Below are 71,801 nucleotides of genomic sequence, written 5' to 3'. Positions count from 1 at the left end.
TGAGGGATGCTGATAGCCGAGGAGGCTGTGTGTGTGCAGAGGCAGGCAGTAGAGGGGAAATCTCTGTACCATCCCCTCAATTTTGCTATAAACCTAAAGCTGCTCTGAACAAATACTTGAAAAGTGAAAGCTTCCTTCCATGAAAATCATTTTGTATGGAATGTTCATGACCATGAAAAGTGAACCAGAAAATGCCAAGACTTTAAGAACATCACTTTCTTTGTTGGCCAAACAATGTCTCACGTAACTTCTATATAGATATTTTTGAGAAACTTAGCATTCCATTAAAACTGTATTGGCATTATGTGTTATATCAAACTAACAAATTAGTAATGTAGAATACATTAATAGTACTTCATAATTTGATATTAATAAAGTGCAATTGTTTTAGTAATTACTGAATAATCTAGTAGTATAGTATAAGCATAGATTATATATAGTGTTATTGAAACTGATACTTCTATGTTTACCATTAGAGCATTTTGTTATAATTGAATGTTTTCACTAACTACTATATAAATAATATTGCAGTTATTATATTATTATTCAGATTCACCCTTCCATTTTAATATTAGATGTTTTATCATAGTTTAGTTCTACCAAAATCTTCTCATTGGTTTTTCTTTTGAATTTCAGACATGACTGTGGTCAGCCTGCCATGGAATCCTGCTGTTCTGAAATCTGAGGTTCCCACTGCCTGGGTGCTGCAGGAGGAATTGTAACTTTGTTTCACCCCAGTCATATTTGATTCTTAATATTTTAATTAAAACAATTTTTAAATTTGAAAATCCCTAAGAATATTCTCTTCACTAAATGGTATGGATTGGTGTGGATTAACTACAGTTCTCATTTACTCCAGAGATGCTTTTCAGAACTCTTCCATATACGTGTAGTCGTGAATCACTAGTTGGTGACCTTTCTCTGGGCTATAGTTTTCCCCTAAAGAACAGCTGTGGAATTTATCTTCAGGAACTTATAAGCTGAGTAAGGGATGCCTTTGCATTTTAAATATAATGTCAGTATTAATCAGCCAAGGACTGCCTTCCTCCATGGAAAAGACTAGAAACTGGGTGATTGTTCTTGCCATAGTTCAGGCTGATGTACTCAAACTACGACTGGGCTGGGTACTGTGATGAGCGTCACTGAGCAGTGGGTGAGGGAAACTCGTGTACTCAAATGGCTTTTTCTCTGAGTTGGGAACACCAGAACAGTTTTGGAAACTGGTACCTGTCATTCAACATCTGACATGTTTAGATTTTAAGAATCTCCAGGTCTTAACAGGTCTTGCAGAGGAAATCTTCAGAGGATTTGAGGACCCATTTTCTTATTGGGGAGGTTTTGTCCGTATGCAACTGTACTGTGAGGTGATGAGACAGTAAACAGCGTTGGTTTCTGTGTGTCATCAGAGGACCCAGAGCTAGGTGACAGAGGATCACGATGCACAGTAACAAAGTGCAACAAGAGTACAGAACGTCTGTGAGCTAAATATTCTTAACCTGTCGTCGTTGAATTTACAAGTCAGCTACGTCTTTAAGGGTGTCCCACTGCCTATCCTCCCACGGCCTTAGCTGTGGCACTAAGGGAGTTGATGTGGGCTGCTGGGAAGAGGAGTCAGGCAGCTCTCAGGGCTCCTGAGGTGGCCACAACCCTGAAACTAGTCAGTCTGCTACGGCCTTTCTGTGATGAACCAACCACATTTTCCAGAGATTCTAAGGCAGCAACAACTCTCAGGGAGGTTTTCATTCCCTGCAGACAGCTCTCCAGTAACATGTGGTGAAACCTAGAAACCAGGTGCCTCACACAGATTCATCGTGCTAGGCTCTGGGAGAGAGTCTTTGTTTTTTTGCTGTCACATCAGCAACTGCCTCTAAGAGATGCTTTAATACATATGGCAAGATTGGAAAAAAGTTTTCCCTTGGAATTCTTCTGGGTTTTTATTTGGGAGGTAAAATGACTAGGTTTAACTTTTTGTATGACTCTGCCCATCTCTTGAGTATGACCAAAAAAAAAAAAAAAAAAAAAACTCTAGAAAGAAAACACTGAGGGGTGACATATGCAAGATGGAGAGCTAGGAGGTCCCAGTGCCCATTTCTCCCACAAAAACAACAAATAACTACAAACTGACAAAGGTCTGAAAAAGCTTTGCACTATGACAAAGAAGCAGCAAAAACCTTGCAGGGCTCAAAACCCAAGGATAGTGGCATGAAAAGTTCAGGAAGTGTTTTAGCAGGGTAGCCCCATTCATGAGTCCAGAGCAGCTCAGCAGCAGGAGGGGGCCCCAGAGGAGTTCCACCCTACATGGGAAAGAAAGAACAAGCCTACCACTGGGGACATTTGTGGCCTTTGCTTCTAGGTCTCCCACAGTCTTCATCACAGTTGACCCCAGCTGACAATTGTCACAGCTGTGAGACATGCCCTCAGGGGCTCCTGTAGCTGCTGTGCCCTGTTCCCAGGACTGTGATGTGACGTGCATGTACGGAGCCTGAGCTGCCACAGCTCTGAGCGTCCCCAACACCAGAGCATCCTCCCCTGCCCTGTTCCCCACCCCTGATTCCCAAGCCACACCTTGACCATCATTACCCTTGGTCCTCTGCCACTGCCCTGCGCCCCACCCCCAGGCCTGGCCACAGAAGAATAATTGCCAGCGCAGGCACTGTCATTCGTTATTGGTAGCCAAAATAGAAAAGCCTTTCTGGTGGTCGTAAGTTAATATAAATCAAAAGTTCATTTCTGTTAGGCAAATACTGAGGTCCTTTTTTGTGCTAGGTATTTCTGTATGCTGATGACAGAGGTCCACACTTACTCTCAATGGGCGAGCATGTCCTTTGTGGGAGACCGACACAGAGAGCTCTGTCATGAGGAGGTGGATGGCAGAGACATCCACCACATGCAGCAAAGGCAGGAGTATGACCAGAGGTCGGCTTAAAGAAGTTGGAAGAATAATTTGAAGAAATGGTCCTCAGCAGATTCTCAAAGCATGATTAGAAGCTAATTGGATCAAGATGGGCAACGAGAAGAGAAGGGAAGGTGATCTCTGCAAAAGGTGGAGGAGCTTGGACACCAGCATGGAGTCTGCGAGAAGGCCTGCAGCATGGAGTGTGGGGCAGAGCGGTCAATGAGGAGGCTGCAGAGGGAGCCCCCCTAGCCCCTGCTTGCATAGCCCAGACTTCACCCCAGAAGCAGCATAAGGTCCAGACCCAGGAAAAGGACATCATTAGAGATGTATTTTTTTAAAATCCTGCATAAAAGTCACTGTGGTTTATGTCTCAAATTTAAAAAGTAACAGATGGAAACAAATGACCCACTTAAAAATCGGGCAGAGGCCTTGAACAGACATTTCTCCAAAGAAGATGTACAAACAGCCAATAACTGAAGAAATGCTCAACATCACTAGTCCTGAGTGACGTGCAAATTAAAACGACTGTGAGATATCACTTGACACCCATTAGGATGGCTAATGTTAAAAAAATAATAAATGTAGTTGAGAATATGGGCACTGCCCATGGGGTTGTAAAATGGTATGACACTTCCCCAGTGGAAAGCAGTTCAGCAGTCCTCAGAAGGTTTTTTTGTTTGTTTGTTTTTTGTTTTTTGTTTTTCCTCAAAAGGTTAAATGTGGAATTACCACATGAGCCCAACAATTCCACTCCTAAGTATATACCCCAAATAATTGAAAGTGGGGAGTCAGACACTTACACAGCAATGTTCATAGCAACATTGTCTGCAGCTAAAAGGTAGAAACAACCCAAATGTCCATCAACCACGGATGAATGGATAAACGAAATGTATGTGCAGTGGAAAACTATGCAGCCCCCAAAAGAGATGAAATTCTGACATAAGTTAGTTAGAACCTGGGTAAACCTTGAAAACATTTCGCTAAGTGAAGTCAGCCAACCATGGAAGGAGGAATACTGTATGATTCCACTTACCCGAGGTAAGTAGTCAAATTCACAGGTGCGGAAAATAGAATAGAGGTTCCTGGAGGCAGGGGGCCTTCGGGAGTCTGGGATGATGATAAAGTTCTGGAATTGGAGAGTGGTGATGGTTGCCCAATAGTGTGAATGTACTTCAGCGGCATTGCCACTGAATTATACGCTTAAAAATGATCAAGATGGTAAGTTTTGGTATACATATTTTACCACAGTTATTAAAAAACAGGAGAGAGAAAAGACTTCTCTACAAATTGAAGGACACATGGATGGAGGATGCCTATTGTTTGTGAAGGACAAAGGGGTGGGGCATCCTGAGAAAGCGTGAGATCCCCTTTCCACAGTCAAGGTCAGAGAAGCCCTGACCCACAGCCCAGCAAAGAAGTCATGGTTTGTGTCCGCCTCCAGACAACTGAGAGGTGCTGTGTCCTGTTAACTCCAGTAACAAAATCTGTCGATCAATCAATCAATCCAACAAACCACTTAAATTTGATAGCATAGTGTTTGGTGCAAGTGTTGGGGCGCTCATCTGAGACAGAGTGTGTGCTGTGGGACCGTGTGGCAAGTGGTTTGGAAGTTTAAAGATCTACATAAGCGTGTCCTTATGATTTAGCATATTTATTCCTGGTTCAGTTCCAACAAAACTTCTTCCATATGGTCTCCAAAAGACATGCACAAGATTATTCTCTACGATATTCACATCATGCCCGCTAAGAAAAAATGGGTATGCAAATGTGAACAGTCAGCAGAGCATGAAGCAGCAATGTGAATTCATCTACAAATCAACCAGTGATTAGAACAAATTTAACGGACATAACATGAAGCCACACACAAAAGGGCACATGCTCTGCGAATTCCAAACTTAACAGAATTAATCTGTGCTCTCAGAAGTGGTGGGAAGGGCTACCTTTGGGGTGATATAGACCAATGGGGTGCCCAGAGGTCGAGTGGCAGGTACTGGTCACGTCTGCTGCTTAAACTGGTCGCGAGTTGCGGTGGATTCAGGTGGCGAACCTACATCAAGTGTCTCGATTTCAACAAAAATTTTTTGAAGAAGTGGAAACAAGTTTTCAGAATGCTTGAAAGAATTCCCAAGCGGTATGAGGCAGGGCTGTAGGGGCTCTGGATATAAAGCAGATCTAGCCAGCCGCACACTCTGACGGCCCTGAAGATTGTCAGGGGACCAGGAGGACCCACAGAACTGGCCCCAATGTCTCCAGATGCACATCCATATGAACAGGAGCCAGGCACTGAAGCAGCCTCCCCCCTGGTTTTTCTCCCCTATCTGGGCCTCCAGAGGTGAGCCAGGGTCTTTTCCTGGCTGCCTCCTCTTCTACCAAGGAGCAGTGTGATTGTTCGTGTTGGATAAAAGCCCACCCTGGTAAAATGCAGTTTTAAGGGATTTGATAAAATTTATTGTCAAATTAGTACTTTCAAAAAGGTTTGATGGTTAAAAAGGTTAGTATTTTCTGTTTTATTGTTCTTCTCGAAATAAGGAATTATTTCTGTTTTGTTGTTCTTCCCGAAATAAGGAATGATGTTCTTCCCAAAATAAGGAATTTCTCTGTTTTTTTTTTTCAGTAATTTCTCTGCTAGACTGTAACCGCTCAGTAACTGGAGATCCTGCCTCATTCCTGGGGAAGAGAGCCTTTGGTCTCCCCATTCTGTTTCTGGCTTCCACACTTCACTTAGGTCTCTGCACCGCTCTCCCTTTTCTCTCACCCACATCATCATTTCTTTAATGCAGAAATCCTTTTCCTGTGTCGGGTCTGTGCGTTGTTGACTTAGGCATTGTCCTAATGAGGAGACTCTGAGACCAGATGATTATATACGTTGACTAAACATGTGGTCATTGGTGGAGGCCAAATAAATACCAAGAAAGAGTGAAGATGATTAAAAACTTACTTCTTTGCATACTCCTGGGTTCTAATAAGTGATAACCCAGGGTCCCTATGAATACCCAAATATTTTTATTACATTTATGTTCACAGTGCATTTTTAAAATCCTATGGGAAGAAATTGTTGAAAACAGGAAAATCTGTAATCCAATTTGTCTGTTCCTTTCATTTTTAACCCTTTTTAGATTCATTCTTCTTTTCTCCTCCAAACTATGAAGATCTTCAAGACATTCTGTTACTATCTGAATAAAAGAAAATTTTTAAAGCATAGTTTAAAATGGATTTTTTATGGCAAATAACTTTCCAAGTGTAGTGTGACATTTAGAGATGCCACATGTCACTCTACACCTTGAAAATGTTACCTATCATTTCATTATCACAAAGACAAGAACTAATAATTTAGGTTTAGCATGAAGGTATCTCAGTTATTTAAACAATGACTGAGTAAAATCAGGAAAGGCAACTAGAAAAAATACATATATAATATATGCATAGAATTTTTAAAAAAACAAACTTGATTTTTTTGCCAACTTTGCCAAGCAGTTTTCTGACTGTATTTGATCAATTTAGGATGATATTAGATAACAAATGAATAAACATGTCTGTGACCCAATTTATATGTAATCACTGCGTGTACATAAACATATAGTTGAGGGCCACCTGGGTGGCGCAGTCAGTTGAGTGCCCGACTTTTGGTTTCAGCTCAAGTTGTGATCTCAGGGTCATGAGACTCAGCCCTGCATCAGGCTCTGTGCTCAGCGGGGAATCTGCTCCAGTTTGTCTTTCTCCGTCTCTCTCCCTCTCTCTGCCTGTCTCCTCTCACCCCTAAAATAAATAAATAAATCTTTTCACAATGTTAAAAAAAAAAAAAAGATACAGTTTTAAAAGTGAAAAAATATGGCTGCAGGAAGAGAACATCTTCCAGTGGATGACCAACACTGGGCCTGCGGTGACCACATCGACTTGCCCTTGTGAGCTCGACTATTGATATTCACCTCCTTTAAGAGCACAGTCTCTTTGAAAAGCAAGTTTAAGGCCAATGACCTCATCCTTTTCCTACTTTCTTGGGTAAAGAAAAAAGGCATAGAAAGATCCATTAATTATCTATCCACAGATCCAAGCACTAAATACAGTGCAACAGAGTCCAGAGCTGAGTCTTCCTGTACTGATAATACATACACATGGTGGAAACCAGTTTTCTGGGGGAAAATTGGTACCAGGAAAAAAATATCACTAAATGATGCTGAAGTAGAATTTAATACAACCAGAGACAAGCTTCCTGGATTCCAAGGGTGTCAGGAAACAGAGTCCTTTGGGCCAGTGAATCCCATACTATATACCTACATATGCGTCAACATACGTAGCTTTGTATTATTTGCTTCTGGTTTCTGCACGTTACAAATTTGGTAGTAAGAATAAATGTAGTTCGCCGTAATATCATAGAGGGATGTATTGCATCTACACTCAGGCTCTAAAAGGCCACCTCCATCCTGACTACTCAACACAATACATTGTCTACAAGCAATTCTCCAACAATTAATTTGACACAATTCAATGTCCCCAAAATAGAAAACTGCCACATCCATCATAATACCGATTTACCAAACGTATATACTTTTTGGCAATTGTAAATGAATTTTAAGTCAATTTATAATCAGATGTGATTTTTTTGTTTCAAGTTTTTATTCTTTTTAAAGATTTTATTTATTCATGAGAAATGCAGAAAGAGAGACAGACACATAGGCAGAGGGAGAAGCAGGCTCCCTGCAGGGAGCCCAATGTGGGACTCAATCCTTGGACCTGGGATTATGCCCCAAACCAAAGGCAGATGCTCAACCTCTGAGCCACCCAGGCGTTCCCTCAAGTTTTTATTCAAGTTCTAGTTAGTTTCCATTTCATTTAATGGATCCATTAAATATATTATAATTTGTTGACTACTGCAACAGGGACTGCAAACCCTTGAGATTACATAGTTCTGCCGGTAAAAGGGAAATGACAGTAATTGTCACATCTCTAACACAGAAGCCCTCCGTAACTGCTCGTAGGAGGAGATAAGAAGGCACGGAGGCCAGGGTGGCAGGCAGGATGGGAGGTGGCTCAGATTAGGGCCACATACATTTATGGAGATGAGTCTGCATGTCTGCAAATGACCATGGAGCCTCAGATGTCTGGCTGTTAAAATATGGAGACATATGGGGTAAGGGGCATGAGTCCTGGGGTTTTGTTACAGAATGGAGGGAAGATGTTGATGCAAACAGTTCCTTATGTATTTAGTCCCTTAGTTAACATGAGATGGTCCTGTCAAGCCAGGAACGGAGCCGCTTTACCAAGGGGCCTGGGGTTCTAGGGTCTTGCATCATGCAAGGACCGTTGGTGTTCCCTCTGCTTCTCTGATGGGACGTGGTTGGGCAGTCAGGGGACCACATTCAGGGCAAGATGGACCTGCCAGAGCCTCCTTTCCTCTATGGATCTTCCCCAATTCCTGCTCCAGGTGGTAAGTAGGACACAGACGCTCTCTTATCAAAAACATTACTGTGGAATGAGCGTAATGCCAACATTGAAATTTCCTCATGCCACTTGACCTCTCATTCCAACTGCTAAGACATGATCATCGGCAAACAATTCTCATGACAATTTATGGAAATGTTCTAACCAGATGATCGACACAGACACCCATGAGTCTATCTCTGTGAATATATATTAATTTCTATAGGATCTGGTGTTAAGCCATCTCCCATATCTTTTAATAAGATTTATTTTAATACTAAAGTGTCCGTGATACAAATGCCACTTTGACACAAATAATCAGATGTAATTTGCACATCTTTTTGTTGTTGTTGTTCCTAGTTTTTTTTTTCATTATATTGTTAGAGGGTCTTTGCAAATAATATGTGTAATGCTGGAGTCCCCCAAAATAGGGGACATTAAAAAATGCACATAATCTTATTTTGACATCAAATTGCCCATAGAATGTCCTATGATATTGTGGGTTGTAATTGCACATCCGTCTCTGTGTATTTGACGAACGTTGGCTGTGTTCAATAACCCACCTCACCGAGGATACTTCTAAGAACAGAGAGGTTCGCCTGGCCGACTGCGCTCCGTGTGGTCTGAACTGGGGAGACTCACTGGTACTCGGGGGACGTCTGGGCAGCTTTTAGAAGTCCAGGATGCCTTCACCCAGCTGCTTTCTTTGGTGCCTTAGGAGGGATAATTGAGACCAGAGTTCAATGGTTCTGCCGCTCTGGTGACTCCTGCACACGGTTTCTCCCTGGGGCTGGTCTCCGAGTGCTCGGGCTTCTTACATGGTATCCGAGGGATCCCCAAAAAGAATGTTTGTCCCAAGAGGAGGAAGGAGAAGACACCAGTGTCTTAAGTCATGCGGCAGAAACAAGCACATGAGTCCTTCTCCCTCTTCGGTGGGGTCTCAGCAGTTTCAGATCTGGGGACATGAGCCCCCCTGTCTCCGGGACAACTGAACACTGAGACAAGACCTCGGCTGATCCCCACTAGGCAAGGCTCCTCTCTGCTCAGCCGGGGCACCATTTGCCCTAAGCTGCACCTCAACTGAGTTTAGGCCTAACGAGCCTTTGATGAATCTGGTGATAAATTGTATCCTCAGACACTAGAAGGGTGCACTGTCCCAAACACCTCTGGCCCTGCAGCCACTCACTGTGCCCAGACCTGTGGTGGGCGCTCTGCCCCCAACCTGCAGGCCCACGTGTCCAGGTTGGGCCAGTGTCCAGGGGACAGCACTGCCCTCCGCCTCCTCGCCCGGGGTGTCTGCACGGCCCGGAGCAGAGGCCGCAGCTGGGGGGGGGGTGGGGGGAGCAGTGCCAGGGGACTGTGGAAGCCCAGAGCTCGGACCCCAGGGATTTCCTCACGATCCTGACTCCTCAGATCCCGATTTTCCTCCTCCAGGTGGCCGGGACCAGGGCTTCCTAATGTCCCTCCCCCCCACCATGTGCCATTTCAGGGGACTTCTGTACTGGGAGCGTTCAGAGAGGCTCCGCACCTCTTCGTCTCCCAGAGACACCCTCCAAATAAGACTCCTAAGGAGGTGCCAAACTTATAATACGATCAGACACTAACGTCACAATTAAACACTCCACTCTCCTGGTGAAGGAGAAACAATGATGTGAAAATCTTAATCAATTGAAGACTTCGTGGAAAGCGTTCTTAGTTTTGTTCTACTGCCCTCCTGGGGCCAAACTAGGAATTGTGCTCTAAACTAAGGGAATTTTTAAAAACGTTTATTTATTTTTTTGTTATTATTAAATAAAAACATGACTAGGGGTTATTAAAATAAAATTTCAGGGATGCCTGGGGGGCTCAGTCAGTAAAGCATCTGCCTTCGGCTCAGGTCATGATCCCGGGGTCCTGGGATGGAGTCCCACATGCTTCTTCCTCTCCCTCTGCTCCTCCCCCGGCTCCTGCTCTCTCTTTCCTCTCTCAAGTAAATAAAATCCTAAAAAAAGAAAAAAAGAACAGCCTATAACCCTGTTTCTTAGCAGGTAACGAAGCATAGTGAGTAATAAGAAGGCATGTTGTGTACCTTCAATATAATACTATTAAAATATTACTAAATCAGAAATTCATCAATAAGAGAAGGAAAAGGAAAGCCAACAAATCAGTGAAGTACTAATTAGATAAAGTTCATTGTACACGCGCCAAAAAGACAGTGACCCAGGAGCATAGCAACCACATGGGGATCAAAGCTTGGGGGTGTATTGTTTTTAACCAGGTTATACAGCGGGAAGGCCGAGGCTGCTTACTCTTCACGGTGATTAGTTATTCTATTAGAATTTTCTCAAATGGTTGGGAATTTCTTACTGGTCACCTTTTAGTTTTGTTTTTTTATTTCCAGAGGCATACAAAAAAATAGAAAGAAAGAAAGAAAGAAAGAAAGAAAGAAAGAAAGAAAAGAAAGAAAGAAGAAGAAAGAAAGAAAGAAAGAAAGAAAGAAAAAGAAAGAAAGAAAGAAGAAAGAAAGAAAGAGAAAAAGAAGAAAGAAAGAAAGAAAAAAGAAAGAAAGAAAGAAAGAAAAAGAAGAAAGAAAGAAAGAAGAAAGAAAGAAGAAAGAAAGAAAGAAAAAAGAAAGAAAGAAAGAAAGAAAAAAGAAAGAAAGAAAGAAAGAAAGAAAGAAAAATTATTTGAATTTGCCTCACAAACTAAGCTAAATGATGTTTAGGTTATTCCACTAAACTGTATTTATCTGCTCAGGGAATTTTTTTTTTTTTTTTTTTTTTTTTTTTTTTTTTTTTTGACAGAGAGAGAAAGTGAGAGAGCACAGGCGGGGTGGGGAGCAGCAGAGGCAGAGGGAGAGGGAGAGGGAGAAGCAGGGTCTCCAGCTGAGCAAGGAGCCCAACCAGGGGCTGGACCCCAGGACCCCGGGGTCATGACCTGAGCCTAAGGCAGAGGCTTTCCCGACTCAGCCACCCAGGCGCCCCCTGCTCACCTGTGCCCTTTGGTGTTGACGTTAACAGGCTTTAGTGCTTACATCATTATCATGATAAAAGAATGAAGGACTCCGGGTGAACACGGAGCCCTCCCACCCGATGCGCCCCAGGGCCAGCAGGTGGCGCTGTGACCGCGGGGTTTGGGCTCCAAGGGGCTGATGCCCGGGATGTTACCAGTACCTGGAGGTCTGGCAGGATCCAGAGCCCCGCAGTAAAAGGCGGCTGCTGGCACCGCACAAGCACTCAGGGAAGGAGCCACCACATTGTGGGGAGGGAGGGAGAGTGAGGGAGCGCGAGTCTTTGGAGTGGGATGGCATTGTGCACAGCCTTACCGGCTAGTAGGGGTGGAAATAAAAATCAGGTAAGGGGGAGGGGAGAGGGCCTATCATAAACTACAAAGATCCTATAAAAATGCATCATAACAAATGAGAAAAAGTGATTTTTTTAAAATCATGCTATGTACCTTTAGTATAATAGTATACAACACGATACGTAAATAAGTCAAAAATTCAGCAATAACAAAAGTAAAGCCAATGAATAACCGAAGAGTCCTCAGTAAAACTTGATTGTGCCCATGCTAGAGACACAAGGCGTGACCCAGGAAGACCCAAATCAAACAAGGGATGAGGTTCAGGGACCCTGTTGTTAATAAGCAGCCTATATATTGGCAAAGCAGTGACAGTTTACTCTTCACGGTGACTGGTGGTAATATTAGAATTCTCTAATGACAAAGAATGGGATCCAGGTTGCCTGGTCTCCATCCACCTTGGGAATCCGTTCAAGTGTTGCCTATGACCGACACAGGCACACACAGAATATGACACGGGGCCTGTGAATCTCAGAAAGAAGCAAATCTGAATCTGCTTCAATTACTAAAATTGGTTTTAAACCAATTACTAAAATTGGTTTTTCCCACTAAGAGAAGTTTCAAAGCTGGCCCCCATTTCTTTGAGACTTTAATTACTACTTTGACAGAATTTCATTGCTCCGTCGTTATTATCAAGCTCAAGAGGAACACAAACGCTTTCACACCTGGTGTGTGGCCCGTGTGACAGTAACAACTGCTGGTTTGGGCTCCAGGGAGCTGATCAGAATGACTGTCAGAGGCTGGAATCTGACAGGAGGACAGGGGGGCGGCTGGTCCCTCCTGGGGATTCACTGAGGAGGTCACCACATGGGAGGGCGGTGAGCACAAAAGGCACACAGGAAGTATGACCCTTGGGGAGCCTGGGTGGCTCAGTCAGTTGAGCATCTGCCTTTGGCTCAGGTCATGATCCTGGGGTCCTGGGATCAAGTCCTGGATCAGGCTTCCTGCTCATCGGGGAGCCTGCTTCTCCCCCTCCCTCTGTGTCCCCCACTCGTGCTCACTCTCACTCTGCTATCTCTCAAATACATAAATAAAATCTTAAAATAATAAGAGTCATGATTCTTTGGAATCAAATAGCATTTCCCATGGGATTGTGGACTAGCGGGAAGACTAAAATTCAGGACAAAGAGGATTCGGGAAAGGGTTTGTCATAAATTGCAAAGACTATAAAAATAAAGGCATATAGCAATGCAGCTGGGCAGGCCACAAAGGAGTGAGTAAGGAACCCACGTTAAGAAGCTGTAATAGAGCACACAGTAAAAATAATAAATATTTGTGAAAAATTAAGCAATAACAGACATACCGCCAATGAATCGCTGAGTAATAATTAGTAGAAATTTACTCTGCACACGTGAAAAGCTGTCTGAGCCTGAAGCCCTCCAGACATGGGATGTGCTCAGGGATATACAGCTTACCTACGGGGAGAAGGATGACACTTTATCCTTCACAGTGACTGGTTATAAGGACTTTCTTCCATGACGTGGAATTGGTTACTGATTCCTTATATGAACCTTGAGAAACACTTGAAGTTTTCCTTTACGATTTTCAGAAGCAGAAGAGGACATGACCCAGAGAGTCAGCTGGTATTAGAAAACATGGTAAACAAGCTTTGCGTGTTTGATGAAACTGGTGCTGTCGCTCAGGAATTTTCAACGCTGGCGTCCAATTGCTTTTGACTTTGAACAGATGTCACTCCGCCATGGTTATTATTATTAGGACAAGCGACAGCCTTCACACCCGGTGCTCACTGACTCCACGGCCAGCAGGTGGCAGAAAGACGCCTTGGTTCTGGCCCAGGTGGCTGATGAGAACCGTTACCAGCCCCTGGTTCCTGGGGGTGTGGGAGAAAAGAGGACCCTGCTGGCCCCTCCCAGGGACTCCCTGAAGGAGTCACCACGTGGGGGGTGTGGGGGTGAGTGAAGAAAATGACAGAATTAGCATGTGTCGGAGAAAAATAGCATTTCGTGAGCTCATGGGCTAATGGTTAGAGGAACAAATATAAGCACAGAGAGCAGAGAAGGAGCACATATAGATCAAAATACAGAGACTGGGGGATGCCTGGGTGGCTCAGCAGTTGAGCATCTGCCTTCGGCTCAGGGCGTGACCCCGGGGTCCTGGGATCGGGTCCCACATGGGGCTCCCCGCAGGGAGCCTGCTTCTCCCTCTGCCTGGGTCTCTGCCTCTCTCATGAATAAGTAAATAAAATCTTTAAAAAAATACAGAGATTGTAAAACTTATTGCCAATATCAATGCATCTTAACGGGAGACAAAGGAGAGGATAATAAAAAACGTTTTGTGTTATATGCATTTAGTACAATAATATATACAATAATACCTAGATATGTGAACAATGAAGTAACAATAGAACTAAGCCCCGCGAATCCCCGAGTGATAACGAGCAGGAGTTCATTGTGCACAAGCTAAAAGTTCACTCAGAAGCCCAAGAGGAGGCGGCCAAACGCAGGATGAGGCGCAGGGGCGTATCGTCGCAAAGCACCTTAGATGGAGGGAAGCCGCTGGCTGTTCCCCATCGTGATAGATGATCGTACTACATTTGTCTAAATAGTGGGACCTGGTGGCTCACTGGCGCATGCCAACCTGGAGAAAAGCTGAAGTTTTCCTTATGAATTTCATAAGGAGAAACAAGACACAACAATGTCACAGTCAAGTTAACAGTCCGCTCGATTAAGTTATTCATCCTTGAGCAAGTGGATTTGTCTGCTCGTGGACTTTCCAAGGCTGCTCTCCATCTGTTGTGGACTTTAACACGCCTTCCTCCTACTGTGCTCATCATCATCATCATCATCATCATCATCACCACCACCAGGAGGAGTGGTGAGCACCCGGCCTGCTGCACACCCTGGGGCCACCCCAGCCTGAGGCTGCTGGGGGCGGGTGTGGGGCTGGGGGCTGGATCCTGGGGGGCCCTGGGAGAAAGTGGGACCCCACGGAGCTTAACCTGAGCCACCCAGGTGCCTCCCCCCCGCCCGCCCCAGTTACTCACCTCCTATCTGACCAAGCGCCGGCATGTCCCTGGGCCTCTGACCTTTCTCTGCACCTGCTGAAGGATTCCCAGACCCAGATTGCAGTGACCCTGCTCCCCCCTCCCCCACCACGGCCCCATCTGACACCAACCCAGGTGACCGCGTGTGTTCTGGCTTCACGCTGCACTCACACATCTCTGACTCGCTTTAAAATACATCTGGCCCTCCTAGCATAGCAACGAGAAGAATCGCTTATTCCATGCTCCGTGAATATTTCAAACTTCTGGGCCTTCTGAGGGTCATGGTTCTCAGGCTCCCCTCGTTGGGTCACACAGGTGATGTGGGTAATCTGGGAAACAAAATTTTGCTCGTTGCCATAAAATGTGCAAATGTGCCTCCATTTAATTTTGTTGTTTACCCCAAACGGTCATATTTACCTTAGCTAAGTCCAACGTTTCACCACGTGGCTTTGTTCCTCTTTAACTTTCTCAGACTTTAGGTCACTGATGATGAATCAAGTCTCCATTGCTAATGTCCCCTCTGCTCCATCGCTGTTGTCACTTGGATGCACTAAAGTACCTTTCACCTTGAAAGGCAATCGCTTCTGCCCATCTTTTCTGCCGTTCCAGCCGCATCTCTTCCCTTCCCGTCATAACAAGACTGAAAGCAGCTTTCCGACATGACCCTCATCCTAATTACCATCACCAGTGGTTTCCTCCCTAATAACAGATCTCTCCATAAGATGACGGTCTCTCTGTTAATAAATCTTCATAAGATCGTGGCTACCCATAATTAAGTCGATCATTTCTAGGTCTTCATCTTCCTTGGCATCAAAGAAAACTAGACCATGACCTCTGTATGGATTAGTTCACCTTCCTAGGACGCCCCAGGCTCCCCACCATGGTCACTCCTTCCCAGCATGTTTCACGAGGTGCTCCTCAAATGATGGAGGTGAAGCATCTCAAGACTGGCCTTTGTTTTGCCTTTTCACCATGCACTGTCTTAGCAATCTCATGCATTTCTTTGATTTCTTCTGTGGTCACCTCGATGACAGAAAAGTCCAAAAGCTCATGTGTAGATCTCCTTTGTGAGGTATAATTTCTACTTGCACGTGGTACAGGCCTCTAAAATGAAATATATCTCAAAGCGAAGCCATTGGCTTCTCTCTCAAATAAAATTTCCTTTTCCTCAGGTCTCTGATCTTACATCATGGCTCTGCTGGACACCCAGGGACTAATCTTAGACCCAGTCTCTCAGAACCACACAAAGCCAACCAAGCATCGTTTCTATCTCTACACCGACCATGAGCACCAGCACTCATTTCTACCCCACCATCCATGCACATTTCGCTGGTAACAGTATTGAATTTGCCTGTTACCAACATGGGCTGTCTCTACATTTACTGAAATCCTGTTTATCCTTCCAGGGTTTCCTATTTTTCCGCATGCGGATTTTCTACATGTTTTGTTAAATTGAATCTCTAAGGAACTCACTTCCTTGGTGTTACTGTAAATGATATTTTTAAGATATTAATTTCCAATCATTCACTGCTTTCTTGTATGTAAACAGTTGATTTTGTATAGTTGCCTTATACTTTGCTTCATATAATCTCCATCCTTTTCCATCAGTATATGGGAGAGTCGGTTCTACGTCAGTTAGAGTTTCCAGTTTTTATCCATCCATTCATTTATTTTTTATAGGAAGCTCTACCCCTAGAAAAATTCCAAAATTGTGGCACTGATAAATCTGGATGCTGACATCGGGCTCCCCGCAGGGAGCCTGCTTCTCCCTCCGCCCGTGTTTCTCATGAATAAACACATACAATCTTTAAAAAAAAAAAATCTCGATTCTGAATTGGGGTGATTCAGGAGGCCCCCGGCGGGGGGGGCGCCCGTGGGAGGAGCACGAGCTCCCTGCGCTGCACCCTGCGGGCGGCAGGGGGCGCGCCGCTCCGCCGCCCGGGCCCACGTGGCGCGCATGCGCACCGCGTCCCGGCCCTCGCCGCCGCGTCTGCCCGAGAGTCGGAGCCACGTTCCCCAGGGACTGACCGGGGCGGCGACGCTGCGGACCAGGACCGGGGCCGGCGCCGCGGTGGGTGACGTCCGCGAGCGCCGCGGTGGGTGACGTCCGCGAGCGCCCCGACTGCGGGAGGGGCTGCCGGCCGCCGAGGGCGGGCCTTCGTCCGCAGGGAGGGAGAACTGGGTCTCGGCCCCGCACGTGCTCCCTCGCCCTCCCGTGGGGCGTCGGGCCGGGTCGGGGGCGGCGCCCGTCGTGCAGGGCCCCGCGAGGTCGTGCAGTCGTCCTGGGGTCTGGGGAGCCGGCTGCGGCAGGGGACGGACGCGGGCGGGCGGCGGGCGGGGGGAGCGCGGTCCCGACCCCCTGCAGGTGCTGGGCCGGGTGCAGTCCGACCCCCCTGCAGGCGCTGGGCGGGGTGCACGCAGTCCGACACCCCTGCAGGTGCTGGGCCGGGTGCACGCAGTCCCGACCCCCTGTGACAGGCGGGCAGGGGGCACGCAGTCCGACACCCCTGCAGGTGCTGGGCCGGGTGCACGCAGTCCCGACCCCCCTGCGACAGGTGGGCAGGAGGCACGCAGTCCGACGCCCCTGCAGGTGCTGGGCCGGGTGCACGCAGTCCCGACCCCCTGTGACAGGCGGGCAGGGGGCACCCGGTTCCAACCCCCCTGCAGGTGCTGGGCCGGGTGCACGCAGTCCCGACCCCCTGCAGGTGCTAGGCCGGGTGCACGCAGTCCCGACCCCCTGCGACAGGTGGGCCGGGGGCACTCAGCCCCAACCCCCCTGCAGACGGTGGGTGGGGGCACGCAGTCGGACCCACTTGCGATAGGCGGGCAGGGGGCACACAGTCCTGACCCCCCCTGCAGGTGGTTGGCCGGGGGCACGCAGTCCCAAACCCTGCAAATGCTGGGCCGGGGGCACACAGTCCGACCCCCCTGCAGGCGCTGGGCGGGGTGCACGCAGTCCGACCCCCCTGCAGGCGCTGGGCGGGGTGCACGCAGTCCGACACCCCTGCAGGTGCTGGGCCGGGTGCACGCAGTCCCGACCCCCTGTGACAGGCGGGCAGGGGGCACGCAGTCCGACACCCCTGCAGGTGCTGGGCCGGGTGCACGCAGTCCCGACCCCCCTGCGACAGGTGGGCAGGAGGCACGCAGTCCGACGCCCCTGCAGGTGCTGGGCCGGGTGCACGCAGTCCCGACCCCCTGTGACAGGCGGGCAGGGGGCACCCGGTTCCAACCCCCCTGCAGGTGCTGGGCCGGGTGCACGCAGTCCCGACCCCCTGCAGGTGCTAGGCCGGGTGCACGCAGTCCCGACCCCCTGCGACAGGTGGGCCGGGGGCACTCAGCCCCAACCCCCCTGCAGGCGGTGGGTGGGGGCACGCAGTCGGACCCACTTGCGATAGGCGGGCAGGGGGCACACAGTCCTGACCCCCCCTGCAGGTGGTTGGCTGGGGGCACGCAGTCCCAAACCCTGCAAATGCTGGGCCGGGGGCACACAGTCCGACCCCCCTGCTACAGGTGGGCAGGGGGCACGCAGTCCCGATCCCCCTACAGGTGGTGGGCAGGGCGGTGGGCAGGGCACACTCATTTCCGACCCACTTACAGACATTGGGCCTGGGGCACCGAGTCCCAACCCTTCTGCAGGCGGTGGGCCAGGGGCATGCAGTCCCAACCCCCCTACAGCCACCGGGCCTGGGGCACACAGTCCCTACCCTCCTGCAGACCCTGGGCATGGTGCACACATGTCCCTTAATGTCTTAACCTCATGTGTCCTACCACGTGAATGCAAGGGGGGGCACTGAAATGTTGCACAGTAGGTGCATTAAAACTCGTGAAATTATTTTAAGTGTAAATAATCAGACAGAATGTTGGTAGCTTGAGGCCATTTGAGATAAAGACTGTCTAAATTATTTGTTTCAGTAAAGGGAAATGCCTTTGTTAGAGGAGGGAGTCTTGAAGAGATTCATCTTGTTGGGCATCCAAGTCACACAAGATCTGTCCTCGATTATAAAATACAGAAGGTTATCAGCTGCGGAAAAAGGGAGTCTGTAAACAAGTCTGTTCGGAGGGATGGTGTGAAGTTCTGAGTGCATGAGTGTGCTGACAGCAGGCTCGGTAATGATGCAGTTTCACAGTTGCTTTGCCATCTCTGTGGGTTCTTGTGAATAGTGGAGAAAATTTTCTTTGGGCAGATGCCACTTCTTTTATTTTGCCAAGGAATTTTAAATACCCTGATAATCTTTTATTCTGACTACAGGCAAAAATGGAAACCTTAGACTTTAAATGTAACAAAATAGGTGCACATTTGCATGCAGAAGACAAACATTGTGGAAGGTTATCAGAGACAGTCATACTAAATGGAGAGCTATTCCTTATTCATGATAGGCGAGTATTGTTAAATATGCTATAGTGCTGTTAAGATGACACATCTTCCCAGATGTATCAGTAGATTCAGTGCCATCTGAATAAAAATCCCAGCAAGGGGACACGTGGGTGGCTCAGTGGTTGAGAGTCTGCCTTTGGCTCAGGTCATGATCCCAGGGTCCTGGGATCTAGTCCCGCATTAGGCACCCCATGGGGAGCCTGCTTCTCCCTCTGCCTGTTTCTCTGCCTCTCTCTCTGTCTCTCATGAACACATAAAATCTTTTAAAAATAATAAAAAGAAAAGAAAAGAAATCCCAGCATGGTATTTTGTAGATTTTCAAAACTCTTTCTAAGGTACAGTTAGGAAGAACAAGCTGAAGATCCTCCACCCTCTTCCTAACTCCAAAAATTAACCCAAAGCTATATATAGTGAATAGCGCATGGCACTGGTGATAGAATAGACACAAAGATAAATGGAGCATAATGGACAGCCTAAAATATAGACCAAATCAGCTGACCTCTGCCTTCAGAGCAAAGGTAGTGCAGTGAAGGATAGATAGTCTGTTCAGGAACAAGTGCAGCAACTGTTTGACCATGTGGGAAAATGAACACACAAATTTCACCACACATCAAAACTTACTTTCATAAACTTAAAAATGCAAAACTTAAAAAAATTCTAGAAAAATAAGAAATTGTCTTCTTGAATTTGGGTATAGAGGTAAGCATGATCCATGAAAGAGAAATTGGTATGGTGAATTCCATCAAAATTAAAATGTTACTCTGCAGGAGATTCTGTTAAGAGAATAAAAAGACTTCTGCCGACAACAGGGTGTTGGCAGGAGGGATATCAGAAAAAAAGGAATTGTATGGAAAATATGGTAAAGACTCATAAAATCTAACAAGAAAGTTAAAAAAGGTAAAAATAAGTAGAGCTCTGAAGAGAAACACCACCGTAGAAGATACATAGCAGATTAACATACAAAATGACCCTTGGCATCACTTGCTATTAGGAAAAGGCAAATTAAATGAGATACCACTTACTACTGCACATTAGGGTGGGGCTAACATTTAGAAAAAAATGACAAAACATTTTGCTGACCAGCATGAAGAACCACCAGGAACTCTAATGGGAATGAAGAGGCCTCAGACACTTTAGAAAGGAGTCTGGCAGGTTTCTTACAATGGAAACATAGTCTCATTATACCTGTAATAGTTGTACTTCTGCATATTTACCCATCTGGACCAAAAACTTATGGCTACACCAAAAGCAGCACATGGATATTTATAGTAGCTTTATCGTCATGGCCCCAAACTGGAAGGAACCAAGATGTCCTTCAGTAGGTGACCATATAACCAAAACCAAAATTTATAACCGTGGCATGGAATACTATCCATCAATGGAAAACACTAAACTATGAAGCCACATGAAGACATGGATGAATGTTACATGAATATTTCTAAGTAGAAGAAGCCAGTCTAAAATGATACGTAATATATTATCTCTTTATGATCTAGGAAAACATGAAAAACTATAGAAATCCTAAATAGATCAGTAGCTACCAGGGGTCTGTGAAAGGAGAAGATTGAATAAGTGAAACATTCTGTATGATACTTGAGTGGTGGCCAATATGCATTTGTCAAATGCCATGGAGTTTTATAGCAAAAATAGTAAATCTTAATGAATTTAAATTTGAAAATAATCACTTGGAAGGTAGGTGAATCCCAAGATAAAATAATGTTACAGAATAGTTTCATTAAAAATGTAGGTAGAGGTAGGAAGGGGCTAAGTAACTTGGAATGACTGGAATCTGTAAGAGCAAAACTATCATATAGTAAAAGTCATTCATTATAAACAAATGCATTAGATTATAAGGTATATTCATATAAACAATCAAAATATGAAATGTCAGAAAATAGAAGAATTATTTACTGATACAAAAGAAAAAACTGGACATGATCTAATTATTTTTATTTATTTTTTCAATTATTTATTTATTTGACATAGAAAGAGAGAGTGAGGACAAGTAGGCAGAGCAGTAGGAGAAGCAGGTTCCCCACTGAGCAGGGAGCTTTTTAAAAGAGTTTTAAGTCAAAATCTTCAAATGAGAGAAAAAACAGAACTGAACTAGGAAAACAAAAATCGCAAGAATAAGTTGGAGAATGAGCTATAGATAGTTTAGATAACTGGGGGTATGCTTAATGAAAAAAAGAGCTACTTAATTTCAGTAAACAGCACCGCGGTGTTTTGCCTACCAACCTACCATGCCACACTCCCCAGCTTTGTGGAAGCCGTGACCCTGGCCCAGTTCTGGTGCAGGTGCAGCGTGTTCGTGCCCGTGTAACACTTACATTGTTCGCAGAGAATTGTGGTTGTGTGTTCTGACCTCAGAGGCTCCAAGAGGTGCAGACTCAGGGTCTTTCCTTTGTTTCAACTGCCCCAGAGCTTTTAGGAGCTCCTGGGTGACACTGCCAAGAGCATGTCAGTGAACATGCTAGCCACACCTGTCTGGGCAAGGGGCCAACCAGGGAGGCCAGAGGCAGGCAGACCGAAACACCTGGGAAGGAAGATGCTGGGACATAATCAAGGGATGAAGGACACTGAAAATCTCCTGTGCACTGGGCAATCCAAGGGCCATGCTGATGTCCGTGGCTGGACATATTCTTAGAAAACCCTTGAGAGGACCACATGAGTTTGCCTTCAGCACCAGAGCAACAGCAAGGGAAGGAAGACAGTTAACTCCCTGCCTGCGCCCTGTGGAGCAGAGCGCCGGCGCAGGGGCGTCTGCAGTGACTAGCAGAGTGCTTTGTGGTGGTTTGTCTCCCGGCATTTAAGGAGCTCTCTCTGAAATCACAAGGTGACCGACCACTAGGCTAACAGAAGAGACTTCAGGGCCACACACAACAAAGAGCCATTACAAACAGCTGAGAAATGTCACTCAACAAGGACAGCCCTCATAACGTAGCAACAAACTCTGGGGAGGCAGGAGGATCTGATTTCCAGAGGCACAATATAATATTTAAAATATCCAGTATTCAACAAAAAATGATGAGCTGTATAAAGAAACAAGAAAGTACACCCCATTCTTGGGAAATGAAAATTGAAGGACATGGTCTCTGAGGAAGCACAGACATTGGACTTACTAGACAAAGGCTTTAAAACTAGTGTCTTGGGCAGCCGGGTGGCCCAGCGTTTTAAGTGCTGCCTTCAGCCCAGGGCCTGGTCCTGGCTGGAGACCCGGGATCAAGTCCCATGTCGGGCTCCCTGCATGGAGCCTGCTTCTCCCTCTGCCTGTGTCTCTGCCTCTTTCTCTCTGTGTCTCTCATGAATAAATAAATAAAATCTTTTAAAAAATTAAAAAAACTAGCATCTCAGTGATGCTAAATAATTTTAGGAAACCAGAAGAACAGTGTTTCACCAAATGGAGAGTTTTGGTAAAGAGATAGAAATTATAAAATGGAATCATATAGAAATTCTGGAACTGAAGAGTACAACTGAAATGAAAAATAAGATTGCAACATTGGATCTGAGCAGATTAAGGAAATAACCAAGGAATATGAAGAAAAGTCTATTGAAATTATCAAGTAGTTGATAAATGAACCGAAGTATTTTTACTTTGTATTTTTTACTTCTTTACAGCAGACTAGGCCTTAATCTTTACAGACCAGGCCTTAAAAGCCTGCCAGTGCCAAACTCAAATTTTTACACTGAATTGTTTTAAACAGCTCGAATTAGCAGATATTTAACTGTTTATGGCCTGCGTGCTGTGCATACCCTGACATTGCACACAGTGTTAGCCATAAATGTAAACTATAGACTGTATACAAGTCTCCAAGCTGCTGCCAGCCAACCCCCTCTCCCCCTGTACTTCTGACCCAGAGACTCCCCATCTGTGACAGAGACTTCATTTAGATGTTGCCTCTGGAAGGAGTCAACTTGTGTGGACTTCCCTGTACAGGTATGTTGTCAGTGTGCCACCCAAACAAAGCTAGTTGTGATTCTGTCCCCTTGTAGTCCTAGAATTTTCCTTTATCTGTTGTAAAATCCCTTGATCTCAGTACAACTGCCCAGCACATTCACATCCCTGGGTCGGTGGAGATGAACCCCCCTGGGACAGGGCCTCTTCTGAGAAGGGGGTTCTACATCAATCTTAGGGGCTACGGTACTAGCACAGACCCCACCCCCAGCAGGCTCCAGGACCAGCCCCCTCAGTCCTAGAGACACACTGAAGCAGAGGGTATGATTTCTGGCTGAGCTATCAGATGGGTCTCAAGTTTAGTTGAGGCCCAGGAGTCTACATGAAACCAACTGTAGCATGGGAGTAAATTACATATTGTAAGCAGAATACATATTATAATACATCCTGGTTATATTTTTAAGGATGATTGTGAAATATTTCAATGTAAAAATAAGACAGAGTGGTATATTCACATCTCAAGTTAATTTGTAAAATACTACTTGTAAACACAAAGTACCTATTACCTGTAATAACAGCTTGGTGTATGCAGTGCCACTCATTTTCAGAATTTTTTTGGGGGGGGATTTAAAAAAATGAAAAAAACTCTTCATTGTAAGAGTTATGATGAAGGCACTAAGCCTACTTCCATTTTAGAACTAAGGAAAATGAGTCACAAAAAGGTTCAGTAATGACATCTCATCGGCTTGTGACAGTGAAAATTAGAACCCATGGTGTTTTTCCCAGGGTCTGAACTTCTAATCACTCATATGTTCCCTTATACCCTTGTTCACACCTCCCTGTGTCCCTGACTGATCACAGAGCCTGCCTCTCGAGCCAGGGCGCCAAGACGCTGGATATTGATTGCTCATTGTCCTCACACATGACTTGACTTACCCTGGCTACACAGTGGAATCACTGTGGATATTTTCGTTAAATATCAGTTCCACCCAGAGATGTGCTCATTTAATTGGCCTCAGGCTAAGATCCTGGGATTGTGCCAGTTTGGGAAGAGAACGAATTAGCCAAGTTGTCTCTAGAGAACATCTTTCCTTGAGGTCTAGGTCCGGTATTGGGATTTGGTGAAGAGTAATCCATTTCCATACCCTGGGACCAAAACCAGGAAGACTACCTTTTTGAGAATTTTCATTTTGTTTGGAGAAGACTACATTAGGTTAATGATAAGGGCTTATATGGTTTCTGATAGGTGAGGGGATTTTATCATTCTAGAATTTTCTTTGCAGGACTGCTATGGGGGTGCACAGCAGAGGCTCTTTTTGGGGACCAGGTAGGTGTGTGATTCAGGAATCACTTAAGATTTAAGATGTGATTGTGGGATGAACTTCTGCCCCCACAGAACCTCCATGGAAAAACTCCAAGTAATGTTCTTGGTCTGGGAAGACCAAAGTTGCCCAGGGGTCCAGTAGGGCTGGAGACAACCTCATGATATACACCAAGATGTCTGGGATACTGGCCTCATGGTCCTGCAAGGAGGGTCATAGCACAGTGAGAAACCTGTCAGTTGCGGGGGAGGTCTCTGTTGTACCAACACCCGGGTGCAGAAGGACCCTACTAATGTTGTTGTGAAATTGGAGTGAGGGAGCTGAGCTGCGTGGAAAGGGCTATTGGAGAAAGGGGAGACTCAGAGTCTTGTTGCATCTCTAATCCACGTACCAAGGAATGCAGGCTCAAACCCATGTGTTTACAACTGTATAGAAAAAACTAGAACCTCAGCAACAGATTTATCAGCAGTAGGGTTTATTGTTTAAATATTTACAAGTAATAATGTATTGAAAACGTTTTATTTCTTATAAAATTCTGTATTCAATATGCTTGAATCACTTTTTTTTTGCATTTATATGCCACATTTTCCCCATGAATAGTTATTTTTCTCAAAATCTTGAATTGTTGGCTAAATTGAAAGTTAGAGGCTCTAATTTTAGAGATTCTTCCCTAGAATTGGTTTTCTAATGTGAATTCTCTACAGTGATTTCACAACTGCCATCTCTTCATATAAGAACTTCAGTATTGGCTGAGAAATAAGTGATCACTGACACTGAGTGATTTGTACAGCCCCAAGTGCTTCTTTATGAATAAAGGGTTTCTGAGGATTTTTCACCACAGTATGAATGGTTATTCCTCAAGAATATTCATCCTTACATCCTGTGTTAGTGTTTATTCAGACTTCACTGGGGTTTTCTGTGTACACTACACCTGGTGCTGGTGGCATACTGTTCACAGTGATTATAGATCTAGGGGTTCTCCCCCGTGCAGGCCCAATAGTGTGTTTAAAGGTGAGAGCTGGTGCTGAAGACCTCTCCATTCCTTATATTGACAGAGTGAGTTCTCTCATGTTACCTATGGTCAGACCACTGATGGATGCTTTTGCTGCATAAATGTCACACGTAAAGGGATTTCTTCTGTGTAAGTTTGCGTATGTCAAATGAGTAAGAATGACTGAAGGATCTTCTACACTGATTACAGACAATTTCTTCAATGTGCAAGTCCTCTGGTGTGTTTAAGTGTTAAAGCTATGGTTAAAGTCTCTTCCACATTCCTTAGGCTTATAATATCATGTTACCTAAGGTCGGAATATTTACTGAAGGCATTCATAATTTTCTCTCCATTGTGGGTTCCCTCATGTCGTCTCAGAGCAGAACACTGACTGAAGGATTTCCCACATAGATGACATTCGTAAGGTTTTTCTCCAGTGTGAGTTCTCTCATGGCGTCGAAGGGCAGAACATTTACTGAAGGCTTTCCCACACAGATGACATTCGTATGGTTGCTCTCCAGTGTGTGTTCTCTCGTGCTGTCTGAGGTTGGAGGACTGGCTGAAGGCTTTTCCACACAGATGACATTCATATGGTTTCTCTCCAGTGTGAGTTAGATTGTGTTTTCTAAGGTCAGAGCTTTGAATAAAGGCATTCCCACAGATATGGCATTCATACGGTTTCTCTCCAGTGTGAGTCATCTCGTGTCTTCTAAGGCTCGAGCAATTACTAAAGGCTTTTCCACACAGGTGGCACTCACACGATTTACCTCTAGTGTGAATTTGCTTATGGTGATTAAGGTATGACTGGTCACTAAGAGATTTTGGACACTGTTTACTGATAAAAGGTGTCTTTTCTGTGTGAGTTAATAAATGTTGAGTCAACATGAAGCTATGAGTAAAATCTTCTTCCAAATTACTGTATTCAAAGGGATCCTCTGGAGTATGAGATTTCTGCTTTTGGGAAAGAGATGAAAGGTTGTTAAAGCTTGGCCTATATATCCATATGTTCATTTGTCTACATAGGAATCCTAAATTATCATTCAGTGATAGTCTCCAATTGAAATCTTCCCCCATATTACTTGCATACACATGATGTGTCTGTCCCCGCTACATAAAGATTTTTATCTTTTGTAGCATTCGAACTACAGAGCTTAAAGATTAATTTTGAAGACTTCAATATGTTTCAAAGACTAGGCATATAATCAGTGTTTATGCAGTTGTCTTTTACTTTTAAGATATAGGTTAGGCAGCCTGGGTGGCTCAGCCATTTAGTGCCGCTGTTGTGCTCAATTACTAACATCCTATTTCTAGGTTTTTCATTTGGATGACCAGGGTTACTACCCATGAAACTTACTGCTGGTATGATTGTAGATGTGTCCTTTCTGCTGATATGTTGTGTGGCTACCATTTCTTGTTCTTTAAGGGCACTTTCTCTGCCTAAGATAATTGGAAAAAAACAAACAAATATTTAGAATGGCATTAGGGGAATGAAATGTTGAAAAGCACCTAGACCCACATGAGTATGTTTTAAAAATTGGCACTTTGATAGAGTAAATATATCAAATGAAGGAATATTCTAGGAATCCTAATTGACAAAGATTTTCAGGATTGAATTATGACAATATTATAACGAAGGTAAGTTAAGGAAAGAGAAGGGAAAGAGAAGGGAAACCTTCAAAGGAGAATACTAGGGCAGGAGTTACTGCCTGAAAGTTTAACTTCATTAAGTACATGACTATGCTTTTCCTAAAGCCAAAGAGACATTGGCGAGAGGAAACATGAATCATCATTGACACATGCAAGGAATAATGACAACATCTGAATAATTTTGCCCCAGTGTCCATCCTCTAAATTTTAGAAAATATCACTCATTTGACAAAATCATCAGTTGATATTTCCAAGAGCATACTACCAAGTAGATACTTCCTCATACTGAAGCACAGGCCCCTGCTGCTCACCTGGACTCTGGCCTTGGAGAAATCCAGTTCCTTCACTCCACAGCTCTTCTCCTTGCTCCAACTGGAAAACTACATCTGATTTGCAATGCTGATACCCTGTTCATTGAAAAAAGGTACAGGGATTTTTAAATTCTGCACTAAGAAAAGTCCTCTTCCTCACAAAAACTATAATCATCAAGCCCAGGACAGGGTACTGAGGAGGAATAAGGAAAATACTGAAGTTCAGTACAGGGAACAATAGCTTGAATGGAAAAAACTGATACACATAGTGTATCCCAAATAGTGAGGACCTCTGGATGCCGATGTCTAAGCCCAAATTCACAGACATAATGCAGAATCCTTAGTCTTTTCAGAAATGGAGAAATTAAATTTCTCCATAGTGGGCTGAATATTACTTTCTAAGAGACACCAAATAAGCTCTACAAGAATAATCAAAGTTCTGTTATTGTCACTAGTCTGGTTTCAACCCTTGGCATAGCAACTAGAGCAGAATAATAATTCAGAAAATGTTTAATCATTTTATTATTGAGTTCCCAGTTCTGCTCTGAGTGTAAGAGACTGAGTAGCAACAAAGACATTGAATTGTGGTTAAAATTATATTCTAATGGGGTGACAAGCTAGATGTAGTAAAATATAAAGAAACAACTTCTTTCAGGTAAGGTCTATGAAAGGTTCAGGCTAGAGTGGAGTGGGTATGCAGAAGTTGTTCCAGATACTTGTTAACTGGCTACCTGCCGGCCCACCCACCCATCCGTATATGCATACATGTTGGCAGACTCACCCAGAGAGACCAGATGACGTATATTTTCCAGCATTACATCTCTGAATAGCTTTCGCTGGGACATGTCCAACAGGGCCCACTCTTCCTTGGAGAAGTCTATAGCTACATCTTCAAATGTCACTGATTCCTAAAACATCATGGATATTCTGTTTTAGACAAAGCATTCCCTACCAATGTCCAGTGTAGGAGGGTTAAGATAACAGCACTGAGGAAGAGGGTGGAGGAGCTAGGTTTGTAGAAAGACCAAACTGAATCTGGGGTTCCTGTCAATTCATTCTCAGTGCTAAACTGGCATCTGCCTTTTAGATACATCACAGAGATACAGTCTGAATTAATAAAACTTTATTATAAGGGAATATCACATGAAGTGTGATATAATATAACCTGTAATTTTTTTTTGACAACAGATTAATTATGGGGGCACCTGGCTGGCTCAGTCAGTAGAATATGTAACTCCTAATCTCTGGGTCATGAGTTTTAGGCCCCATGTTGGCTGTGGGGCCTACTTACAAGATAAATACATAAAATAAAAAGAAAGTCTAAAACAAAAACTGGTTAATTCTGATTTCAGACATGTGATTATAAAATTGGCATTTGAAAATTCATAACTAAAACTCCCTTTCTGATTAATTTCAAGTAACTTTACAGACTCGTCATCAGGCAAATAACAACCATGACTTGCCATTTTTAAACCATGACACCATTCCTGTAGATGAACCTTTAATAACCTATTAGGAGTACTGAAAGACCTGATGAACTAATGCATGCAGTTCTTCCTATCAAAGTAAACATGTATTAAATACAAGCCATTTGTCTGTTCCTTCCCAAGAACGTTGAAACCATGTCTAACATTCTTCAGAAATGAACAAGTTTCATACAAAACTTGGTATATACAGTGTAGGGTTGCTCAACTCTGCAGACTCAGGTATTCACAAGGTATAAGGTCAGAACAGAAGGTTCAGCAGCACAGGCCAGGAAACTCTGAGATGGCTGTAATGAGAGCAGCCCTAGCATGACTATTCCGTGTTATGAGGACACCAACTCCTACTTTTCTCTGGGACTTTAAAATACCAGTTATTACCTGTCTCCTTCTTTTGCTACAGGGAACAGAAGTCTCTTGACTTGTTTTGGTTTATGTAGTTCTTAAAAGGTTTCTACAGGATCTTCAATTTTATTATATGTCCTTCTGAATATATAACCACAATTATGGAGTTAATATTCCCTATACAGTAATTGGAGTTATCAAATATGAAAAGAAGGTTAATTACAAAAAGGTAAAACGTATGACTGGGGGGTAAGAATGATAATGAAAATTTAGTTATCTTTTAAAGAATTTTTTAAAAGTGCAAATTTATTCTATCAAAACTTTAAAATGGAAAAAATATAAATGATTTCTCATGTGTTCTGTGGTCTCAACTTCTCTTGTGCTCCCTTCAATACTCCACAGCCCTTACCCAGCACCTGTAACACGGGAATGCCCCTCCCTACTGGACCAGTGTTCGCCTCGCTCATCTGTTCACCACAGCCCTCTGTGAAAGGACCATTAGAGCCAACACCATGATTAATGGGTGAATTATTTCCCAATAAGGATATGGACTGAGAGAAGGCAAACAACTTCTTTTCTGTAAATACATAAGCTTAATGGAAGCTTAAAATTAGGGATAAATTAATGTGATATTAGGAAGGTTATTAGTTATTGAGGAGTTCCTGACTCATTATAACCATTCCAGAGTCCTGGGGACAGACATCTCACTGGAGCTTAAATCCCAGAAGACTTCCTGACTGCGCTTGAACATTCAGGCCAATAGGAAAAACTCCCCCATCTGATGGCACTAGGGTGTTATTTCAACAGAAAGAGGCTACTCACCAATGGCTGCATTGTCAGTAACTCAGTTGTCAGGTGGCTTTCTCTGTTTTTTCACTCACAAACAGTCCGAGCACTAAGCAGGCAAAGCTGAGGATGGAGAGAGATGCCATGAGATTCCAGTCCTATGCACAATTTCCGTCTTACTTGTCATGAAGCCCCAGACCTTCACTAGATGTGACTTCCAGCCTAACCAACAAACATGCAGTGCAGTTTACAAGAAATGCAGAGGACTCGCTTCCTCTTCCATGGTCAAAAGAAGACTAGGCCTATAGTTGCTAATAAAAAACATACAAATAAACATATTTTATGAGTAAGAACATTGAAGGTATTGAATTAAATAGGTTAATCAGCCCACAGTACCCAGTTTTAATTCCCTCCCTGATTCCAAAGCATAGAAATCCCAGACTCATGTCACATGTTGATTTTAGTTTCCATCTGTAGGTAAATACTGTGGATGTTCTCAGATTTCCTTCTCATATCCAAGCAGTGGTTCCCCAGCATCCACAGCCTTCTGGAGCCACACTCCTTTCCTGCTCTCCCTCAATTCTCAGATCTGTCCCCTATGGACTTAGATGCCAAAAAACTAAAAACTCTGTTTTATGATAAGGTTAAGCAATTCAAGGATTTATTCCATTTGAAGGGATTGGTGGCACTCATTCTGCAAGTCTAGTCCTTAAAAATCCCCTGCATCATAATGTTCAGGAGTATATGAATCATAATATTCCTGTCACTTACTATCCTCTATTACTCATTAAAATATCCAAGAACCTTGAAACCATCTCTGGTATTCTTCAGAAATGAACAAGTTTCATATAAAACTTGCTATGTTTCAACAACAGCCAGATAATTCAGAATGGCTGTGGTTCAGGAAGAAATCTAGTTGCTCTAGATTATTTTAGTAAAGTGGTAACTGAAGTCCTTGAAATCCTGTTATATATTAATCTTTATAACCTGCACTAACCCTGCATTTCATTATACACAAACACATATGTATATGTACATGCAAATTTACATATATACACACAAATGTGTGTGAGACACACAGTGATAAAGCATTTATAAACTGTAAATTCTCCCCTAAAATACCAATAGTTAAATGTATTTCATGGGAAAATGATGATAATGGGTCATAAACAAAAGTAGGATTAACTCACCCATTTGTACCTGAGGTCCAGAAAAAGGAAAAAAAGACATTTGTATCAAATGTGACTGTGTGGATATTTACATGTATTCATTTATTTAATCCTCACAATAAATCTGGTGATTTTATTTACCAGTTTAACAAATGAACAAAAGTGGTTCAAAAATTTTTAATAACCAAGTTACATAGAAAATGACCTATCTGTATTTTAATTTTGCTCCGCCTATCTCCCATGCTCAAATTCCTTAAGCTTAAAATTAAACACTACACCTAGGTTTTACCTGGAATATCCCAGCATGTCTGTCTTAATCAGAAGCCCTACTATTATTACAACTTCTTCTCCTTTAAGTTTTTCACAGAAATTATACCCCATACTCAGTTTTCTGTACATGGAAAGCTCTATATACTGACCAATTTTCAAACATCAGGCTTTCCTCCTCTTCATTTTTCCTGCCCAGTTTAATCCACACTTACTCATTTCAACAGGCACTTACCAGAACCAGCACTTTTTATGTTCCCTGGACTGTTAACCACATTTCCCCATCAAGATCTCAACAGCAGGTGACTCCATGTACCTGCCTTTTCTGTGACTGCATTTGGCACACATGGCTAAGAAGTTGATCCCTGTCTAAAAACAGAACTGCTACCAAATGTGTCTAGCAGCTCTAAATCGTACCTTCACGCTCCATAAATATTTCAAATCTTCTCCATGCCCTTTGCATCTACATATTTTCATCTTTCAAATGACAAGATAATTCCCTACTACACATACTGTGTTAGTTTGCCAAGCTATTATAACAAAGTTCCACTCACTGAGGGGCTTAACCAACAGAAACGTATATTCTCACAATTCTGGCCACTGGATATGAGAGGAAGATGTCGCCAGTGCTGGTTTCTTCTAAGGTCTCCCCACTTAGCTTGTAGATGGCAACCCCCCTGCATGTGTCTGCCATTAATTCTCTCTTCTTGCAAAGACACTAGTCAAACTGGATTAGGGCCCACCCTAATGACCTCACCTTAGTTATGTTTTAAGGCCCAGCCTCCAAATACACGCTAAGGGTTGAGACTTCAACATTTGACTTTTGAGAACACAAAATTCAGTCTATGAGAGAGATGAATTACATAAGGTGACAGACTAACTCATTTTTTCATCATATAATATCTAGATACTCCTACATTCATATCCATTGGTTCCTCCTTTTCTCCCATCAAATAGAAGTCATTCTACCTCTCAATCCAGAGTCTCCCAAGTGAATTCATTTCTCTCCTGTTTTGTTGAGAACTGTATTACTATTTATAAATTAAATCTCCTTTCCCAAAAACCTGTCCATCTTTCCACAATCAATCTCCTGCATCATTTAAGTTCATTATATCTCTTGTAACTTGAAGCACAAATTTCCTCAGGATCTATTTTATCCCCAGTTCCTGGCCTTCAAATTCCTAAGTTCCTCCCTTCAAATTCAAACCAGAAGTGCAGTAGTCCTTTGCTCACATCCTCCTCTGCCTTTGACCTACAGTGGCCACCACTGATTATTTTATAAATACATACTGTTAACATCACTAATGGTCTCTCCAGAAATAAATCCTTACATGGAAACACAGAGAGGTTAAACCTTGACCTCCTTTTCAGAACTTCTTCCCTCCATAATCATTCCTTCTCCCACGTCCTCTGCAAAAAATTCCTCAATCCTATTGGAGTATCTCAAGACTTAGTGGGAGCTCCTTTTCTTTTTTATACCATATTCTGGCAGGCTCACACATTTCTTCAGTTGCTCCAGTTTATACTATTGCTGTCTCTAAATTGAAAGTATCCAGTTTCTTGTGTGGATTTCCATTTCTTAGTGATATTTCTGCTTGCAAACTTACACCTAAAATGAAGTGTTTCTCAGGACAGTGACTCCATTCCTCCAACTACAGAAATTATTCCTTTGTCTGAATCTTAGTCAATGGTTGGCTCCGAGTATTGATATTTTAAATGCCTTTACCAAACCAACAAGCACAATGCTATTATTTTTAACCCGGGCATTATTATCATTCTTTGTTTCCACCCCCATCCACAAACTTCCCACCCCATCTTCCTTCTACTCCAGTTCCAGTTTAAATCTCCATTACAGATATACTTTATTAAACTCCAACCAAAGTATGTGTTTCTCTTGCTCTCTGCCTTGACTTAAATAGAATTACATCCTTTCAGGCTAGTCACGGAATTGGTTATTTATTTATTTGTGCTGTCATTTCAATGGTTTAAATGCAGAAAAATCTACCCATGAATGGTAGATTTCAGCAAGTTTCCTTGTGACCATTACATTTGAATGATAAATACAGAGAAATTCTATGTCCACAGTAAGGAAACCTGCCCCATGTGCCTGCAGCCAGATACACCATCACTTTCTGATTATAAATTCCTCCCTGAGATGCAGGAGTCTGTCTTTCCTGTTAAAAATTCTACCCAGTACTTACCCACACCCAAATAGATGGAAAAGCTAAGGAAGCCAACTCTTTGAAGATGAGGCCACCACACAAAGGACCTCAGAGTTTCTTTCTCACTCCAGATAAATCACCCTTCTGATAGTGATCTATCTTTATAAGTAGTTGATAACCTCATTAGTCACACACAAAACACACTCTGGTCAATCTGGATGCCAGTCAATATAAACCTAATTGAGGCAAGCCTTAAAAAATCTTTTCTAATTAAGTAAATCAGAGATGCAATTAAGGAAAACAGATGATGCGCTTTCTTCTTCTCTAATGATACTTTTTAGAGTCGTTTTAGGTTCATCACAAACTGAGCAGAAAATACAGACAGTTCCTATAGACCTCCTGTCTCCACAAAGAACGGCCTCCCCTCTCAGTCCCACACCAGAGTGGTACACTTACTACAACTGATGAACTTTCATTGCTACATCATTATCTCCCCCAAGTCCTTAGTTTATGTTAGCGTTTACTCATGATGCTACCTACACCTTGTAGTGGCTTTAGAAAATGTATGATGACATGTATCCACTGTTATGGTATCAGCAGAGTATTTTCAAAATTGACCAAAAAATCCTCTGCTCTACCTATTCATCTCTGCCTACCCCCTCAACCCCTGGCCACCACTGATTGTTTTCCTGGCGTCATAGTTAATGTCACATAATATGTAATTTTCAGATTGGCTTCTTCTACTTAGTAACAGGCAGTTAAGGCTCCTCCATGTGTTTTCAGTGGTCTGATAGCTCATTTCTTTTTACCACTGAGTAATATACCATCGTTTGGATGGTTTATTTATTCATCACCCCCTGAAGGACATTTTGGTTGATTCCACATCTTGGCAATTATGAATAAAGCTGCTATAAAATATTCACATGCAGGTTTTCATGTGGACATATGTATTCAACTCATGCGGATAAATAGCAAGAAGTGTGATTGCTAGACCACATGGTAAGAACAGGTTTAATTTTGTAAAAACCTTCCAAACAATCTTCCAAAGTGGCTGTACCAGTTTACATTCCAACCAGCAGTGGTTAGAGTTCCTGATGCTTTACATTCTTACCAGCATTTGGCACTCTCAGTATTTTGGATTTTCCCCATTCTAATGGTATCTCATTTTTTATTTTTGTGTATTTCCCTGATGACGCATGATGTTGAGCATATTTTCATGATTCTTTTATATCTGTGTATCTTCTTTGGTGAGCTGGTTGTTCAGATGTCTTGCCCATTTTTTAATGCAGCTGGTCTTATTGTTGAGTTTTAAAATATTTTACATATTATGAATAAGTCCTTTATCAGATGGGTGTTTTGCAAATATTTTCTCTCAGCTTGTGGCTTGTCTTCTCATTTTCTTGACAGTATTTTTTACAAAGCATAGGTTTTTAATTTTAATCAAGGTCAGCTTATCAGTTACTTCTTTGATGATCTTGCCTTTGGTGTTGCAGCTAAAAAGTCATTGCTAAACTCAAGGTCACCTAGATGTTTTCTTCTAAGAGTTTTATAGTCTAGATTTGTTATGTATTTTTAGTTAATTTTTTAGGAGTATAAGGTCTGTGTCTAGATTCAATTTTGTTTTGTATATGTATTTCCAGTTGTTACCTGCCCCCCTCATTGTTGAAAATATTTTATTACTTTTGCCCTTAAGTATCCGTATTTGTGTGGGTATACTTCTGAGCTCCCTATTGTGCTTCATTGATCTAGTTGTTTCTTTGATATATTATATCCTTTAATTCTTCATCCTTTCAGAGGTCTCAAAAGCAACTTTCATCTCTTTTCCAAGAGGCCTCACCATTTAATGGTGGACTTTGGTTGTTATGAGAAACACTGGAGAGACGCTAAAGCAAGGGGCACCTGGGTGGCTCAGTCAGTTAAGCGTCACCCTTCTGCTCGGGTTATGATCCCAGGGTCCTGGGATGGAGCCCCACATCAGGCTCCCTGCTCAGCAGGGAGTCCACTTCTCCCTCTCCTGCTCCCCCTGCTTGTACTTTCTCTGTCAAATAAAGTCTTCAAAAAAAAAAAAAAAAAAGAAAGAAAAAGAAAAAGAAAAGCTAAAGCAAGAGGTCTATCCTATTTTTTTCAGTTTATTATTTTATTTTATTTATTTTACTTTATTTTATTTTATATTTTATTTATTATTTCATTTCATTTCATTTCATTTTATTTATTTTATATTTTATTTTTTATTTCAGTGAGCAAGCAAACAGGGGAGCGGGGAAGGAGGAGAGGGAGAGAGAGGCCCAAGAGGATCCCATGCTAAGCACAGAGCCTGACACAGAGCTCAATTTCATGGCACTGAGATCAGGACCTGAGCTGGAATCAGGGGTTAGTCCCTTAGCTGAGTGAGCCACCCAGGCACCCCTCCTGCTCTTTATTTTTCAGATGACTTGTAATCTGATACCTCAGACTGTAAGCATCAGGGTGACTCCAAATAAATAGAAACATTTATACTTAAAATATATACTCAGGTATCTAGAGTGTGTACATTTTACTAGCAAGAAATAGAAAAACAATTTAGCATAGGTCTTTTCATCAGACTTAGCTGAATGATGCTGAAGGCCGGTAAAACCTTACAAGCTTCAAAATAGTAAGGCTTCCTAGAATAAAAATGTAGTTTCATTACTGGTTTCTCTATAAATAGGATGTGCTTTGTTTTTGAAAATAAAATTTTCAAAGAATTAGGACATATCTTAAGATAAATGGAGATATAAAAGAACAAATTGTTTTTGAAATAATTCAGTATACTTTAAATACAAGCATTTGATTTAGAAAGCATTGTCATCCTATCATCATTGCTGCCATCATTATTATCATCAAATGGTGGTGCCCTAAGGCCAAAATAATGTTGAACAAGGTCCTCTTGGAGCCATATGATTCAGAGGTCAAGGGCCAAGGCTCTGGTCTCAGCCTGCTGGGGCCCCAGCCAGGCTCCCCTATATGCTGGGTGATGTACAAATTGAGAGATGGCCCTGACTCCTTCATCGGACTGTGGAGTGGCAAAAATGGGTTCATGAGTATAGTTTTCACACTTGAATCACTGTTGTCATTACTTATATCTAGGGCAATAAAGGCAAACTGCAGCTAAGGAGGCAGAAGTATGAGGGTCAGAGGGTTTGGCATAAATCTGTTGTTTTACATGTGTGTCTGTCTTTCATAGTCTTTTTGATAAATGGATCTTCTGTAGACATATAACCCAGTAAATAACAGTGAACTGTTAACACAGAGGAAGCAGTTAAAAAAAGTTACCTTATATTCTACACTAAAAGTGCTGACATTTCCAGGATACAATATTTGGCCACAATTAAAGAAAATAGCCACAGCACTACAGTAAGGAAGACAATAGGTCAACATCAGCACCAAACTTATGGGGGCTCCTGACTCACACCTGTTACAGTCCTCACGGGGTGAATCCCCTGGAGAATGTGGAAATCAGAAAGATGACCCAGCAAGCAGTCCTTCCTTTTGGTCTGGGATGGACACCAGGAGTCTGCATTTTTGACAAGTATGCCAGGATTGTGATGTGGAGTAGAACCCTGGAAAAGTGTGACAGACTAGCTAATAAGCTCAAGACAAATTCTTAATATGGGCTCAGGTCCCCATCAGACATGGCCAGATTCACCACCTCAGTATCACTCACTCCTCCTTGGTTGAACTAAAATCATATGTTATGGACTTGCCTTATTTGTGGGCCGTGTGCCAGTTGCTGTACTGTCTGGCCTGTGCACAGTCCTTCTACTAGACCCTCCCTCCCACCCCCAACTTGGCATTCTCAAACTTCTGTACTCTTTAAGAATCTGTTTACATATCATATCACCTTCCCTGACCATTTAATCTAATGTTGGTGCCAAACCTCCCCATTTTCCCAGCAGGACACTTAGGATACCTCCCTGCAACTGGTAGCTTGACTGCCCCACCCCCGTAGCTGTGTGAACTTAGGAGAGCAAGAGTAACACCTGTCTTGGTTCATCACTGTACTAGAGTCCCCTTAAATGGTATGGCATACAGAGAGACTCAGTGAATGTAAAAAAGCAGTGAAAGAGTAATTTACCATATAAACAAAGCCCTCTGTTTTAGATATATCAATGCAGGGCCAAACCTTAGTGCTCTGATGGCACTATTCTTGCTCACCTTTCTACCAGAAGCAACACTACCCTTTCTAAACACAAAGGAAAGGAACTACTTTCTGTACTATAATCCCAATAGTTTAACAATGAGGGCCTCCAGAGTGCAGGTTCAGGATCCAAGGATCCCCTCTGAGCTGGGATCAAGTCCTCTTTTGAGAATTTGGGGGTTGTGGGTTGTTTTTTTTCCCTCCCTCTAATTCAATGGAATTGGATTTGGTGTGCAAACTGATTTAAGTATCAACCTCTACAGAACACACCTTAAGGGACTTAAGGTCAGAGGTCTTCCTGGGATCTAGAGCTGTCCTAGGGCTGGTGTCAATCAAGGGATCCTCAGAAAGTGGTTAGGCAATCGGTGGAGGTATCTTGCTTCAGCACAGGCTGATGAATTCTCTGACATTCACAGACAGTCCCCTGTCATACAACAGTGTGATTGGAGACTCCTATCCCCCTGTTCTGTGGAGCTGCCTCTGTACAAATGATGAGGCAGTTCTACCTGGGACAGCTATAGAGGGAATGCTGGAAAAACATGAGCACATTCTCCTGAATGTTTTACCATGGAAATCTTGGGCTTTGTTCTTAGATTCAGAAATATTTAAGGATTTATTATTACACAGTGATGACTTTTCCTCTTGAAAGCATTTTCTATAGAAAATAAAATATAAAAGCTTGAACATTCTCTAGAGAGCTCAATACAAATATAACTTTTAAAAACAATTTTACTAAAACCAAACTTAAAACATAAATCAGTATTGGTATGCTGTTCTTTTGTGGCTGTTAGTTCTATGAAAAGCAAATTTCCCTGGTTAAATTAAGTAGATGTGAATTTTGTTCTTGCTGTTATTTCAATAAATAAGTTATTGTACCAATATTACTGCTACAGTTATTCCTTAATAGTTTAATATACTTTAATATATATATATGTATGTGTATGTGTGTACACACATATATACACTGTATATATACACACATATATACACATTAAGAAAATTGAGGGCATCAGCCCTCACATATTCCAGATATTTCAAGTCACTTGGGAAGTTTACCAACCAATAAATCTTAACTGGAGCTTTAATGTACACCAGGCAAAATTCTATGAACTTTAAATGTGCTGAATCCACCTCACACAATACTCCTACCCTGGGGCAACAAAGGAGAGTTACTAATTTTATTTTTTTTTAAGATTTTATTTATTCATGAGAGAGAGAGAGAGAGAGAGAGGTAGAGACATATGGCAGAGGGAGAAGCAGGCTCCATGCAGGGAGCCTGATGTGGGACTCAATCCCGATCCTAGGATTCCAGGATCACTCCCTGACCCGAAGGCAGACACTTAACCGCTGAGCCACCCAGGCATCCCGAGAGTTACTAATTTTAATACATTCCTTCAGTCCCTCCAGTAGTTATGCTTGACCTGGCATGCACTGGCTTCTAAGAGTTGCTTATAAAATATCCAAGAGTTTTGTAAACTGGATGATAAGCCCTTGATAGCTTGAATTTTGACAGAGTATACAAGGAAATCAGGAAATGGTATAAATCTAGACTTTGTTTCAGAGGTCCATTAACTACTGCACAGAGGCCACTGACTCCAACAGGACCACAGAATGTGGTTTCTTGCCTCCATGGAAAACATTATCTTAAAAATAACATGCTTTATGATTTCTAAACCATACACATTTGTTTGAAAAGTGTTTTTAACATGAAAAAGCGCTGTGGTCCCTAACTGAGAACTCCCATTCCAGCAGAGATGTCCATTCCAAGACTATAAGCCTAAGGATTCTCATGAACTCAGTTACATCTTCCATCCTTGCTCTTTACAAAGTCTATGGATAACTCATGGTGATCTAAGAAACTATCTGCCTAAATACATCATCATATTGATCACATATTAGGTGATAGGTATTTACTTCTTGCCATTTATTCAGAAGCCCCTACAAGTTTGCCATTATCATCTTCACTCTTCCTCTTAGGAAACCAACTCGGATAGGATTCACGTGACCTGAAAACCCAGAGAGCATATAATGCATTGTTTGAACTACTGGCTCATATTTATCTGGCTCAAAAGCCTGTTTCCCTGACCACAGTTTATGATGAGTTATATCTTCTCATGGTTCTGAATGCCTCTGAAAAATAGGAACCCTGGAGGGTAACCATTTGGCAAGAAGAGAAAGGATAAGAAGGATGCAGGGTATGTAAGTAAGGGTGGTAAGAAATGGGACTGAGTCATTTTGTGGCTTTACTTCTACCCCTCAGTGGATGAATTTGGGCTGGAACTGAAGGAAACCACAGAGTGGAGCAGAACTTCCTGAAGAAGGCTCTTGGCATCTTCTCTTCTGACACAGGGGTATGGAATGCCAGGGGCTTGAGGGTTTGGGGTCTGGACATCTGAAGCAAACAGAAGGTATATGAAGTAGAATTGAAGTCTTCAGCGGTGGGAAGAATATTTGGCTCCAATGGCTGCAGTGAATTCATCCTTTCTAATTGAGACAATACTTGAGTTGTGACGATTCGCTCTCATACTGAGTTTCTAAAGCTTCTGAAGATGCTGGACTACTGCCCTTAGGAATCCATCTGCTGAGAAGGAGTTCACCAGTTTTAGGTTCTGAAATCCATCAACTTCTGAGAGGACCATCATGAGCCCCTCATCTGACACTTAAGGAAATGTCTACCACTTCCAGGAAAGAAATGCAGAGCCTTCGGCCTGGATAAAGTCACCACCTACCTGTCACTGAGGGCAGGAACAGGGTCCAAGCCAAGGTTGTGTTGGAAGAATAATGAAGAGAAGTCACTTTCCTCAAAGATCCATGACTTCGAAATTTTAGAGTTGTATAGTTTCAGATATGTCGGGAATCAGGGGAGTTTGGTGACTGGGAGTTTCCTCAAATATGCAACATGGAATTACAGTTTAGTCAGATGGGAGCACATCTTCTCAACTTAATTAAAGCTGGAATGATTTCAGAACTATTTATGCCTCAGCTTAGTAGCATCCCACACTCAATGACTGGAACCCTGATCCCACGTATCACAAGATATGCCTTAAAACAGGGACCTCTCTCTCCAACAGCCAAACGTTTCTGATGATCAAAGGACTAAAATCAACCACCTTCAACTTGATTTGATATTCAGGGCTCATGAACAATATCAGAGCTCCACTGAGCCATCATATATACACCCTCTGAGGAGCTCAGAATAGGTTCTGTGTAAGAACTGCTATATAAAGCAGATACTCTCAAACATTTTCCAGAATAGAGTCTATACATACCCTGTAAGGTGTCAGGTACATGTCTCCATAGTGCAGAATGCTCAACTAGCATCTTCCAAAGCTTACAAACTCTGCAGAGGAAGAAAACTGATATTCATCTCCAAAACTAACGAAAGCTATTTCCCCTCTGACCCCTTCCTACCTTCCTCCATGGCTACAAGGCCAGAAAGTGGGTGGATACCCTGCTCCAACTGTACCCTCAGCTCTTATACCAGTATTTTTCTTTTTAGGGCACTTGAACTGGTCCCTCTGGCTTTATACCCCTCACCTGCTTCCTCCCTGAGCTTTGAGGTACTTGCCCTTCAGAATAGCGAGAACGTTGGTCCATACCTGGAAGTCTGAATCTCTTCTGTAATGCATAGAAATGAGAATGTCTTCAGCATCACAGAGCTAGGCAATGCCAAGGTGATTACCAAGCTTTGCTTTTTGCCCACTGTATGCATGTACTGTGATGAAAAAATTGAATCTTTTGTGTTCTTGGAGGAGTTGAGAGGTCTGAGGAACTGGAGAGTTGTTTAAATGTCAGGAGAGGTGACAGCTGGATTCTGGGCACTGTATCCTTTTATTTTCCTATGAGTCACCCAGTAGAGAGGAGAGAGCTTTGATTTAGATCTGAAAGAAAAACCACATTTTAATGCAAGGATCTGATAACTGGGGACAGGTAGCCAATATCCAAAACATTTCACAACGCCCAAAAGATACTCTATAAATATGGTTTACCAGCTGATTATCCAGAACATATGGGAGAATCCAAGGAGAGAGGAGAATCTAGGGAAACTACTACTGCACTGGCCATGGGATTTATGTTAGGTTTTGCCTTCAAGGTAAATTTGGATTGAAATGTAAAATTATGTTTAATCTTTAGAATTGTTCTTCAAAGGAAATATACAGATATCCAGGGAACCCCACACATATGAAACAGGAAATTCCTATGAGTGGGAAGGAAGACTTTATCTAGGTATCATTGTTTTATCCATGGTTTCAAGTGGTAGGAACCAAAGAAGGTCATGAGTGGATGCAAACCACAAATAAAAAGTAGCTTCTCAGCTGATAATTCTTAAATTATGGAAAATCCCAACTAGGCCCACAAACTTTCCAAAAGTCCTGTGTTAAACAGTCATTATTTTGAGTCAGCAAGAGTTCTTGCTATAGCACGACCCTGACACGTATTTCTCTGCAAATTATCACCATAAATTCATGGGGTTTAAGGAGAATTCAATTCGATGAAAATGGCATGAAGAAAATAACAGTAAAAGGAAAAGGTAGGAGTGAAAAAGTAATTGAATATTAATATTCAAAGAATCCTTTGCCTTGGAGAAAAACTTTAAAAATTATCCAATACTTTTAGTAATGGACAGACAACAAATTATTAAAAACCTTAAAAATAGGACTTCAAAGCAGAATCAAAAGGATGAAAGCAATTACATAGAAAGAAGGGAAAACAACTTGGCAAAGCCTCAGAACTTCCAAAAATAATATAAAAACCATCTAAAAGAGACCACATTGGGAGGTACAAGAGGTACAAGAGAGGAAAAGAGATACTGCTAAAAATCACTCAATGTTGCTGACAGGCTTAAAATGAGCAAAAGAAAAGAGGATTAAGTAATAACTATTGAAAGCTGTGAAAGATAAGCCCACAACCTAGAAAATCCATGTTACTGGTAAAGATTACAAAGGAAATTGTATAACAATAATAAAGAAGTATTAATACAAAAAGGAATTTGTGAGTTTGTGGAAACCCAGTTTAGAAAAACATATATAAAGCAATACAAAACAAAACTACCCCCAAAGAGTCTATAATTCAAAGATGAAGAATGATTTGAGGATCATTATAAAAACTCAGGTGAGATATGAGACAATATTCACTGTACAAAATGTGATCATGGAGAAAGCCTACAAAATCTTCAGAGAAACCAACTGTGACCCTTAATCTTATAACCAAGTGAATTCTTCCTCAACTAGCACAAGAGATGCATTTAGAGAAAATCTGTAAGTATATAACTCATAGATGAATTAGCAATAATTTAACTAACAGTTAATAATTTAACTTAACACAGTCTCTGTGCCAAGGTCAAAAAAGGATCCGTACTATGAAAAAATGACTGATATCTATACCAATTCACTTGTCTTTCCTTCCCTTTCAGAACTGCGATCTGGAAAAATGATGTTATTAAGTGAGCTTCCTAGAATCCCAACACCAGTGATGGGCCATTCCAGGTGCTAGGGAGATAGTTTACAAGGTAGCATAAACAAAATAGTCTTGCCTTCTTGCATCTTACCTTTTTAGCAATACACAAATTGGAAAGCAAAGGCACGGAGTACCAGTATAAGCTTTAAATATGATGTAAGTATAAAACCAAATCTGTCTTTCAAATTAATACTATAAATGAAAAAGCTTTCAAATCCAACCTTTCATAATCTTTAACATCCAAAGCTATTCAGAAAAGTGAAAATAGAATGACGTTTATAATTACTATAAATTTTATATATGAAAGCATCATACCTTTATAGAACACATGGTCCCCTGCATACAAAAGGTATGTGCAAGGATAAAGGAAAACCTCACGTTTTTATTTTTATTTTTTTTTTAATTTTTATTTATTTATTAGTCACACACACAGAGAGAGAGAGAGAGGCAGAGACACAGGCAGAGGGAGAAGCAGGCTCCATGCACTGGGAGCCCGATGTGGGATTCGATCCCGGGTCTCCAGGATCGCGCCCTGGGCCAAAGGCAGGCGCTAAACCGCTGCGCCACCCAGGGATCCCAAAACCTCACGTTTTTAAAAAAGGAATCCGCAAAGTCCCTATATACAATAAAATAAGACCGGAAAATAACGACAACCACAGAAGACATGTAATGCCAACTGAAAATTAAATGGAAAGCTTCTCTTAAATAAAATTAACAATTTTTTAAATGTACATTATGAACAATTTTTAATATATAAAAGTACCAATGGTACAAACTTAAAGCAATATTCACAGAAAATTTTATCTTAAGTATTTGATTAAAGGTTAAAATAAATGGTGTAAACATCTACCTCAAGAAGATGGAAGCTGAATAAGCATGAAAATCTGCAATACACCAAGCATAAATTATGTTACTAGTGTGTAGGAAGGAGTGTTAGGGCACTGGACAGGGTACTTTCAATAATACATCAAGAATTTATTAGTTAACTGGAGGAGGAGTTAAGATGGCAGAGAAACAGGAGGACCCTGAGCTTGCTTCCTCCCTGGAACACAGCGAGATAGTTCTCAAATCATTCTGAACACCCAAGAACTCAATCAAAGGTCTGAGAGAACAAAAACTGCAAGTCCACAAGCAGCAAAGAAATGCCCTTTTGGAAGGCAGGAGGTACAGAGGTTGGTTGGTGGAGGTGCAGCTGTGGGTGCAGCGCAGGGAGGGAGCCTGCCCGCTGAGGCTCCTGCAAAGTGTTAGAAGCAGTAGGGGCAAAATCCGAACTTTTGGAAATCTGCCACTGTGGAGACACTCCTGGCTTGAAGGTGCTCGGGTGGCAGAGCGAGGGCGGAATCCCAGGAGTGACAAGGTGGTCTGAGATCCCCTGGGTCGCTGGAAGAAGGGGTGGTGCCAAGGTGCGGTGCTGCTGCAGACACAGGAGCCGGGGAGCTGGCAGAGAGCAGCAGGTCCTGGCGCCCACTTTCTGCTATAGGTGCTTGTGCCACCGCTTTCCTGGGACCTAAGGGCACCCCCCCCCCCACCCCGGACGAGGGTCCACAGTGAGTCCTTGCAATTTAGACTTTGGAAACTGGCTCACATGCCTGAGATGAAAGGGATTGGATACGGGAACCAGGGTTCAGATGGAAATGGGGTCACATCTAGGGGGGCTGCTTGCTCTTCTGGGAGGGCTCCCTGAAGAGCAGGGGCCTGGACTTTCATCTCCGAGGCTACAGAGCAGGGCACCACCAGCTGCATCCCGCCCATCAGTGCTCAAAGTCTTCAGGCAGCAAAACAGCGCCACAGAGCGGAGGCGGGAAGCCCTACACCTCGTCCTGCCCCCAGAGGATGGCACCGTCTACTAGGTCCCACTGTACTTACTGATCATGGAGAGTTGCAGAGCTTCAGCTCCAGGGGGAAGGGGCTTGAGCTGCCTTTTTACATTTATTTTTTCATTTTCTTGTATCTTCCAATTCCTGCTTTTATTTTTTATTTTCATTCTTATTTTTCTTGAGATTTTATTTGAGAGAGAGAGTGAGAGAGTGCACACAAGGGAGAGGAAGAAGCAGACTCACTGCTGAACAGGGAGCCCAATGTGGGGCCCACTCCCAGGACCTAAGCAGAAGGCAAACACTTAACCAACCAAGCCACCCAAGACACCCCTTAATTCTTAGTTTAATATATATACTTTTTTTGTATACTTTCATTTTGTTTTTTTATTTTGGGATCTAGATTCTTTTCACAAGTAGAATAAAACACGCCCATGATCTAGGTTTTTGTCTTCTTTTTCTTTTTTTTTTTATTTTATTAATTATTACTATTCTTTTTTTCTCTTTCTTCTTTTCTGTTCTGGACAAAATGACAAGCTGGAAGAATTTACCCGAAAAGAAAGAACACGAGAAGAACTCACAGCCAGGGATTTAATCAATATATATATATATATATATATATATATATATATATATATATATATGTAAGACATCTGAACTCGAATTTAAAACAATTATAAAGAAAATAACTCAACTTGAAGAAAGCATAGAAGACACTAGAGAATCCCTTATTGCCAAGACAAAAAAAAAAAAAAAAAGTCTAGTCAGGTCAAAATTTAAAATGCTATAACTGAAATGCAAACACAAATGGAGGCCATAAAAGGAAGATGGATGAAGCAGAGGAGTGAGTCATTGATACAGAAAATCAAATTATGAAAAATAATGAAGCTGGAAAGGAGAGGTAAAGAAAAGTAATGGACCATGAAGGCAGACTTAGGGAACTCAGCAACTTATTAAAACATAATAACATTTGTATCATAGGAGTCCCAGAAGATCAAGAGAGAGATAAAGGGTCAGAAGGCTTATGTGAACAAATTATAGCTGAAAATGTCTCATCTGGGGAAGGACACAGACATCAAAATCCAAGAATTACAGATAATTCCTATTAAATTCAAAAGCCAGCCATCATCAAAGCATATCATAGTCGAATTCACAAAATACACAGACAAGGAAAGAATTCTAAAAGCAGCAAGAGAAGAAAGGTCTTTAACTTATAAGGCAAGATAGATCATGTTCATAGGGATCTGTCCACAGGAACTGGTAGGCCAGAATGGAGTGGAAGGACATAAATGGACAAATATGCAGCCAATAATTCTTTATCCAGCAAGGCTGTCATTCAGAAGAGAAGGAAAGGCAGAGTTTTCCAGACAACAACGAAAGGAGTTCCTAACCACCAACCCAGCCCTGCAAGAAATTTTAAGGGGGACACTCTGAATGGGAAAAAAAAAAAAAAAAAAAGAAAAAAGATCAAAAGCAACAAAGACTATAAAGGACCACAGAACATCACTAGAAACCCCAACTCTACTGGTAACACAATGACACTAAATTCATAACTCTCAATAATCACTCTGAATGTAAATGGATTGAATGTATCAATCAAAAGACACTGGGTATCAGAATGGATTAAAAATAAAAAAGAAGAAGACGACCCATCTATATGCTCCTACAAGAGACTCATTTTAGACCTAAAGACACCTGCAGATTGAAAGTGATATATAGAAACAAACAAAAAGGCCCAGAATGGCTCACGGAAGCTAAGAGCTGGTTCTTCAAATCTCTGTCTAGACTTATCAAAAAGAAAAATGACTCAAAAAGATAAAACCATGAATGAGAGGAGAGGTCACAACCAACACCACAGAAATACAAACAGAATAGTATGAAAGATCATATGCTAACAAACTGGGTAACCTAGAACTGGATAACTTCACAGAAATGTACAAACTACCAAAACTGAAACAGGAAGAAACAGGAAAATTGAATAGGCCCAGAACCAGAAAAGAAATTGAATCAGTAATAAAAAAATTTCTCAACAAAAGGCTAGGGCTGGATGGATTCCCAGAAGAATTTACCAGATATCTAAAGAAAATTAATACCTATCCTTTACAAACTGTTCCAAAAAATAGAAATGGAAGGAAAACTTCTGAACACACCCAGCTAAGCCAGCCTTACTTTGACTCCAAAACCAGAGAAAGATCCCACTAAAAAGGAAAATTACAGGCCAATATGACTGATGAAGATACAAAAATTCTCACTAAAATACTAACACTGAATTCAACAGTACATTAAAAGAATTATTTACCATGATCAAGTGGGATTTATTCCTGGACTGCAGGCGGTATTCAATATTTGCAAATCAATGTGATACCCTTGATACCCTATATTAATAAAGGAAAGGATAAAAACCATATGATCCTGTCAATAGATGCAGAAAAAGCACTTGACAAAATCAAGCATTTGACAATTTCTGATAAAATCCCTCAACAAAGGAGCAGCTAAGACATACCTCAACATCATAAAGGCCATATATGAAAGACCCACAGCATCATTCTCAATGGGGAAAAACGGGGTGTTTCCCAGAAAATGGACAAGGATGTCCAGTTTCACCATTACTATTTAACAAAGTATTGGAAATTGTAGCCTCAGCAATCAGACAGCAACAACAACAAAAAATAAAAGGTATTCAAACTGGCAAGGAAGTAATAGCCTCAGCAATCAGAAAATAAAAAGAAATAAAAGGTATCCAAATTGGCAAGGAAGAAATCAAACTTTCACTATTTGCAGAGGACGTGATACTCTATGTAGAAAATCTGAAAGACTCCACCACACACACACACACACACACACACACACACACACACACACAACGTTACAACTCATACATGAATTCAGCAAAGTCGCAGATTATAAAATAATGTGTAGAAATCTGTTGCCTTTCTATATACCAGTAACAAAACAGCAGAAAAAGGTATCAGGGAATCTATCCCATTTACAATTGCACCAAAAACAGTAGGATACCTAAGAATAAATCTAAATAAAGAAGTAAAAGATCTGTACCCTAAAAACTACAAAACATTTATGAAAGAAATTGATGGAGACACAAAAAAATTTAAAAACATTCCATGCTCATGGGATTGGAAGAGCACATGCTCATAGACTGGAAGAGCAAACATTGTTAAAATGTCTATACTACCCAAAGCAACCTACACATTTAATGTAATCCCTATCAAAATACCACAAACATTTTTTAGAGCTAGAACAAACCTAAAATTTGTATGGAACCAAGACCTTGAATAGCCAAAGCAATTGTGAAAAAGAGAAACAAAGCTGCAGGCATTACAATTCTGGCTTTCAGGCTATATTACAAAGCTGTAATCATCAACACAGTAATGGTCGTCGCACAAAAACACACACAGATCAATGGAACAGAAGAGAGAACCCAGAAGTCGACCCACAACTGTATGGTCACCTCAACTTCTACAAAGCAGAAAGAATACCCAATGGAAAAAAGACAGTCTCTTCAATAAATGGTATTGGGGAAAGTAGCAACATACAGAAGAATGAAACTGCTGGGCCACTTTTTACACTGTACACAAAAATAAATTCAAAGTGGATGAAAGACCTTGGTATGAGACAGGAAACCATCAAATTCTTCATGGATGAAAGACCTTGATGTGAGACAGGAAACCATCAAATTCTTCGAGGAGATCACAGGCAGAAACCTCTGACCTCAGCCACAGCAACTTCTTACTTAGACACGTCATTACAGACAAGGGAAAGAAACAAAAGCAAAAATGAACTATTGGAACTTCATCAAGATAAAAAGCTTCTGCAGAGTGAAGGTAACAATCAACAAAACTAAAAAAAGCCTATAGAATGGAAGAAAATTATTTGCAAACAACCTATTGGATAAAGGGTTAGTATCCCAAATCTACAAAAACCGTATCAAACTTAACACCCAAAAAACAAGTAACTGAGTTTAGAAATGGGCAGAAGACATGAATAGACACTTTTCCAAAGACATCCAGATGGCTAACAGACATATGAAAAGATGCTCAACATCACTCATCATCAGGGAAATACAAATCAAAACCACCATGAGATACCACCTCACATCTGTCAGAGTGGCTAAAATTAACAACACAAGAAACAGGTATTGGTGAGAATGTGGAGAAAGAGGAACCCGCTTGCACGTTGATGGGAATGCCAACTGGTACAGCCACTCTAGAGAACAATATGGAGGCAGTTCCTCATAAAGTTAAAAATGGAACTACCTCATGATCCAGCAATTGCACTACTAGGTATTTACCCAAAGGATACAAAACTACAGATCTGAAGGGGGACATGCACACCAATGTTTACAGCAGCATTATCAACAATAGCCAAACTGTAGAGAGCACAAATGTCCATCAACTGATGAGTGGATAAAGATGTGTAGTATATATATACATATATATATATATATATATATATATATATATATATATATAAACACAATGGAATACTTCTCAGCTATCAAAAAAGAAAGAAAAAAAAAACAAGGAATCTTGCCACTTGCAACAAGGTGGATGGAACTAGAATGTATTATGCTAAATGAAATCAGAGAAAAATAAATGCCATATAATCTCACTCATATGTGGAATTTAAGAAAGAGATGAACATATGGGAAGGAAAAAAAGGAGAGAGGGAAACAAGCCATAAGAGGCTCAACAATAGAGAAGAAACTGAGGGCTGATGGAGGGAAGTGGGTGAGGGATAGATTAGATGGGTGATGAGTATTAAGGAGGTTACTTGTTATGATGAGCACTGGGTGTTATATGTTAGTAAAGAAGCACTGAATTCTACTTGAGAAACCAATATTGCACAGTATGTTAACTAAAAGTGTAAATTTAAAAATAATTTATTAATTTATTAAAACAGAAAGTCAACCTTATATTTTTGGCTAATGGGTAATAAATGAATAATAATAAATAAATAATAAATAATAATAAATAAATAAATAAATAAATAATAAATAAATAATGGGTAATAAATAAAATGTTAATACACAACACAGTGTAGTAAATAGCTTCATCAGCATCTCATTCACAACTGAATTAGACATTTCTGTTTCTGCAGAAATAAAATCTTCTGGCTTAAAAAAAAAAAATTCTAGGTCTTGAAATAATTCCAATAAGGAACACAGTATCTCAAGTCATTCTGGTCATTTCTCAAAATACCTGGCAATTCTATTAGGTTTTGCATGTCGATTCTAACTTCCATGTAAAATAAAAGCTATTTCAAACCTTTGCTATGACAAATGAATTTCCATAGACTTGTCTTTCCTCTAAATTCATCAGATGGTTGGTAACTTATTTCACAAATGAGGTAGGTAATTTTGGAGGTAAATGCTTTTAACCATGAAAGTATTCCTGGATTCACATCCCATATTTATGCCGTCTTTCCCATAACAGGTGAGTAATTATTGTTAATCTCAGCTAGGTTTTTTTTTTTTTTTAATCTCTAACGTTATGTTTGGGTCCTGTCATTTCCTGCCATATCATGAATTTTGTTATTACTTATAAACTAACAACTTTATCCTCCATTTGATCCATTCTCTTATGAACGTTCTATGTCCTGTACTGACAGGTCTGTGCTGATAGGGCAGACTCAGGGAGGATGTCCTACGACTGTCCGACCCTCTAGAAAAATCAGCTGTCAAAATCATGGGATAAGGCCACGCCTATTACCTCGAAAAATGTAGAAACTTGAGTAACACCTGCTTGGGTGGCTCAGTCAATTAAACGTCTGAGTCTTGGTTTAGGCTTAGGTCATGATCTCCGGGTTGTGAGACTGAGCTCAGTCAGGCTCTGCATTCAGCAGAGTCTGCTTTAGATTCTCTCCTCTCCCTCTGTCCCTCCCCTCTCCCCCCACAACTGCATGCATGTTCCCTCAAATAAATAGATCTTTAAAAACATGTATAAACTTTAAGTATACTTATCAGAGAGGGCTTGGAAATGAAGGAACCAACTGTTGAACTTTATAAACTTTATAAACTGTTGAACTTCCTTGCGTAAAAGGAAGAGGAAACTGACAATTCAAATTTTACAGATCAAGAAGATAATTAGTAAAAGTTAAAAGAAAATCAGAAGATTAAGTAATGAAACAACGAAACATTGACAGAAATCAATTAAGTATTGAAGGAAGAATCAAGAAATTAAAAAGGACACACAAAAAGCTGCTTTCTCAGGCAAGCTCAGTCTTGACAAGTCACTCCTGAGTGTGGAGATGACTTTCGGGGCTCAGAATCAACCTAACACTTTCCTGTACTGCAGCCACACACACACAGGGAGGAATTCGCGACGTGGGGAGGGCAGTCCTCTGCTGTTCACTGACAGTGCGGACTCGGACATCCAACGCCTACGTGAAAATCAACAGGTGGGTTTTTCTGCCTGCTGTTTCAGAACGCTCCCCTATTGCAGGCGAGCCCAAGCATCTGGGGGTGCAGTGAGTGTATGAAGTGGACTGACCTCTGGAAGGGACCCCACGGTCTCTGCTGGGACCTGCTGAGCACAGAGTGGGAGCAGACACTTCACTCCTCCTGCCCCCGAGCTGCTCAGACTGCCTCCCATTCGGGGAGCCCTAAGCCGCAGACAGCACTCTGACTCCCCCTCCAGGCTCCCTTCCCAGAGTCAGAGCACCGCCTGCCTCCTGCCTCCTGCTCTTACTGGGGGATGCTTTTGTTCCATGCTTGCTTTAAAACATCTGGATCCTTTCCCATCAAGCTGCCTTGTGGCTCCCTGCGTGTGTCGAGGTGGGCAGGCGAAGCCAGTAGAGGGAACAGCACCATCTTGCAGAGATGGCCGGGCCTACAGGGGATCCCGTGGCAGGGTTTGCCCTTCACACCCCTAACCCACAAACGACAGAGCGTGTGTCTCATACTCCAGAGCAAGAGCGCTTCTCATTCATGCTTTTTTTTTTTTAAATCACAATATCAAATATTTGATTCTTCTTTTCCAGAACATCCTATTAAACTACCAAAAAAAAAAAAAAAAAAAAAACCATGGAGATTAAGACCTAATTAATTAGTAAGACTGGAGAACATGAAAGGAGGTGAGCAGTGGAACCACCTGAGTAACTTCCTCAGTTATGAACGGATGGGCTCGCTCTCCAGAGTCCCCCCGACACTCGACCTCCCCCTCGGTCACTAGGGAGGGCAAAGGGAACGGAAACACACTGCACTGTCCGCTTAGGGCAGGAGGTCACGCAGGGGAGGATGATGATGATGTGGACTAGCTGCTTACTCTAAATTCCCGCTGTTGGTTTAACGAGGAGTGAGTAGCAGCATCTTCACCGAGGCCGCAGGGACAAGAGTGGGCCGCTGCTGCTGACAGGAGCACCGAAGGGGGTGTCCAGGACAGCAGGCTGCAAAACCCCGGGGACCTCATCGTCGGGATCGGACACAGAGCGTTTTTAAAAAGGGAGTGGGGAGTTGGAAATTAAAAACAAAACTCCAAAAAATAAAATAAAATAAATAAATGAATTTGGGGTCCTCCCCACCCCGGCCCTGCGCATCCCTTAGTCACTTTTCTTCCAGGGCTTCCAGCCCGGGTCACACACACCGTTTTGCTCGGTCCAGGCCCATCGGACCCCCGCCGCGCCCCCCGTCCCGGGGTCTCCCTGGTCTCCCCCTGCCCCGGGGCCACACCCACACCCCCCCGAAGATGCCCCTGCCCAGGAAGTGCACACTTTTCGGGGGCTCGTCAGGAACGCGAGCGTAGGCGGGCAGGCACAGCCGGCGGGACGGGGGGCGGGGGTGTCACCGGGGCTCCCCGAGGAGGGGCGCGGAGGGAGGGGTCCCGGGGCGCGGCCGGCCTGGGAACCAGCTTACCGGAAGCAGACGCGGACCCAGGGCTGGGCGGGGCTCCCCGCGGGCGGGGCGGGCGGAGCTGGGGGGGCTGGAAGGCTCGCGAGGCCCCGCGCTCCGGGCGTGGAGGACGCAACGCTGGGGGCATCCACGTGCGAGCTGCAGCCACAAGCGCTGAGCCTCGAGCGAGGACGCCCTTCCGTCCGGGAAATCTGCTTCCGGGTCGGCCGGAAACGGCGAGCTCGGGTGGGGCGGGGCCTGGGCGGAGAGGGCTGTGCTGCGCGTGCGCGTGCCTTCGCTACGCCCCCACCCGGGGGCGCTTCCGGTCTGCGCCTACCTACTTCCGCTCGCAGAGCCCGGCCCGGCGCTTTAGCATCCGGGTGGGTGTGCCGGGTGACCTGCGGGTGCGGGGGGCGCGGGGACCTCGGTGCGGAGATGGGGGCGTCGGGATGCCTGCATCCCCCACGTGAAATGCTGGTGCCCTTTTCTGTGGGGCGAGTGTGGACTCCGAACTGGCCTGGGCGGCCCCTGCTGGGGCGGTGAGGACGGACCGCCGAGGCACAACATCTGCGGAAGATGGAGACGTTCACGTGCCTTTGAGAAGGACGTGCCTGACATCGCCAGGTGCCCCGAGTTACTAAATTTCACGTTTTTCGCTATCTTTATTCGGGAGCCACCTGAACGAGCGTTTTTAGTTTTGAAAAAAAGTCAGATTTTTTTTTTGAATATTTTATTTATTCATTCATGACAGGCACAGAGAGAGAGAGAGGCAGGCTCCGTGCAAGGAGCCCGACGTGGGACTCGATCCCGGGTCCCCAGGATCACGCCCTGGGCCCAAGGTGGTGCTAAACCGCTGCGCCACCAGGGCTGCCCGAAAAAGTCAGGTTTTTTTTTTTAATCTTCTGTTTTTGTTTTCTGTTTCCGAATGTTTTGTGTCAAGTGTGGGAGAAGTCTTGGGTTTTCATTCCTTCCGTGTACGTCACACAGAGACATGTGTGTTCTCTGACAAGAACATTAAAAAGCACTGGATTTTCAAATTTCGGTCGCATCACATAATAATAATATTATTAATATAGTAAATATTAACGGGGAGGGATCCCTGGGTGGTGCAGCGGTTTGGCACCTGCCTTTGGCCCAGGGCGCGATCCTGGAGATCCGAGATCGAATCCCACGTCGGGCTCCCGGTGCATGGAGCCTGCTTCTCCCTCTGCCTGTGTCCCTGCCTCTCTCTCTCTCTGTGTGACTATCATAAATAAATTTTAAAAAATTAAAAATAAATAAATAAATATTAACAGGGAATGTGTGAGTGGGAAAAAAAAAATATCTCCTTTTCTCTCTCCTTTGTAGATTCTCAAGATCCTGCCGGAGGGGACTCGGCAAGACTAAATCACAACTTTTCATGCTGCAGAACTTTCTCAAAGATGAATCCAAAAGAAGTCATCTTCTGGTTTTCCAATAACCTAACACAGATTTCTCTAACTTTCACATTTACTTGTAAATATTAAATGTCGGGACCCATGGAGGTAAATTCTGGAAAGGGAATGTTCTCGTAGGCAGAGAGCAGTAAAGGCTGTGCGGTTCTTGTGGAGGGAGTGGAGGGGAGCCTTTCCCACAGGGCCTCCGGGTCTCTCAGCGCAGAGATCACTTAACCTGGGTGATCTCACCTCACTTGTCTCCAATCTGTGGGGAGCTGGACACACATTAAGGAGGGCTGTATATGATTTGGGGTCAAGGAGTCCAGGTACCTGAACCTCTCCCCTCTCTCTTTAGGTAGAAGTCAAGTGATACAGTCCTGTCAGTGTAAACCACCCAGCCTCCAACCTACCTTCTCCATCACATCTTAAGCGTTTACACATAGCATGCTTTGGGAAGCTGGAAGTCAACTGATGTGATAATGGGGTGCATGGAGGATGTGTATTGTTTGGAAGTTCTCGACGAAAAACCGAGCTCGTAAGATAAGATGGCGTCTTAGTAGACTAAGGTCTGCCCACATCTCTAAACCTCTGTTTCCCTGGCTGAGAATTAGGTCCAATGAAAGCTGAGGAGTGAAAAGAAAGTGTGCATTGGAGTATAATTTTTTTTAATATTTATCTATTCATAGAAGACAGAGAGAGAGAGGCAGAGACACAGGTAGAGGGAGATGCAGGCTCCATGCAGGGAGCCGGGTGTGGGACTCGATCCTGGGTCTCCAGGATCACGCCCTGGGCCAAAGGCAGGAGCTAAACTGCTGAGCCACCCAGGGATCCCTAATTATTTCTATCTATGTTTTTGTTATTATTACAATGAAAAGGTATTTTCCAGGCATTCCTTAGGAAAATGCCTTCACTGAAGAACGAGTTGCTTTTTCAGGAACTGATACAGCTGAAAATAATCATTGACTATAGGATGGCACTCTGATGGCCTGATGGGTAGACGGCCCCTCTAGAGTGGAATGCATGTGTGTAAGAGAACCTGTGTCTCCATCATCCCTGGGATGATGCCCTCCCACCTTGGGGGGGGGGGGGGGTGTCTCTGGTTCCTGTACATGTGACCATAGAGGGCCCTGAATATCCTGACATCTGAAGGAGCCTCCAGTTGAGAGCAGATTTGTGCTGTAAGCCAAACCCGGGAGCTATTGGGGAATGAAGCAGTTTCTCTCTTGGGTTTAGGAGGGTGGAATGAAGGAGCTTGAGCTTAGAGATTCTGATTCCCCTTCCTGGGGAGTTGACCACATGAGGGGGTAGAAAGTGTGAAGTTTGTAATTATGGTGTCCCCCCTGAGACGTTTTTTTAGGCTTTTGTCCTGAAATTCTGCTGAGATCTTTGGAATGCTCAAACATCATTCATCTCATTTTTTTTCGTGGTAAAAATAAGTTCCTGTGTGGATATATATATATATTAATACTCTAAACATGCCATGTTGAAAGTGAAGAAAGCACAACCCAGAGGCACACAGACCATGTGTTTGTGATGAAAATGCACTCTCCAGCCATGTTCCAGGCCAGTCCTTCCAAATGGTCTTCCTGAGATCTGACAATGAATGGTGGAGCTCCGGGTTCATGACAGCTCCCTCATTCCAGCCTCCCGAGGAGCCAGCCCCTCATAGTCAGAGTCCTTATGTCTTAAAGCTTTCTGAGGAGCGCTGGGCTCTAAGCTGATGTAGATAATTGTGAGGAAGCTCCTGACTGCATGTTCACCCTCCAGCCTTTTCAGGAGGACAAGAGCAGTTCCTACATCCATGAATATATTTGGAAAAGTGTAGTGATTCTGGAGGGCCAAGGATGCCCTCTCTGGGCCATCCTGGCCAGCACATTGTGTTCCTGGTCCCTTGGGATGCCCCTGACAGCACGTGTACCAGCAGGGACAGTAGGTGGAGATCCGGGATCTCCGACATATATGTCAGAGGGGAGCCCTCAGTAATCATCTTTGCTATTCATTTAATGAAAGGTAGCAGATAACTTTTTTGTTATTGGCATTTGGGGCAATTTTATAAGATATTAATACTGTGTAGCCTAGAACACAGGAAAAAATTCCTGATTCATTGATATCTCCATAAAAACCTCCATTATTAAGGCAGAGGGTCTATTGATCTGTAATAATTTTCTAAAGCACAATTTATCTACATTCTTTCTAACCACAGAAGTCTATGAATTCAATACCATCTGCATATAGAACACAAACATTCCTCTTATTTCTGGATTCAAATAAACAGACTCGTCTCCAAATACAAAATCCCAAATCTAACCAAGGCCAGGCAAAATATACATATGCCTGCAGTCCCGGATGCACATACTTATCCCATATACTCTCCATCCAAACCACAGGTTTGTAATAAACATGCTAAAAGCTATGTAGATGTCCCAGCCCATTGCTCCTTAAAAACACGCTGCTGAACTTATTTTGACAACCTGCCAAAAATTTAACTTAAATTAACTCAATACCAGTAGAAAACATGAAAACAAAACCCCTACCCGTCATATCATGGGAATATATTCCACACTGAAGTCTTCAAAGTCGCTGAACATGGGTCTCCTATTGCAAAAACAAACATCCCATGCCCATCATTACCTAACTTTCCAGACACCACAACTGGCAAGTCCTCAGACCCAGCAAAAGACTCAGTCCTCTCCAGAAATCTTGCAATAAAAGCCTACAACCCAAAGCCCAGTGTACACAAATGCACACTGAGTACAACGTCCCATGAACACACGCAGAAAGACAGTCCCCTCCCCCACATGCCTAGCCTACTCCAGACCATGTCACAAAATATTTCCTGTATATGGGTTCACCCTGGAATGTTGTCTCGACTACCTACTGGCATGAGTGTACGCAAAAATAAATCTGTCTTCATTTCGTCATCCATGAATGATATGTGTATGCATGTTCATGTGTCAACACTTGTACAGAGATTACTGGGATACATCCATAGACCTCTTAACCCTTCTTATTATTCCTCTTGTTACTCCTGGCACTCTCCCAGACATGGGACTTTGCCAATGTGCATTTCCACCTGAGCAGGGATATCCCTGGTTGAATGGCTGAGCAGGTGGTTTTCCTGTTCAGGATTTCCTATTCTGTATTTTGACTAGCGAATCATGACAGCATTGAAAAGCAGAGGGGATTCTAGTCTCCTGAGGATGGATTCAGGCTTTGGCCAGTACTTTTCAGGAGGAATTTCCCCTGGTCTAATGCATATTCGTTTGGTGTCTCTTTTTTCCTCATGTTCCTCTGACTCAAGAACTTTGATGTAGGAATCTCTTTCAGGCAATGAAACCATTCCTTTCTCTCTGAATGGGCAGCAGTGTTCTTTACCTTCTTCCAGAAACTGCAGATTTTTCTAAGTTCATTTTTGAGCTCTCAGGGCCACCACTGTATGCATTTGTGTCATAGGACTGCATCAACCTCTGGAAATTTTCTAAGCACCTCAGGCATGCAGGCCTGGAGCTCAACTGCAAGTCCCAGAGAGGGCTCTCTGCCAGTCTGAGCAAACTCAGAATTTTCTATGTCCTGTATGGTAGCCCTAGAACCGCAGGTGCTGGCGTGTTTGGCCCCCTGCTAGTGAGGTAGTACCAAGGATGATGCCTACCAACAGGCTTTGGTGAACTCATGGTATGATGATACTGTTAACATAATGGGTTTCAGGGAAACTAAATGGCAGAAGGCTAGCCAGGAGGTGAGATCTGATGTAGAACTGGGGGCTCCATGCCCCGCGTAGGCGGGGCTTCTGAGGCTGGAGGGGACAGCAAGGGGTCTGGTCACTACTTCCTAGTTGGGAGCCCTTCCCAGCCATCCATGTGACAGAACTACTGAAAGCTTCTGAGTGCCTGTGGTAGGCAGGACCTGGACCAGTGTCTCTTACCAATGCTTGGCACACAGGGCCCCACTTTCACTGGTAGCCTCATGTGGCTTCTTTTCTTTTCCCCGCTACTGCCTTCCTTTGCCATCACAGACCACATTTCATGGTGCAGTCCTAGGACTCTGTCTCCAAACTATACCATGAACCTCTATGTCAGTACATTGTTGTATACTCTGAGAAATCCATTCTCAATCTCCATCGCTTTACTTTAATATTATCTTCATGAAAATGATTAATATTTGTGTCGTTAAGATCATCATTGTGACTGTTACTGTTGTCATTCACTACTATTATGGTTCCTATCATGGATCTTTTGTGTGATTGTTGATATATGATGTTGTATAAAGTTTCTCAGTTTGTGAAGTCCATCCGGTCTACTGAAGACGATCCAAAGGGAACCCGAAGACATGCATACACCCAGGACCTCCGGGCTCCCTGTGTACCACCTGATGCTAATTCAAAGGATGGGTCCCCTGAACTATTCCAAGCTCCCTCTGGATGCAAGGACCTACTCATACCAGCAGGGGAGACTTGGAAAGGACACCCTGGTCTTATCTTAGTCTCTGGAAAGTATTAGACACCTCACACACATGCCAGAAACTCTATATGCAGACCTGCAACCCCCAGAGAAGACTTCCTTGCACCAACTGGCCACCTAAAGATTTTCTAAGTAAACTCAGGATTACAAACCCCTCCCACTGGCAGCAATGGCTCTTGAATGGCTTTTGTTACCAATTGAGATTTAGGGTTTCTTTAAAAATCATGTCAGCGACCAGGAACCCGTGCTTTGTCACTGGCATGGCAGGAAAGGGCCTCCCTACTCATCAGAGCCTCTGCAGAATTTTCAAAATCTGTTCAAGAACCCATGGCAAAAGATGCACACAGCCTCCCAGAATTCCTGAGCTTCTAGAAATTTCCTAAGTCTCCTCCAATGTCCAGGGATAGCTGGAGTAACACGAAAAGGCACTGAAAGGGTGACTGGCCTGTTGGAGCAAACAGAATCTTCTAGGAAGCCTGGGAACCACTGGTTTCAGCCATTTCCACTCCCACAGGTAGGAGAGAATGAAGGGTGACCCCCTCCAGAAGCTCTTGGAGGAGATACAAGTACCCAGATACATCAGTCCTGAAGGGCCTGTAAGTGCAGACAGTAGAAGAGCAGCAAGATGGTTTGGGATGACACAATACTGGGGGCTTCTTGTTTGTCATAGTCTGTGCTTCTGGGTGCCAGGTGCTGAGTCTGGAGCCCTCCCTTGTTGGGAGGAGCCCTGCCACAACAGCCAGCTGTCTCCTCTCCTGAAAGCTACCAGGTGTTGGCTGGCATGGAGACCCAGGACTAGGGGTACCTTAAAGGTTCCCCATAAGCCTTGTAATGCGAGGCTTACTCAGGAGTCCTCGTGTTTACACATGCCCACCTCCAAGCGGATTTTCTTATCATTCTGGCTCTTCATCTTTGCCTTCTGGGACTCTAAACTACCCCATGAGGCTCAATACTTGTACCTGTTATTCACTAAGGGGAATCTGTTCTCTGTGTCCCCAAGTCTATAGGTTTAGTATCATTGCCAATAGCGTCAATAGACAATGATCATCATTCTTGTTGATATTCACCAGTTTTTATTGTGACCACTGTCATTACCATTATGATGGAGGTTCTCTTTTACAGCAGCGAATATATTTTCTGTATCATGAAGGGTGTCTGGTTGCCAGAGATGACTGTGAGTGTCCCCAACAGACGCAGGTGCACAGCTGCTGTGAGGATCCTGTTGTACCAGTGATTGTCCTTTCACAGGAGGAGCTCCTGAATGATTCCACGGCCTTGACCTGAGGTAATGAAGTCACACCTAGAAAGGCACCCTATGCCCTCTTGATGAGACTTTGGAAAAATTTACAGGTCCCTTTAGGGGCCTAGCAATGGCTTTTGGCAGCCTGCAAGTCCTAACAAGAACACCTTTGGCCAGTCAGATCCACTTAAAAATATTCTGAGGCACCGTAGGGGTCTGGTAACCCCTCTTGCTGGCATGGAGTGCCAGTGAAGGACAGGGGTAAAACCAAAGTGTTTCAGTGATGCTGGGAGGACTCAGAAACCTGTGATGACTGCCCGCGGAAGGTGCCACAGCAGCCTGTCTCACTAGTTTCGGTCATTTTGGAGGCCAGGGATTGCCACTGCCCAAACTGGAGGCATAGGGGCAACTGGAGCTTACAGAAATGTTCTAAGTTACAGCGTCCCGGCAGCCTTAGTATCTTCCACTTCCCTCAGCTCAGAGCCAGGGAGACAGCACTGACAAAAACTGAGGCGTAATGAGGACGTCTTAAGATCACCAGAGCTGCTGGAAACATCCCCAGTGCCTTCAGTGGCCCAGAAATCCTGTTACCATGCTGGAAGGCACAGAAATGTACATCTGTCCACCTGAGCCACCGCAGGGTTTTCTAAGTCCTGCGGGAAGCCCACAGTGATGTATTAAGTCAACCGCAGAAGAATAATCCATAATAAGAAAAAGGGATGAGGGAACCTGGGTGATTCAGTCAGTTGAGCGTCTGCCTTCAGCTCAGGTCATGATTTCAGGGTCCTGGGATCGAGCCCCATGGTGGGCTCCCTGCTCAGTGGGGGACCTGCTTCTCCCTCTGCCTCCATCCTGTTAGTACTCTTTCTCTCACACTGTGTCTCTCTCAAATAAGTAAATAAGTAAATAAATAAATAACGAATGAATGAATAAATGAATGAATAAATAAAATCTTTAAAAAGAAAGATGAATATTATTACTAAGAAAATATTTGTAATAATGACTAACAAATGATAACGTAATGATTATAGTAATAAAGTTAGCTAATGGGGAATCCCCTGTACTCATGAAACACATGATCGGCAAGGGACCAATTTCTTGCCTAATGGGATATTTTGATGCCAGGGTCCAAGGTCTGCATAAAGAAAAAAAAATTAAGGCTGAAAGTAGCAGCAGAGGAGAATAGAGACCAGAGGAGGAGGAGGACAAAGGTGAATGTGAGAACTCTTGCACAAACTCCAGATGGATGTTGTAAAGGAGATGGAGGGACTTTAGTCCTGAGTCTGCCCATCATTCCACACCCACCGGATTTCAGAAGTTTCACCCCCTGGGTGGTGTGGCTGGGTTCCACGCAGGGAAGGCAGGACTCCAGATCCAGATCGACACCCCCTTTGTAGAAGCCCCAGCTGTACCTGCTTTCAGCCCCAGCATCGCCTCAGCCATCGCTGCCTGGATTCCCTTCTGCCAGCTTTCCCCCCACAGAACCCTGGGGATCTCATTTGGGGGTGGACAGGGGGCAACTCAGCCTACGGGGCTATAGGAAGGTGTCCACAGCGGTGGTTCCTGGTCCAGCAGGGGGCGACAGGCCACCATGAGTGGTTCAAGGACTCCCTGCCCGACTCAACACTGCCCTTGCTCATGCTGGATGGTCACGAGCTGCATGCCTTCCTGTGCAGGACCAGCATTTCCAGAACACCTGAAGGTACTTAGAATGTTTCCAGAGGCTCAGGCAGGCCGAGGACACACTGAGTGCCTCTGGTGTTGGCAATGGCAGCTTCTGGGCTCTGAGCCGATACCAAATTCTAAGGAGGCACATGCTTGTCTAGCCTTGCCAGGACAGTAGGGCCGCACCCAGGACCTTGAGGAGACTTAGAACAGAATTTTGTGATGGGTCTTCACCGCCAGAACAAGAGGTTGCTGGCACCCTGAGGGGTATTTGTACATTTTCAGGAGCTCAGCAGCTCCAGAGTTGTCCCGCCAGATACCCTCTGTGCCTGCAGAAGAGTCTCAGGAATGCCATGGTTGTCACCCCATGACTCGCTATTGCTTGCAGTCACGGATCCTGTGCCCCTGAGGGGATTTAGAGAATTTTGTGGTGACTTTGAGGTGCCAAGGAGACCCTCACTGGGGCTTACAGGCTCGCAAATCTGGTTTCTTCAGAGGCTCTGCTGGGACAAGGACACCCAGGCAGTAGAATGAGAACAGGGGAGCAGCTTGTAGATGTGTGTCTGTAATCCCTTTCAGTAAATCTTGCAGCCTTTATAAATAGGGAACCTCTGCTCAGTGTTGCATGACCGCCCCAGAAATGATCCAAGGTTAGAAGGTGATTATAAAGATTAATGATGAATGGCAATCAGAGCTACCATGCTAATGAACAGAATAACAGAAATATTGGCGATTTTAATAAGGATAAGTAATATTAAGCTAAGGAAATGGAGCTTATATACATAAGATGTACATGTGGCCGGATAGTGATTGATGAGCTGTTGGGAGACGGACACAGCTATAGGCCTAGAGGGCCATGGACAGCCGTCGCTCCAAGATGAAGCCCCCGTGGAACACCAGGGTCCCTGGGGGCTACACTGATGGAGAGAGCCTCCTCGGTTATGTGGACAGGCTTGGCGTAGCTTCTGAGGCCCCTTCGCTGGCCACGGGTTATGGTGCATACTTGGCTCAGCCTCTGCTGCGAGAAGTTCTGGAGAAGCAGCCAGTCCTGAGCCAGACTGAGGCCCGAGGGCTAGGGGACCGCCGCATGCGAGTGCTGTATTATCGAGGTGCCCGCCCCGATAACAGGTTTCAAATTGCCACAGTCACCGAAAAAGGTGTTGAAATAGAGGGACCACCCTCCGCAGAGACCAGCTGGAAGGTTGCTCGCATGGTCAGTGGTTCTGAATGAAATCCAGGTGCATTATCCAGAACTGAAGTTGTCCCTTCTTCTAACTTTGAACTTGGCTGGTTCAAAGGTCTACTTTTCTATTGTAAAATAAATTCTTTGAAATGCAAAAAAAAAAAAAAAAAGCCATCATTTTCAGCTTTGCCTCAATGGCTTTCATCTTTGCGGTGACTCTTGGGTTAGACACTTCCCTCTGAGTGAAGGGAAAGCACCGAGCAGCTGGGGGTGGGCTGGGGTCGGAGTCGCAGGACGCACCATGCAGTGTGTCCCATGGTTGCAAACGTGAGCCACAGGAGGGTGACCCTTGGGGGGGGCAAACAGAGACCGGCGCAGGGACCCCTTAAGGAGAAGAGCATCGAGCGGAGGCTGCAGCCCGGCCTGCCCGCCGCAGCACGCGCAGCAGCCTCAGTGGGGCGGGGGGCGGGGGGCGGCGGCGGGGGGCGGGGCTCGGGCCCGGGGTCCCCAAAGCGGTCCTCTTGCTCCCCGGCCGGCCGCGCGGGGCCTCCGGGCCTTGGGGCTCCGAAACCCTGCGTGGCTCTGGCGGCCCCTCGCCCTCCCGGTGCCCTTCAGGCAGCGGCCGCCCTGGTTGCGCGCTGGCGGGGCGGTGGCCGTCTCCGGGACCCCTGCGCCCCGGGCGCCCCGCCGTGCGCCTCCTTTGACAGCAGCGGCAGCTGCCGCAGTGCGAGGGTGACTTGGAAGGTTTCGCGGAAGCTCCGGAGGGCCTGGGACCCCCCCCCGCCCCCGGCAAGGAGGCATCGGCGGGTCCGGCCTCCCCGAGGTGATGCAGAGGAGCGCCCCAAGTCTCGGGGTGGGGCGCCCGAGGCCGCGTAGCGCCGTCCGCGGGGGCAGGAGCCAGTGGGTGCTGCACCCGCCCGGGGACTCCCCAACGTTCGCAGAGGCGGAGGCCGCACAGGGATGCTCTCCCCTCCCGAGCCCCCCCCCCCCCCCCCGCCCACGGAAGCTGCTCCTTGGCTCCAGAGGGCGCCGGGGGGGAGGGGCGGGGGGACGTGGTGCTCAGTGGCCCGTAAAGCCTAGGGCGCCCCTACAGGTGTGGCCACTAACCGGACGGGCTGCTTTCCCGCACTCGAGTGCAGGTAGCGCGGGCCGTGCGCCCTGATGCGAGGCGGGAGGGGCCGCAGCTCCCGTTCCCATTTGGCTCGCTCTCCTGGCCCGAACTGGGCGCCCACAGAGCAGGGGCCTCGGTTTCCTCCTGGAGGCCACGGTGTGTGCGTAGGACACACGCTGTCCCCGAACTGCCCTAATGAGGGACGAAGGGCACCTGGCCCCCAGACGAGCCCGGCGACAGCCCCCAGAGCGGCCGGGAAGCCGTGTCTGCCTCTGCAGAGCAGCCGAGCTCCTCCTCCTGCAGCCATGAGGCCTGCGGGCCTGCTCCTCGCCCTGCTCTTCTTTCTGAGCCGAGTCCTTGCAGGTAACCGGAGCAGCTCTGCCGAAGCCCTGGTAGAGTGCGGGCCCGAGACCTTCCGGGCAGCCCGGAGGAGCCGGGCCCCAGCAGGAGGCTCTAGGAAGTCCGAGGCCTGGGCAGGCCCAGCTCTGCCGACGCCTGGCTCATCAGTGAGCAGCTCTCGGCGGGGCTCTCGGAGGGGGTGAAGTGAGGTCACAGGTGTTTGCTCCCTCACCCAAGATGGATTTAGGCAAGCAGACCTGCAGTGTCCAGATCTAGATAACCAAAAGCAAATGGGGCATTTTTCTAGTAAATCTTGGTTTCCAACATCCTCCACTTATTGTAGAAAAAGTTAGTCTTCAAGGTACTGGCATAAGAGCCACGCCAGAGCTGGAGGGTCCCCAGCAGAGGGACTGGCAAGGGGACCTCCTTGTAAGGCTTACTCCAGTCTACGACATGCCCAATCCTTTGCTCCTTCGGACCGTTGGTCTCCTGCAGTGGACTCTGCCCCTCAAGGCTCCATCCCAGTCCCTGGCTTTTCTTCCTCCTTTGCAACATTTTAGTCTTCTACAGTAGAACTTAAACACAGGCGGCAGAAATGACCCAGTAGCGGAGTGTGTCCTCCTGCGGTCAGCATGCAGACAGGGGTCAAACAGGTGTAGTAGGGTGACCTGCACAGATGTGCAATGGGTGGGGCCCTCCTCACTTTCACCCAGGGGAGTGACAAGACACCCAGAATGGGTCATTACATTTGCAGAACTCGGGACATGTGGGCCAAGGAGGAGAAGCATCTTCTTGCTCTACATCACATAGAATGTCTTCTTCTCTGTTCTTGAGAACTCAGGGCCTCAGGGATGAGGAAGGGATTATTAAAAAGCAGGCTTAGATGTGTGGAAGTGGACAGTCCTCGTATAGGTGAAGGAACTCTGGTTGCTATAATTTATGGTGTTTGCAAAAGGATGCTTCCCAAAATTTCCACCAGAAAATATAGTGGGAGGCCTGCCTGTTCTTGGTGAATCCCCACTTTCTAGCTAACTCTGGATCTTAAAGGATTGCTTGCTGCTCATGGGTAGGGCATACTTCAGATTGGTGGGGAAGGTGCAACTGGGGAGTTGCTTGCAACTTGACTTCAGGAGAGCTAATCTGGTGGAAGCAGGGGGGAAGAGTTTCCGGTGTGGAGAGTCTAGGCATGGGAAACGAGCGCAGTTAGACACCCATAGTCAGGGACGCCCTTACCAGGAAGCAGGCATACAAAGAAAGCTGTGATGGCCCTTGACTCCCAAGAAGCTTGGTTACTCTACTGCTCAGGGGAGAGTCACCACGTCCCAAAAGAGAGCCCTGGCACCAATGAAGGAGAGATTTCCTAAGTGAGATTTAGGAGAAGAATAAGACATGACCAAAAAGAAAGACAAAAGCCCAAAGCAAAGCAATGTTTGAATGCTTCAGGCACTAAGCTGTGGAGGCATAGGGGGTCTGGAGGAAAATCATGGGGCAGCTCAATACTGAGAGTGTTTGAAGCTGTCTATCAAGGCTTTCATCCGCATCTTTCCTTTAGTAATATTCTGTATACCCACTAACCCACACTCACAAGAGTTTTAGGGTGAACAACAGTCTGGGTCTGTACTCCAGGGCTGAGGTTAAGCAACCCCATCCCGCTGGGATGTAATATGTAAGAGCCTCACTGAGCCCCTTATGAATGAACTTCAAAATGCTTTCTCTTATTTAAAGAGAAGAATAAGTATTTTTTAAACAAATGCAAGAGTATTTTGTTAAAAAAACAAAAAACATTTATCTTTGTTTCAATGAGCACAGAAGCTGTGAGAGGTCAGATACCATAAAATCATTCACTGTTGTTGATAAGATTCAAAAAGGTCTTGATGATCTAGTCTATTTTTCATATTCTATAGAGGAAAAATCAAGGCCCTAAAAAGTGAGTGCCTCCCCCAAGCTGACTGAATGAGCTACCTGTCACTCAGGGCATGGTCTTCACCTCCACCCTAAGGCTCCATTGTGCTGCTTCCTTTTTTCTGACTCGAGAGGGCGGTGAAAGGTGATGCCATATCCAATGATATTAAAAGGAGCACACAAGCTGGTGACTTCAATTTTTTTTAAAAAGGTTGTATTCATTTATTTGACAGAGACAGCGCATGAGCACAAGCTGGGGAGCAACAGAAGGATGGGAGAAGCAGGCTTCCCACTGAGCAGGGAGCCCAACTCAGGGCTCGATCCTAGGACCCTGGGATCATGACCTGAGCCAAAGGCAGATACTTAGCCAACTGAGCCATCCAGGCGCCCCTGGTGACTTCAACTTAAAGGAGAAGTATCTACATGGCTTTGCTAAAGACCCTTCTGATAAGTACCTACTAAGTGGTATCCTCACTAACCATATGGGTTGGATGGAGGAAAGTCCTTCTCATCAGGAAATGAATGCTTTTAACCAAGTCTTCCAAACTTTGAAAACGGATTCATTTTTGTTGTTGTTGTTATTGTTGTTTTCACTGTCACTGAACCAAAGTAAGGGAAAATAATGTGATGGTTAGAAAAGCAAGAGGCAAAAAACATTTCCAGTAATCCACTGTACTGGGATATGGGACTATAGGACACGTCTATGTGGTGGGGCAAGGGGGTGTGGTGGCTTTTCCTGCTGCCCTTAGGTGTCATTTGCAGTGGGACTAAAGCTTTTCTTTTGGAAGCCAGGGTAACAGAGGGGGATACAGAGTGGGAACAAGAGGGGAGGATTCAATGGAACTGAGGCCCCAGACGTCTCCCATTCCCCTCCATCACAAAAGCATTAGGTGAGCTTGGATAAGTTGCTCCCTTTCCCCTTGCCTCATTTCCTCATCTGTAGGATAATTCATGAGATCAGATAATCTCTATGTTCATTGTAACTCCAGCTTATGTTTTGGAAGCAAAGAGCTAGATACGATATTATGCAATATAAATGATTCACTAGCAAAGAACTAATAAAAATGAAAAGTAAGAAAAATGCCCTGAATAGGACTTGGATTCTTACACCTGAGTGATGGTGTGTCATCCTTTACAAAGCTCCTTTGTGATGTAAAAATTTAATGCTCAGTAGTCAACTGCAGCAAAATTGCACACCTAATGCCAAGACATGTGCACTGACAGTAACAGCCAATTCCCATACAAACATGTTACAGGATGAGCAGGAGCCGTGTCTTAATGATTTTCCACTCACTGACTGAATGCCTATTACATGCCAAGGCTTCAGTCAGGTTCTGGTATGTACAGGGAAGAATAAGCTGTGATTCTTGCACCCAGAGAACTCATCATCAAAAAGTGAAGTCAAACAGGAAACCACACCATCAGAGAATGGAAGAAGTCCAAGAATGATGGGGTATTCAACAGTGATTTATCACATAAGACACCTCATGTCACTGGTTCATCCTCTATAATATACTCCTTTCCTATGATCCTAGTGCCAATGGGCCAGTTTTAGCAACAGTAATGGGGCCTGTGTATATAGTAGTTGAGTTAATTTATAGACAAAATGGAGAGATGTACAGTCTAAGGATTGAAAAACTTAGATTGCAGCTCCTTTCTGCATAGTGCTCAACACTTAGGATGATCGTTGACTTGAAACAGAAACACCTGGGGGCACTCAGTCAGTTTAGCCTCTGACTCTTGGCTCAGGTCAGGATCTCAGAGTCATGAGATCAAGCCCTGAGTTGGGCTCTGGGCTCAGCAGGGAATCTGCTAGATATTCTCTCCCTCTACCCTTGCCACTCCCCTCACTCATGCTCTCTTTGTCTCTCACAATAAATAAATAAATAAATAAATAATCCTTAAAGAAAACCCAAGGGGAAAAAAAAGTACCCTTAAAATTATTTCCCAGTTCACATTTTGGGTAAAAATCTGATGTTGATCCTCACATCTATGAACTAATGGCCTTGTGAATCTTGAAAAGTTGAATTCAACTGAATGCATTTGAATTTCAGTTCAATCCATTCAATAGGCATTTACTGAATTTACATAATGCCCTCTACTGATCTGAAGGTCTTCAAGAACTGGCCTTTATGGGGCAACTGGGTGACTCCGTCAGCTAAGCATCTGCCTTTGGCTCAGGTCATGATCTCAGGATCCTGGGATGAAGCCCTGCATTCCGGCTCCCTGCTCCATGGGGAGCCTGCTTCTCCTTCTCCCTCTGCCCCTCACCCTGCTTGTGTTCTCTCACTCTCTCTTTGTCAAATAGCTAAATAAAATCTTTAAAAAAAGAATTGGCCTTTGTGTTTCCCAATACAAACACCTAGAAGTGCTGGTTGTGGGTACTTCTCTTAATGTCAGCCAAGAGCTTAAGAAGTTGTCATGGAAAAGGTACACTTTATTACATATGAAGACGACTTGAAAGTGTGCCCCCCTTTTGAAACTGAGCACCCCATCGTATGTAGCTCACCCCACAACAGTAAGCAGTAAAACACAAATCAAATATTATTCGACGTTTTTAACAGCTATATTTGTTCAGCCCTTACGAAGAACCACTTTTGAGAGCAGGCTTGCAACCTGAAAGGCCAGTTCAGACGAACAAGGGGTGAGTGGAGTATCTGACGTGACTGGGACACTCTCTTCATATTTTATATGTGGGAGTGTTCTCTGCCTCCAGGAAGATAACCTCAGTAACAATTTCCCTGAAGCATCTTCTCTTTTTAGATCTCTCTTTTCTTCCAGTTTTCAAAGGTACACACAGAAAGATTTCTCTAAAGTTTCTTCTGCTTTAGGAAAATTAGCAGCACAAGACTGAAACTAAAGAAAACCTATCTCTTCCATCAGTGATAGGAGATGAGGAGGAAAGACTGGCGTCAGCACAGTCCCCAAAGACCTTCTGAAGGAGGCAGGTCATCCCGGTGGAGGCTTTCTTACCTAGACGCCCCAGATAGTGCCTGATTTTCAAGAATGCCCCAAATCCGGGGATCCCTGGTTGGCTCAGCGGTTTGGCACCTGCCTTTGGCCCAGGGCACGATCCTGGGGTCCCGGGATTGAGTCCGTGTCAGGTTCCCGGCATGGAGCCTGCTTCTCCCACTCTGCCTGTGTCTCTCTCTCTCTCTCTACATATGAATAAATAAATCCTTTTTAAAAAAAAAAAGAATGCCCCAAATCCAAATTTGGAGTGAAGGCATATTTTTTTAAGTGTTGGTTTAAGGAATTAAATAACAACAACAATGACAAAATCTGCCCAAGATTGTTTCCAGACACTCCTCCCACCCAGTAATTCAATAAAAATTTACGGAGACATAGTTACAATAACCCTCTTTTCTGTGCAGCCAGGGGCAGATTCAAGGAGATCTGTGAGCATCCAAATGGCTCTTGCCAGGAGTTTTGCCTGGAAACAGAAATCCATGCCGGGAGGTGTTTAAATGGCCAAGCATGCTGCCGGCCCATGGTGTTCGAGTCCATCATCGAGCCTACTACGCCCAAGGAATGATCAACTCTTTTTGAAGCTTTGTGTTTCTTTAGATGTTTTATTCTCTATTCTGTGTGCTCTCTCTCCGTCTCTTTTTCTGTCTTCTCAAAGGGATTCCTATTGAGACCTGAATAAATAATAAAGCAAAACTAGCAAACATGAGACCTATTTTAAAAAGTCATATTGCACATTTTCACTCCATTACTCTTTGGTTCCCATCTTTCTACTGGGTCTGGACAAACTCCCCCAGCCACTTCATCTGAGGACACTAATGGCCTTCCAACGGGAAAATGCACTACCTCATTCCGTGCAGCCTTGTGGGGTCTCCCTCCCTGACAAAGGGGCAATGTCCAGGAACTCACACAATTGGATTTCCCCACACCAGTCAGACTCTACCAGAAATCTGAATTTCTAGACAGAGCAACACCGACCCAGATACCAAATAGTCTCTTCTACATCCTTTCTGAAGGTAGCACTCTGGCCCATCCTTGTATTCCTGGCTGAGATCTATGGAATTTCTCAAGTTATCACCTTTCACTGGGCATGGTCTTTTGGCTTTTCCTTACATCCTGTAAAGCACTGCATGGCTTCCAATGCCTGCTGTAACAAATCACCACAGATTTTGTGACTTAAAGCAAGACAGTTAATTATTTGAATAGTTCTGTAGGTTAGAATTTAACCAAAGATCCAATGACATGGATCTCAATGGGTTAAGATCAAGATATCAGCAGGGCTGAATTCCCTTCTGGAAGCTCTATGGTTCCCTTCCTCCATGGTTGGGACAGCAATGGGAACTATCACAGGCAATCATGCTTCACCCATTTAATAGGCTTGCATCCTTCTCACATCCTCACATTCAAAACTTACCTTCTGCCTCTCTCTTCCATTTTTTTTAGGAGCCTTGTCATTACATTGGGCCCACCTGGGTAATCCAAGATATTATCCCTATTTTACGATCAGCTGATTAGCATCCTTAATTCCACCTTCCACCTCAAACTACTTTGCCATAGGAGGTGACATTATTCACAGGTTCCAGGGATGGATGGCTGAAGAAAATGTGATATAAGTGTATATGTACACACACACACACACACACACACACACACACACACTGGAATATCATTAAGTCACAAAAGGAAGGGAATCATGCCATTTATTACAGTATGGATGGATTCTGATGGCCTTACATCAGAAGTGAAATAAGTGAAAGTGAAATAATAAGTGAAATAAGTCAGAAAGAGCAAGACCAACAGTGTTTGATTTCAAGGGGAATCCAAATGAGAAAAAAAGAAAAAACAACACCTCATTGATATAAAGATTGGCAGTTGCCAGAGGCAGGGGTGGGGGATGCATGGTGAAATGGGTGAAGGAATCAAAAGGTACAAATTTCCAGTTATAAAATAAATAAGCCCTCAGGATATAATGTACAGCACCATTACTACAGTCAATAACACTATATATTTGGAAGTTATTAAAAGAATAAATCTTAAAAGTTCTCATCACAAGGAAACAAAATTTATAACTGTATGGTGATGGATGTTAAGTAGATTTACTGTGGTGATCACTTCATGATATACACATATATTGAATCATTACTTTGTATAACTGAAACTAATATAATGTTAGTAATTATATCTGAACAAAAAAATTCTTTTTCAGTTATCAGTAACACAAGAGGCCACTCAGTAAGCATATAAAAGATCTAAATAATACTAAAATGAATTTAATCTAATTAATCTAATTTTAAAATTTTCACACAACCACAGCAGAAAAAACATTCTTTTTAAGTGTGCACTTACCAATATAAACCACAAAATTTTGTTTTGGCATGGGAAACAAAATTATACAAATCATACAAAGTGTATCCTGTGACCCTAACAGAAGTAAAGTAAGAACCAATATTCAGTATCAGGAAAATTCTCATCTATTTGGAAATTAAACAACACACTCTGAACAAAAATGAGTAAGCATTTTGAATCGAAAAAAAAAGGAAAACATATCATATCAGACTGTATGAGATAAAGCCAAATTAGCATTTGGAAATAGATTTATAGTTCCTATATGCTAATATTGTCTAAGAAGAGCAAATTAAATCTAAAGAAAGTCAGGAGGTTAATAAAGATAGTAAGAGATATTAATTAAACAGAAAATCAATAGAGAAGAAAGATGAAATCAAAAGTTGGTTCTGTGGAATGATGAAAAAAATGCACAAACCCCATACAAGTTGATTTGAGAGAGAGTCAAGGGATAAACAGAATACAAATAACCAGTATCAGTAATTAAAGAAAGGAGCCAGA

General features: G+C 43.8%; 2 protein-coding genes, 1 long non-coding RNA gene and 1 pseudogene across 10 annotated transcripts; 3 read left to right on the top strand and 1 right to left on the bottom strand.

Moving 5' to 3' along the window:
* Positions 1–24,707: 24,707 nt before the first annotated feature.
* Positions 24,708–52,907, bottom strand: LOC112932839 (uncharacterized). 8 transcript variants are annotated; one of them, XM_072763900.1, is made up of 9 exons: positions 52,703–52,907; positions 41,164–41,445; positions 40,834–40,904; positions 40,294–40,449; positions 29,847–29,933; positions 27,980–28,106; positions 27,199–27,294; positions 26,595–26,677; positions 24,708–26,191 (listed from the first exon to the last, which is right to left on the bottom strand). In XM_072763900.1, the coding sequence occupies exons 5-9, from the start codon at positions 29,856–29,858 to the stop codon at positions 25,544–25,546; spliced, it is 966 nt and encodes a 321-aa protein (XP_072620001.1). In that variant the 5' UTR covers positions 29,859–29,933; positions 40,294–40,449; positions 40,834–40,904; positions 41,164–41,445; positions 52,703–52,907; the 3' UTR covers positions 24,708–25,543. The 8 variants fall into 8 exon arrangements, with proteins under 8 accessions (XP_072620001.1, XP_025871588.1, XP_072620000.1 ...); XM_026015803.2 differs by lacking the exon at positions 40,294–40,449 and having other exon boundaries at positions 24,708–26,194; positions 29,847–30,121; XM_072763899.1 differs by lacking the exon at positions 40,294–40,449 and having other exon boundaries at positions 29,847–30,121.
* A 142-nt stretch (positions 52,908–53,049) lies between these two features.
* Positions 53,050–57,022, top strand: LOC112932840 (uncharacterized). The gene is made up of 3 exons (XR_012002614.1): positions 53,050–53,302; positions 54,026–54,201; positions 54,449–57,022. It is a non-coding gene; the product is annotated as an uncharacterized lncRNA (long non-coding RNA).
* A 5,274-nt stretch (positions 57,023–62,296) lies between these two features.
* On the top strand, positions 62,297–62,701 carry LOC112932847 (proteasome subunit beta type-4 pseudogene; annotated as a pseudogene).
* A 1,110-nt stretch (positions 62,702–63,811) lies between these two features.
* DEFB108B (defensin beta 108B) lies at positions 63,812–69,619 on the top strand. Its single transcript, XM_026015800.2, has 2 exons — positions 63,812–64,112; positions 69,365–69,619. Exons 1-2 carry the CDS (start codon positions 64,055–64,057, stop codon positions 69,523–69,525), a joined length of 219 nt encoding a protein of 72 aa, XP_025871585.1. The 5' UTR covers positions 63,812–64,054; the 3' UTR covers positions 69,526–69,619.
* The last annotated feature ends 2,182 nt before the right edge of the window (positions 69,620–71,801 follow it).

The sequence above is a fragment of the Vulpes vulpes genome, chromosome 7, assembly GCF_048418805.1.
Source record: "Vulpes vulpes isolate BD-2025 chromosome 7, VulVul3, whole genome shotgun sequence".
Lineage (NCBI taxonomy): Eukaryota > Metazoa > Chordata > Mammalia > Carnivora > Canidae > Vulpes > Vulpes vulpes.
This window is presented reverse-complemented; position numbering and strand designations above follow the sequence as displayed.

Coding starts and splice junctions, on each gene's coding strand:
- DEFB108B (XM_026015800.2), top strand. CDS start 64,055: ATGAGGCCTGCGGGCCTGCTCCTCGCCCTGCTCTTCTTTCTGAGCCGA. Junction 64,113..69,364: donor TCTGAGCCGAGTCCTTGCAG/GTAACCGGAGCA, acceptor TTTTCTGTGCAG/CCAGGGGCAGATTCAAGGAG.
- LOC112932839 (XM_026015803.2), bottom strand. Junction 26,678..27,198: donor TCTCCAAGGCCAGAGTCCAG/GTGAGCAGCAGG, acceptor CAATTATCTTAG/GCAGAGAAAGTGCCCTTAAA. Junction 26,195..26,594: donor CATCTACAATCATACCAGCA/GTAAGTTTCATG, acceptor CTTTCCCAAAAG/CAGAAATCTCATACTCCAGA.